Source organism: Pituophis catenifer, unplaced genomic scaffold, assembly GCF_029215685.1.
Source record: "Pituophis catenifer annectens isolate HBS135680 unplaced genomic scaffold, rPitCat1.0.hap2 SCAF_10, whole genome shotgun sequence".
Lineage (NCBI taxonomy): Eukaryota > Metazoa > Chordata > Lepidosauria > Squamata > Colubridae > Pituophis > Pituophis catenifer.
In genome coordinates, this window is record NW_027256890.1 from 25,789,929 (window position 1) to 25,858,891 (window position 68,963).

At 45.9% G+C, this 68,963-nt stretch overlaps 4 protein-coding genes and 5 non-coding genes across 12 annotated transcripts in view; all 9 read left to right on the forward strand.

Annotated features, from left to right (window-relative positions):
* TUT1 (terminal uridylyl transferase 1, U6 snRNA-specific) overlaps window positions 1-167 on the forward strand; it is a 7,816-nt gene extending 7,649 nt beyond the window's left edge. For both annotated transcript variants that reach the window (XM_070951102.1, XM_070951103.1), the window contains exon 10: window positions 1-167. This exon is cut by the window's left edge and continues 1,022 nt beyond it. In XM_070951102.1, coding sequence (XP_070807203.1) covers window positions 1-66 — 66 coding nt within the window. In that variant the 3' untranslated portion in view covers window positions 67-167.
* Window positions 168-3,313: 3,146 nt separating this feature from the next.
* LOC139322516 (small nucleolar RNA SNORD26) lies at window positions 3,314-3,383 on the forward strand. Its single transcript, XR_011600847.1, has one exon. It is a non-coding gene; the product is annotated as a small nucleolar RNA SNORD26 (small nucleolar RNA).
* A 2,237-nt stretch (window positions 3,384-5,620) lies between these two features.
* On the forward strand, window positions 5,621-5,748 carry LOC139322519 (small nucleolar RNA SNORD22). The gene has a single exon (XR_011600850.1). It is a non-coding gene; the product is annotated as a small nucleolar RNA SNORD22 (small nucleolar RNA).
* A 204-nt stretch (window positions 5,749-5,952) lies between these two features.
* Window positions 5,953-6,024, forward strand: LOC139322517 (small nucleolar RNA SNORD30). Its single transcript, XR_011600848.1, has one exon. It is a non-coding gene; the product is annotated as a small nucleolar RNA SNORD30 (small nucleolar RNA).
* Window positions 6,025-7,451: 1,427 nt separating this feature from the next.
* On the forward strand, window positions 7,452-7,517 carry LOC139322514 (small nucleolar RNA SNORD29). Its single transcript, XR_011600846.1, has one exon. It is a non-coding gene; the product is annotated as a small nucleolar RNA SNORD29 (small nucleolar RNA).
* Window positions 7,518-8,483: 966 nt separating this feature from the next.
* LOC139322518 (small nucleolar RNA SNORD31) lies at window positions 8,484-8,552 on the forward strand. The gene has a single exon (XR_011600849.1). It is a non-coding gene; the product is annotated as a small nucleolar RNA SNORD31 (small nucleolar RNA).
* Window positions 8,553-17,612: 9,060 nt separating this feature from the next.
* On the forward strand, window positions 17,613-34,771 carry WDR74 (WD repeat domain 74). Its single transcript, XM_070950549.1, has 12 exons — window positions 17,613-17,689; window positions 19,604-19,713; window positions 20,673-20,794; window positions 21,191-21,254; window positions 23,168-23,311; window positions 23,440-23,541; window positions 24,514-24,614; window positions 25,030-25,085; window positions 26,526-26,668; window positions 27,705-27,761; window positions 28,789-28,995; window positions 34,453-34,771. Exons 1-11 carry the CDS (start codon window positions 17,629-17,631, stop codon window positions 28,990-28,992), a joined length of 1,164 nt encoding a protein of 387 aa, XP_070806650.1. The 5' UTR covers window positions 17,613-17,628; the 3' UTR covers window positions 28,993-28,995; window positions 34,453-34,771.
* Window positions 34,772-36,012: 1,241 nt separating this feature from the next.
* On the forward strand, window positions 36,013-53,417 carry STX5 (syntaxin 5). The gene is made up of 11 exons (XM_070950889.1): window positions 36,013-36,094; window positions 39,614-39,848; window positions 40,807-40,880; window positions 41,955-42,010; window positions 45,971-46,041; window positions 46,149-46,265; window positions 46,656-46,712; window positions 47,949-48,021; window positions 48,172-48,272; window positions 49,274-49,395; window positions 51,037-53,417. Exons 2-11 carry the CDS (start codon window positions 39,633-39,635, stop codon window positions 51,194-51,196), a joined length of 1,047 nt encoding a protein of 348 aa, XP_070806990.1. The 5' UTR covers window positions 36,013-36,094; window positions 39,614-39,632; the 3' UTR covers window positions 51,197-53,417.
* Window positions 53,418-56,287: 2,870 nt separating this feature from the next.
* The window catches only part of NXF1 (nuclear RNA export factor 1), a 24,956-nt gene continuing 12,280 nt past the window's right edge, over window positions 56,288-68,963 (forward strand). For 2 of the 3 annotated variants that reach the window (XM_070951419.1, XM_070951420.1), the window contains exons 1-11: window positions 56,288-56,597; window positions 58,459-58,663; window positions 59,738-59,894; window positions 61,456-61,539; window positions 62,125-62,229; window positions 62,370-62,450; window positions 63,541-63,610; window positions 63,844-63,932; window positions 65,686-65,793; window positions 65,909-66,018; window positions 68,439-68,475. In XM_070951419.1, the coding sequence (XP_070807520.1) occupies window positions 56,288-56,597; window positions 58,459-58,663; window positions 59,738-59,894; window positions 61,456-61,539; window positions 62,125-62,229; window positions 62,370-62,450; window positions 63,541-63,610; window positions 63,844-63,932; window positions 65,686-65,793; window positions 65,909-66,018; window positions 68,439-68,475 (1,356 nt within the window). The remainder of the gene's footprint in view (window positions 56,598-58,458; window positions 58,664-59,737; window positions 59,895-61,455; window positions 61,540-62,124; window positions 62,230-62,369; window positions 62,451-63,540; window positions 63,611-63,843; window positions 63,933-65,685; window positions 65,794-65,908; window positions 66,019-68,438; window positions 68,476-68,963) is intronic. The other variant, XM_070951421.1, reaches the window with a different exon arrangement.

The window sequence follows — 68,963 nt, forward strand, 5'->3', positions numbered from 1 at the left end:
CTGACCATCAAGCCTTCAGACCGACATATCCCAGAAGACAAATCTTCTATCGGGGATGATATTTGAAATTTCTTAAGACCATGGCAGAATTCTGTATTTAGATAATGTTTTCCATTTTGGCTGTCGGTGAAAATAAAAAGAAACGGAGAGAAAAAAAAAAATTGAAACCTGTTTCCTTTTGCGTTTTTTGAGTTCTTGGTCGTCGATCCACCCACGATGTAACCATGAGGATTGTTGGTCACCAATGACTGAATGAACTCTTATCGTCTGAAACAAATGAATGTCTTTTTTTTTTTCCCCCTCTTCAAAATAATTTTATTGAATGTTTAGTTTTACCCTTTTAAAACCACAGAGAAGGAAAAAGAAATTTTAAAAAGGAGAATAAAAGAAAGGAGGAAAACAAAATAAGAAAAAAAGATAATACAAAAGAATATAGTTCTTTGTTTAGTTTACAAACTGTCTTGATGACCAAGCTTCAACTACACGGAGGGGAGTTATGTGTAAACCAGAACTTTGGTGCTCTCTGAGCTTTGTTATTTTCTTGTAGACGTTTCATGACCCAAGTAGGTAACAACATCCATGTTAGAAGGGGGAATTTGCAACAAACCCCCCCTCCTTTTCAGCACTGATGATGTTACCTAGTTGGGTCATGAAACGTCTACAAGAAAATAACCAAGAGCACCAAGGACCCCTTATCTCTCTGTTGTCTCATGTATGGCACTTCAGTTGTGCATTCCTTCTGCAGCTGAGTGACTCTTGCCATCAATTACTAATTTATTAATTGGTGCAATAAAACAAATATGTCAATAAGAATTGCTGGAACGGTACAGCTTTAAAGATGGGCATTGCAAAACATAGATCCCAAAATCTTATATGCATGTGGTTTGGGAGCACTCTGTACATGCTTAGGGACACTATCGTTTGGAGGAGAGCTTGCAATCAAAGAATGAGGAAGTTTTCCCCAGATTCAGCCACCATTTTTAAAACCCCTCCCACTACGCATGCGCGCCCTTTCGGGCCTTCCTTCTCTTATTACGCTTGCGCCACCGCTCCGGCCTTTCCCGCGCTTTTTTTCTCTCTCCCCCCCTCCTCTCCACGGCTAATCCGTAGAGATACAAAAACTTGTAGAAGAACCTTTGTAAGCAAATCCAGGTTTTGGGCCCAAATGTAAGTTTACTTTTTCATATCAAGGATTGGCCGCGATTGCTCAATTGTACATTCAAAATCCGCACGTTGCCTACTTTTTTTTATTACAGTCCAACAGCAGGGAGTTGTATGAAATTAAATCCATGGCAAAACACCTCGAAATGGGTGTCTCTATATCTACCACAGCTGTAGCATTCATGTCTGCTTTTTAGTATCTCTATCGTGAAATGTACCCACAACCCTCCGCGCGTCAAAGACCCCCCCCGAGAGACTCTCTATTGGAGTGGGCGGAGCATTTCCCATCGTGCCCCGCGGCTCCCGAGTATTTAACTCTTTCGCAGCCGGTTCCGATTTCTTTTTTCGAAGCGGTCTGCGGTGGATCCACAGTAAGTGGTGCGTTGCTCTTAATCCGTCGCCATCCCCGGCCTGCGGGAAGGTCAGCCCCAGCCCAATTAGCCCGATCTCTTCCCAAAGATCTCCTCTTCCTAATGGAGGCACGATTGGGATCCACTAGATCGAGAGGAAAAAAAAAAAAGATCCCGGGCCAAGGGAAGGTGGGAAAAAAATCAATGCATGGCAAGCAAAAAATAGGATCTCTGCAAAGCAAAATCTTTGCATTTTGGGGGGAAGGTTCGAAATGCTGCTTGCGAGCCTGGCTCTTTTTTTTTTAAAGAAAAAAAATAAATATGTTAAACATTTATTTTTTAAAAAAATTTATATATTGTGCATCTATATGAAGATTTTTTATTTCCTGGAGAGGGAAGAGAGAAATGCGATTTAAAACAGGCAATTGGGGAAGATATTTTGTTTGGGAAGGGAGGCTGAAATTTGGATTTTTTTGCTTTTGCAAACTGCTTTAAAAGTGCTCCGCGTTTGCAATTATCTAAAAAAAAAAAAAAGTGGTGCTGTAAAAGCTAATTTTAAATTTTGCAAGACTAGTCCAATGGGCTTTTTATTTATTTATTTTTTTTAATAAATCGGAGTCTTTTGGTAATAAAATTAACACATTTTGGGTTTGGGAGGGAGGCTTAATTTGGATTTTGCTTTTGCAAGTGCCTTTAAAAGGGCAATGCATTTGCAATTATTTTTTAAAAAGATTGCCGTAAAAGCTAATTTTAAATTTTGCAAGCCTAATTCAGTGGGCTTTTTTTTCTTTTTCTTTTCATAAAGCGGAGTCTTTCGGTGATGAAATTAACACAGACCTGTTCTGAACTGTGCTGTGAGGATGTTTTTAATTTTCTGATAAAGACTCCAGCCTCCATGTTGCCATATGGTTTGGTGTTAAAACCTCGACTTCATCACGATTAAATTGTATTGATAACTAGCTTTTTTTCCTCTCTCTACAGGTTGGGCCGATGGGATTCTGCAGCTCAACATTCCAGGTGAGACGGGCTTTTTAAAGAGAAGCACTTGGTGTTTAAATTTCCTTAAAAAAAAAAAAGATTGAACCGTAAAGCCAGCTATTCTGCAGGCGGCTGCAGTATTTATTTGCTGCAATATTTATTTATTTATTTGGAAATTTATATTATATTTATATTTATATGTTCCAACAGGCGGGGCTAAACATACGAACATGTGAATGATTTTTTAAATGTTATCTAATTCTGGGTTTTATTTAATTGACCAAACTAAGTAATAATTTTAATTAGCAATTTTATGATGTTTGTGTGTCTATATTTTTCTTGACTGTACACCGCCTTGAGTCCTACGGGAGAAAGGCGGTATAGAAATATAATAAATAAATAAATAAATAAATATTACCACCTATTTGTATATGCGGCTATAAAAGACAAAGAATTGATCCATGAAATTAGCAATTGAAAAACTTGGCTTGGCTGCGGTTATCAATGAATCCCAATTTAATTTGGTCAGTAAAAAAGGAAGAAATAGTTGGGAGTGGAATATATTTATTTATTTATTTATATATATATATATGTGTGTGTGTGTGTGTGTGTATGTATGTGTATGTGTATATATATATATAAATGTATATATGTATGTATGTAGCCAGAGTTACATATAAATATGCAGAGTTAACTATATGTGGTCTGCAGTGGAATGTAGAAATAAAAATAAATGGAAATTTATTAAAAGTAAAAAGAATATTACGTTTGAAGGAAGTCAGCGAGATTTATATCTCCGCTAGTTGGTTTGAAGTTAGAAAAAGCTACAATGAAGAGATTTTGAACTCTCTCTTTCTGATGCTTTAATGGAGAAACGAAAGCAGTCTGAGTAGCCCAAAAAAGAGAATTAACCAACTGGATTCCAGAAATTGTCTAATTTTTTTAAAAAAAGGCTTTCTGAGATTTAGATGACAAGAGAAACATAAATAATCATTTTTCCTGTGGCTTGTTTTGCAGCTACAAGCAGCACGGGTGTCTCTATGTTACAGGTAAGTAACGAAAAAGTGCAAAATTCCCATTTAAAAATCATTTTAAAAGTGATTTTACTCTGCTACGGGTAGTCCTTGACTTACGGCTGTAATTGAACCCCCCCAAATCTCCGTTGCTAAGGAAAGACGGCTAAGCGAGTTTTTTCTCATTTTATGACCTTATCACGGTGGTTAAGTGAATCACTACAGCTGTTAAATTAGCACGGTGGTTAAGTGAATCTGACTTCCTAGAAGGTCGCAAGAGGGGATCACATGACCCCCCCCCCCCCTTCCCTGTGGTTGTAACCTTCATAAATGTGTCAGTTGCCAAGCCTCTGAACTCCAGTGGCCATGGGAATGCCTTAATGGTTGTAAGTGAAATGTCACAAGTCACATTTTTTTCTTTGGATGGTTGTAAGTCGAGGACTGCCTGTTGTTTGTTTTCCAGTTGGCTGCTGGTGTACAGTCTTTAAAAATTTTTAGTATTACTTATTATTAGTATTAGTATTAGTTACCCAAGACACTTAATATCCATCCTGTGTTCCGTGATGAGCATAAAATAGACAAGCATATATCTGATGACGGGTGATGTTAAGTTAACCCTCTGAGAACACGCAAAATCTTAAATTTTTTTAGGCGATAAGCTTGGAGCTGAAACGTATAATTTTTGAATTGTCTTGTTTTCTTTTTTTTTTTTCAGGGCACACGGTCTTGGACCTGAAAATTGGCCCAAAGGTTAAAATGCCTCCTGGAGCTCTTTTTAAGAGGTGAGTTTGAAGGTTGTGGGTCCATCCATTGCGCCGAGATGCTGTTGTGTGACCGAAAGGATGACTTTTGTTGTTGGACGACTTTTTTTAAGTCAAATGGCAATTGAGTTACCAAAGCCCTGATCGGCCAAACTTCTATCGAAACGCAAAATGGTTTTTCTTCCTTTTTTTTTTTTTTCTTTTCTTTTACTAATTTGGGTTTTCTTTTCTATCCGACAGACAGATCCACTTTAAAGAAAGGTGAGTCCGTATTTAAGGGATGTTTGATGGTGGATTTTGGCTGGGCCTTTTAAGTCTGTACAGGTAGTCCTCGGCTTATGGCCATAATTGAGGCCAAAACCTATCTTGCTTAAGTGAGATGTGTCTTAAGTGAGCCTTGCCCTGATTTTATGAACTTTCTTGGCAGCGTTGTTAAGGGAATCACTGCGGCTGTTAAATTAGCAACACGGCGATGAAGTGAATCTGACTTTGACATGGCTTGTCAGGTCACAAATCACATGACACTGCGACCGTCATAAATATGAGACAGTTGACAAGCGTCTGAATTTGATCACGTAGCTTGAGGATACCACAATGATCTTAAAAGCTTGGGGAAAACAAGTTGTGTTGTTTTTTTTTTTTACAGTGCTGTTGTAACTTTGGCCAGTAAGTGAGCTTGTTGCAAGTCAAGGATTACCAGCCTATCACCCCTGCCAGTTTGGAGAAGGCGATGCTAGCCTATTACACCAGTCTGCAGCTTGGCCAGGCTGCTGTGGAGAGAGGGGAATGGTGGTGTATGAGCAGCGGCCCAGCACACACGTGTAGCTCAACAAAAGTTGAACACGCGTGTTGAGTGGACACTCACAACCAGCAGCCCATCACTCACACAGTCTGATAGTGGCTGGGTGTGTGTGTGGCTGCTTTTATATTATAATGCAAGACTAAATGATTAAATCTGGGTACTCCTCGACTTACGACCGCCCTAGAAATTAGAGCTTTCGTGGGTAAACAATGTTTTTTGTTTTTTTACGAATGTTTTAAAAATGTTAACGTTTGTTAAACAAATGACTGCAGATAAGTGAATTGCATGGTTAAGCAAATCCTGCTTCCCCTGCTAACTTTCAATAAAAATATGATAAAAATTTTTTAATTACAAGCCACCTCTAGGTTAGATGGGGCGGTCGTATAAATTTAATAAATATATTAAACACTGAGCCAATGCACCAAAGACAAAATTCGTTGTGTGTCCAATCACACTTGGCCAATAAGGAATTCTATTCTATTTTTTAAAAAAAAATTACATTAAAAGATGGGAGATGTAAAAAATTAAAGATTACATTAGAAGTCGTTAAAATCGTCCCAGTGATGAAAACCTATCACGTCTTACTGTCTGTCTGGTGCCAGAACCTGCAAAGGTTGAACCCACTGGTGCCAGCTGATGGAAAAGAGGATGGATTTGCTTCGGAAGGAGCTGTCTGATGGGACCGGACATCTTAAATCCTTTTTGTCTCCCAATAAATCCTCTGAGAATCCCGAGTCCTGCTTTTTTTTGACATCATTGTTATTTCTTTCAACAGCTTCCAAAAAGGAGATGAACTAGTAATAGGAAGATTGGCCCTCCTGCTTGGCTAAAGTAAGTTTCCAGCTGCTCAATTCGCAATTAATTTCGTCGACCAGCCTGGTTCCCGCTGATATGATGAGCTCAACACTTGGAATCTCGTTCGGCTGAATCTCGCTGTTGAGAATCGGAATCTGAGCATCGGTTGGGAACTAGGCCAGTCTGAAGTTTGGGGGCGGGAGGAGATCATTGGTGCCCCAAATATTTTCCTCCTGCTTTCTTGAATCGCAGGCGTTTCCATAAGAGTTATGGACTTTTTAACTCCCCCAGCATGGCTGACTGGGGGATTCTGGGAGTTGGAAGTCTACAAATCTTAAAAGGTTCTTAAATTGAGAGCTTTAAGGACTCAGTGGCTAAAACGCTGAGCTTGTCAATGGAAAGGTCGGCAGTTCAGCGGTTTGAATCCCTAGTGCTGCCCCATAACGGGGTGAGCTCCCGTGACTTGTCCCAGCTCCTGCCAACCTAGCAGTTTGAAAGCAGGTAAAAAAAAATGCAAGTAGGAAAATAGGGACCCCCTTTGGTGGGAAGGGAACAGCGTTCCGTGCGCCTTTGGCGTTGAGTCATGCCGGCCACATGACCACGGAGACGTCTTCGGACAGTGCTGGCTCTTCGGCTTTGAAACGGAGGTGAGCACCAACCCCTAGAGTCGGGAACGACTAGCACGTATGTGCGAGAGGAACCTTTATCTTTTTAAGTCCACCGATATTAAGGTTGCCAAAGTTGGACATCCCTGGTTTACAGCCTGACAATTTGGGAGTGAAAACAGACCTGAGCTTCGTTATAATCAGGATAACCCCACATTTAATTGCTAGATTTTTCCTTGTTGGGGAGATTTCTTTGAGGCTGGTACTGAAGCTCTGCTCACAAACGGGTTTCTATTAATTGATGAATAAGGACCGGAATTACAACCTGGCTGGTGTATTTTACGTATTCATGACACGTTATTTCCTACAGAATGGAGAAAACTGGTCACGGCGTTCCTGGATGATGGAGAATGAACGGGTAAGAAACGCCTCGAGATAACTTTAATCTATGAGTCAGCAAACTAAGGCCTGTAGGTCGGATCTGGCTCGGTCGGTGACTTTTCATATGGCCCACGAGCTAGGAATGGGTGGTAGACATAGATCTCAGCCTTGGTCAGGTTTTTAGACATCCTGAGGGTTGGAACTGGATTGGTTCAATTTATTTGCTGCCGATCTAGCTGCGGGACTACCGTATAGGCAGTTTAGAGCAAAATTGGGGGGAAATGGCACTTCGGATTAGACTTCGGAGGTGGGTTTTAACACACAGTCTTGTGAGTGGTGGAGTGGCCTAGAGGTGGAGCTCTCGACACACAATCAGGAGGTTGTGAGTTCGATCCTAGGTACAGGCAGATATTTCTCTCTCGGGGCACGATGAGAATAGATCTGCTGAACAAAACTCCGCATTGGTGACAGGGAAGGGCATCCGGCCAGTAAACACACTGCTAGCTCCATTCAGTTGCCCAGACTCCACACCCCCGATGCCAGGGATTATGGGGGTCGTTAAAAGACATAAATAAATGGGCGTTTTCAACCCTGCTACGTTGCAGTTTTGATGATGAATACAACTAGCTCACTTTGAACATAAATGAAACGTCAGGAACTGCCTGAAAAACTGCAAAAGAGAAAGAATTTTATCAGCTGGATTCCTGATGGGGTCCCATTGCTGTATTTATTGAGAGTTGTTGATGTTTGGTTGTACACATGCTGCTTTTTTCTTTCCTCCTGCAGAAAATAACTTGGAAGGAACAGCCCAAAACATAGGTGAGTGGATTTTCCTGCCTGTAAACATAAGTCTCAATTTACGAGCACAACTGAGTCCCAACATTTCTGTTTGTCAGCGTTCCAGCGCTGACATATGAAAGGAGAGGAGAAGCTTGAACTTTTGCCTACTTAATTCCTTTGAAGATTCTGTTTCCTCGGAGATGGGAGGAGGGGGGACATTCCTGTGATCTGACGGAGATGGGATGAGGAGAGTGGCTTAGAAGATAGCCAATGAGACGCAGAGAATTGGGGATCGGAAAGGGAGGGATTGGGGGGCAAAGGTCAGTGCTGACCGCGAAAGAGCCAGGGATAGATCACTATGCTCAATAAAGAGAAAATTTCCTCAAAGATCGGCAGTTTGGAAATTCATTTATTTTGAGATCGAAACCTGACACTGTTACTGAGACGGTTGTTCCGTAAGTTTTTTCCCCATTTTATGACCTACCTTGTCCCAGTGGTAACACGGTGGTTAAATGAATCTGGCTTCCCCATTGACTTCGCTTGTAGACGGTCGCAAAACATGACCCCAGGACATTGCAACCGTCATTAATACGAGTCTGTGGCCAAGCATCTGAATTTTGATCATAAAAGCGTGAAAAATGTTAACAAGTCACATTTTTCAGTGCCATTGTTACTTTGAATAGCCAGTCAATGAATGGTTGAAAGTGAAGGACTATCTGTAGACAAGATAAAGTTAGCAGAGTGAGACAAATCCACCTGGATTCTGGAGTCTGGTTCGTTTTTGGCTTGGGCCAGTGGTGTGGTTAGTGGTGTGTAAGCCAGGTTTTTGTGGGTTTTCTGAATGCTTGTCCCGGCTGGCTCTCAATGATGAGATCTTTACCGCCCCAGTCTGATTTCCTGTGACTGAGTGGTCCCTCTGATTTACCCCAAGGCCGGCTCTACTCTACAGTCGTGGCCAAAATTGTGGAAAACCTTTTGGGAAAAGTGTATTTTTGAGGTTTGATGGCTAATAACACTACTTTTTTTTTTCCTTTGGAGTTTCAAGATCATCCTATTCCACTGCTGGAATGGCCTGGGAATAGCCCAGATTTACACCCAATTCAAAATCTATGGAGCTGACTCAAGAAACTGGTTAGTCAGAAGCGACCCAGCAATAAAACCCAGTTAATGGAAGCCATCATTCAATCCTGGTTTCACATAACAGCTGCCGAACTAAAAGACTTGGTTCCCTCCATGGGAAGACGTTGTAAAGCCGTCAGGTTACCCAACTAAGGATTAACTTGACAGGGTGATCATTTTTGAATAACTCATTTTTTTCTATGGTGATCATTTTTGTATATCTTTTTTTCTATCTGTTTCCCTTTTTTTCTTTATACTGTAACTGCTATTCTAATAGCAAATCCTTCCTAAAAGTTACTGCATTACATTCTTGATTAAATTATCTTTCCATTGATATATAATTTTACGGTACTACTACCAAAAAAAAAAGTGTCATTAGCTAGTTTTAGAAAATAACACTTTTCCCAAAAGCTTTCCGCAATTTTGGCCGCTACTGTAGGTCAGTCTGGGAATTTATGGCTTGCCTGCCTTCGCTAAATGATGCATTTTTTTTCCTCTTAAATTCAGATTTAACGCATGCTGGTCCTGCCATCTTTTTCCTTGCACAGGTGGACTCCAGGCTGTTTTTGCTGGACCCACAGAGCTTGAAATCTGCTATTTCCCACTGGAAGAGGTGAGAGCCCATTTCTAACACCAGACATCATAATAGTTTAAAAATGAGATTGCTTTTGCGGGAACAAGCTATCGAGAAGACAGATTGAAATCTCGTTTTCTCAGACGGACAGGAATTTGTCTAGTGAAAAGAAAGTCTAGGGGGTGACACGATTAGCAGTCATCTAATATTTGAGGGGCTACCACAAAGAAGAGGGGAGCCGACCTATTTTCCAAAGCACCTGAAGGCAGGACAAGAAGCAATGGATGGAAACTAATCGAGGAGAGAAGCAACTTAGAACTAAGGAGAAATTTCCTGACAGTTAGAACAATTAACCAGTGGAACTGCTTGCCACCAGAAGCTGTGAATGTTCCAACACTGGAAGTTTTTAAGAAGATGTTGGATCACCATTTGTCTGAAGTGGTATAGGATCTCCTTGCGCAGGGGTTGGACTAGAAGACCTCCAAGTTACCTTCCAATTCTGTTATTGGTTTCTTGTGCATCATCTCCTCCCTAGTTCAAATTTTGCAGCCTTCGTACTCCAAAAAGCATATTTGTTTTCATTAACACTTGACTCTTGAGATTCAACGTACTTCATAATTTACAGATTATTTCAGCATATATATGTCTTCTGTCTCCATAAAAACAGGCTTAAAATGGTTACCGTGAAGACGTTTTGAGAAGAATACATCAGCCGGCCCTGTTTAGGGTGTCCCACTTCCTTTTGAATCAGGGAGCGAGGGATGACCCTATGCGTGGGCGAGCCGAGGAGTATAGCCAACATCTGCTGGACAAGATCGCTTGGATATTGGACGGGCTGGACTCTGACTGGGCAGGGTCGGTTGAGGGGGGTGACGACGGGTCTGGTTATCTGGGACGAGTTCGATCCTGTTACTCCCGAGGAAGTGGACAGGATCATGGAGAAGCTGAGTACCACCACGTGTTTGTTGGACCCGTGTCCCTCCTGGCTTGTTTATTCGGCTCGGGAGGTTACACAGGACTGGATCCAGGCAGTGATTACTGCTTCCTTAGATGAGGGGAGCTTCCCTACTGCCTTGAAGGAGGCAGTGGTGAGACCCCTCCTCCAGAAACCCGCCTTAGATCCAGCTATCTTGAACAACTTTCGTCCTGTCTCCAACCTTCGCTTTATTGCGAAGGTTGTTGAGAGCGTGGTGGCACATCAGCTCCCGTTGGCCCTGGAGGAAGCAGTATACCTGGGCCTGTACCAGTCGGGTTTCAGGCCCGGGTACAGCACGGAGACGACATTGGTTGCGCTGGTTTATGATCTTTGGAGGGCTCAGGACGGGACATTCCTCTGTCCTGGTCCTGTTAGATCTTTTGATGCCATCAACCATGGTATCCTACTGCGACGCCTCGAGGGGTTCGGGGTGGGAGGCACTGTTTTACGGTGGTTCTCATCCTACCTCACGGGTCATTCGCAAGTGGTGTTGGCGGGGGGACAGAGGTCGGCCCCGAGGCCCCTTACGTGTGGGGTGCCCCAGGGGTCGGTCCTCTCTCCCCTTTTGTTCATCTATAGGAAGCCGCTGGGAGAGATCATCCGTGGTTTTGGGGTGGGGTACCATCAGTATGCTGATGATACCCAACTTTTTCTATCCACCCCGAATCAGCCCAGTGATGCCCTCGACGTGATGTCCCAGTGCCTGGAAGCGGTGCAGCTCTGGATGGGGGAGGAACAGGCTTAAGCTTAACCCTGCCAAGACGGAATGGCTGTGGGTACCAGCATCTCGGTTCCATGGGGATGCTCCACCACTGGTCATAGGGGGCGAGGTGTTGCCCCCTGTTGACAGGGCACGCAACTTGGGCGTCCTCCTGGATTCACGGTTGTCTCTGGAAGATCATGTTATGACTGTGACCAGGGGGGCATTTTCCCAGATTCGTCTGGTGCGCAAGTTGTGCCCCTACCTGGACTGAGATGACTCATGCACAGTCACTCATGCACTGGTCACCTCCCGGATTGACTACTGCAACGCTCTACATGGGGCTGCCGCTGAAGACCACTCCGAGGCTTCAGCTGGTGCAGAATGTGGCCGCACGGGTAGTGATGGGAGTGTCCCAATGCTCTCATGTTACACCCCTCCTGCACGACCAGCACCTTGAATCTCTCACAGAGGGCAACCGGTAACCAATGCATGTCGCGCAGGAGGGATGTAACATGAGAGCGTCGGGACACTCCCATCGCTACGCTCTGGAATCAGTTGGAGGTCCGGATGGCCCCCGACCGTCGCTCTTTCCGCCACGAACTGGCTGGCCTGGACTGATGGGGTTTTTTAAAATGGATTTTAATTGATTTTAGGGTTTTTATGTGTAATTTTTAACCCGGAGTTTTTGTTTTATTATTGTGAGCCGCCCTGAGTTCCTCGGAGAAAGGGCGGCATATAAGTCTAAACAAATTAAATAAATAAATGTATAAATAAATATAATATGTCCAAGAAAGAAAATAAAACAATTTTTAGAGAAAGAACAATATGTTAGATTGTAAGAGTGTATCAGCTCTTATATTCAGCTTCCAGAACGTTGCAGAAAACATTACATCTACAAATCTACAGGATTCCCTGTTAAAAAATACTTTGGTACATGTCAAAAAAAAAAAGTGCATTGGCAATCCGTTCTGTGTATGGTAAATTTCTTTTAAATGTGTACAAATTTGCTGCTATTAATAAATACACCAGTTTGGAAAAAGTAAATGCTGCAGTTGGTTTGTTTTCCTGACTTAACCTGGTGAAAGGTGGATGGATGACGATTTTATTCAGATGGTGTAACCTTATCTAATTGGGTAACGATTATCTAATACTCCTTCCTCTTCCTCACAACAATCCTGTGAGGTGGGTTGGGCTGAGAAGGACTGGCCGAAAGTCACCCAGCTGGCTAAAGTGGGACTAGAGCTCACCATCTTCGTGGTTTTGTCGAATGTCACCCAGCCGGCATTCATGGCTAAGATGGGACTAGAACTCCCAGTATCCTCGTGATCAGCCCAAAGTCACCCAGCTTGCCTAGAGTGGGACTAGAACTCACAATTCCTCTTGCTTTTCGTTCCTTTCTAAGTGTTTCCAACAGCCTGCAACTTTTATTTATTTTTTTACAGTTTGTGAGAATTTTTATGTTCAGGATAATGCTGGCTTGGGGATAAACCAGAAAGATAAAATGTGTGGAGTCAATTTGATTTTTACTGAAGTACATTTTGTTCTTAAATACGGCTCCAAAATCTTTTTTTGAGATAAGCAGACAATTCCAACCCTTTCAACGTGTGGCTTGGTACTATGGGTCTTCTCTCACCCTGTTGGTTTTGGGACAACGAGGGCCCAGTGATAAGCTACAACAGCCCTCTGAAAAGGTTTGGTAGAAGGAGGAGGTCAAACAGGCACTCCGGAAATTTGTATGCTGCCCATCCTGCACTCAAAGCAATTGTTCAGTGACCCAAAAGCACCCATAAAAGATGCTTTTTTCCAAGATGCAACTGCATCCAAGAAGCTTCACTTCTGCTCTGAAAAAAGAACCTTTGCGACCACCACCACCACCTGGATGACTGAGAATCTCCATAGGCGAGTGAGTTTTGCAACCTCTCGCCACCGTTGTTAAGTGAATCATCGTCGTTCCTAAGTAACACAAGTGGGTCTTGCTTCCCCCCCCCTCCTCGGCTGGTCAGAAGGTCGCAAAAAAGGGGATGACATGAGCCCAGCACACCAACTTGTCATAAGTGCATGCTAGATCCCGAGCGTCCGAATGTCGATCGAGTGAGGATGGGGAAGTTGTAAGCTGAAAAAACGGTTGCGCGTGGCTTTTTCAGTCTTGTGCATTCGAACGATCACTAGACAGAACGTTGGTAAGCCAAGGACTGTCTTGGCATGTTTTCAGACCCTTTGGGAATGCCTCATTCCACGCAACGCATTATTGGTCAAGAAAAGAGGCCCTGGAGGGCAGGGAGCAGAAGAAAACAGTGTCGGACACCTCTGTTAACAATCTGTGACTACGGCAATGTCCTGTCCGGACTTGCACAAAACGGTGGGACAAAACTGGCATTCTTCGGACGGACGGACGGACGGACGTGAAAAACGTTCATTGTAAGCTCCATTTTATATAACTTGGCTATGCTTGGCGGTCTTTTTATCTCCCTCCCTGTCTCCGGTTCCCCCTCTGGCGCCTGGCATTCCGAAGCTGTTGGCAGCTGCCGCTCTGGGCACCCTCCCAGCAGCTGGCGGGGGCCAAGGAATCCACCCAGGCTGAAGCAACAGGTTCAGGCCTGTTGTGGCTGTGAGATCCAGCCCTTCGGCCAGCCCTCCGCGTTCTTCTTCGACATGCTGGTTTCGGTCTCGAAAACTTGCAATGGGTCATTCTGGGCTGATCATCTTTTGGATCCTGGGCACGGTTGTTCTGAGCTATGTCGGAACTCAGGAACTGGCGACGGAGGTACCGACCGGCGGGCAGCCCTCGGTGCTTTGCCCTGCCGATGACAGCCCGGTGGCTACGCCGGAGGAACAGCTGCCAATGCAGCCCAGATTTAGCAACTGTATGCTGCGATGCACCTCCCACGCGTACGAAGCCTACACTGCGATGCTGGCATCCGGCGACTTCAAGAGCATGACGACGTCGCTGAAAGTCAACGAAGGCGGGCAAGGTGAGCGGGAGGGCCGTAGGATGGGTGCCAGGCTCCGACTGGATGCCAGCTGTGCAACCAATCAGACCCAAGCAGGGGATGGGCTTTGGAGACTCCGCCCTGGAGCCTTGGCAGCTGTGCAACAGCTGTCGGGCCCGTTCCCAGGGCTTTTGAGTTCCTGGGGAGGGTCTCGAAATAGGGTTTTGGGTTTGTTTGTTTTTTTGCAATCGATTCCCATGGAATCTTTTGTCCCCACATAAAACTGATGGTCGTCGTAGTCCCGACCGGATCTGAAGTTAGAGCTCTTCTAGATTTAAAATGGGCTAGGGACAGGGCAGGCTGCAAAGATTGTGAAGGAAATCGAAGCGTGTTTATACCAACTCTGTTCGAAGTCCAGTGTTGTAACTTAGGGGAAATCTGCAGTTTTAAAAAATGTGATAAATTGGGTGGGTTTCGGTGGCTTCCAGCCAAATTCTGGTGGTGTGAGTTAGATCAGCTGAGAAAGAAAGGTTTTACTTTATATTTTATAACTATAATTTACACTTTATATGTTATTGTTTTGTTTCCTTGTTACCTTGGTTTTCCTTTCCTTTCCTCCCCTTTCCTTTCTTTTCTTTCCTTCTTTCCTTCTTTCCTCTATCTTCCTCCCCTCCCCTTTCCTTTCCTCTATCTTCCTTTCCTTTCCTTCCCTCCCCTTTCTTTCCTTCTTTCCTTTCCTCTATCTTCCTTCCCTTCCCTTCCCTTTCCTTTCCTCTATCTTCCTTTCCTTTCCTTCCCTCCCCTTTCCTTTCCTTTCTTTCCTTCTTTCCTTTCCTCTATCTTCCTTCCCTTCCCTTCCCTTTCCTCTATCTTCCTTTCCTTTCCTTCCTTCCCTTCTCCTTTTCTTTCCTTCTTTCCTTTCCTCTATCTTCCTTCCCTTCCCTTTCCTCTATCTTCCTTTCCTTTCCTTCCCTCCCCTTTCCTTTCTCCTTCCCTTCCCTTTTATCTTTTCCTTTCCTTCTTTTTTTATCCTCTACTTTTCCCCTCTCCTCTGCCTATCGCATCTAAGTGACTGTTGTTTACAACATTCTCCTCACAGGGGCAGAGCACGAATTCTGCTGGATGCTTCATCTCCGTTGCCAGAGAGGCGTCCGTCTCACCAAAGCATTCGTCCTGCTGAACATGGAGCAGTCTCTGGATCAGAGCCAGCCTTTCCCTCTCCGCCTCCTCCTCACTGCTCCACCTTGGCCCCATCCTCTCTTACAACCACGGTCCAAGAGACGGGACAGCCGGTTACTGAACGGGGAAGCCTGCGGCGTCCGTTTCGATGTGACGGAGCCCTTCCGCAACGCCGAAGGAAGCCGGGACGCCAAAATGTGCGTGAAAGTTGTGTGCCCAGAGGGAGACGCCTGCAAGGACCTGCAGTTGAGTCTGCGCTGCCCGCCCTTCCTGGCCACTCTGTGGCGCAGTCTGCCTCGTCCCGATGGCTAAACGGGTGGAGGGTTTCTTCTGCAAGGTTACCAGGAGGAAAGGAAGGGTTCCACAGTTCCCCTTGTGCGCACACGTTCGAGTTCAGCTGCTGAAGCAATCTTCGGACCGGTTTCCCTTCAGGATTCATTTATATTTGGCAATGTTTACATTGCTTCAAGCGGGACATAGGATACGTTGCAGGCCACAGATGCGCACATTCGATCATGCGTCGAACGCTATTCCAGACGTCAATGACGGGAAGATAGTTTTAACTCTGAGAGTGGACGACAGCAAAACTCCTTCCCTTTTCGCATTAGTATTCTAGTCAGATTTATTGCAAATACAATAATACCGGTAGTCCTTGACTTACAACAGTTCATTTCGTGACTGTTCAAAGTTACGACGACACTGGACAAAGGGACGTGTGATCGTTTTTCACACTTATGACCGTGGCAGCGTCCCCCTGATCACACAACCAAAATTGGGAAGCTTGGCAACTGACCCGTATTTGTGACGGTTGCAATGTCCCGGGGGAGTCAAAGGATCCTGTTTTATGACATTCTGACAGGCAAAGGTCAATGGGGAAGCTGGATTCATTTAACAACCGTGTGACTAACCAAGCAACTGCAGTGATTCACTTAACAACCGTGGCGAGAAAATTCGTAAAATGGGGCAAAACTCACTTAACCAATGTTTTAACTTAGCAACAAGAATGTTGGGCTCAATTATGGTCATAAGTCAAGGACTACCTGTAATGAGATGGGACTGATTTGGAGTCACCTGTTACAAAGTTTTGCAAACCTACCACCAATGTCAAGCGATTACCTAGCCTGCTAAAAGAAGAGATTTCAACTAGCAAAAACAATACCATGCTTCGAAGACTTGTTCTCTCTTTTTATCTTTTACCTGAGATTTTATTATTCCTGCTCTACTTCTGCCTGATAGGATCTTCCTCATTTCTGCAGGAACTCACGAACTTATCACAGGCTGGAAGTTCTCTCCGTTTGTGTTGTTGTAATCTTGGCTGCTGGGGTTAAGCATAAGAAAAATATATTAAGACGGCACATCCCCGTTGTAGGACAGATTTTGCTAGACTTTAAAATGTCCTTGAAAGGAATAGCAATTCTCTGAAAAGATGTGGAAAAAACTCTGAAATGAGATCTCTGTATTTCCTCATGAAATGTAACCTTGAACTTTGCGGGATGGTGACAGTGTCATAACAATATTTATCTGGGCTCTGTGGTCTCTTGTCCACTGTTATTGTCTCTATCCATTCCTTCGTTTATCTTGTCTGTTTTTTTGGGAGTCTATTTTTGGCTGAAGACATCCATTGTAGATTCAGTCAAACTCTTATCTAAAATGTTGGGAGGAAAGGGAATCAAAAGAAAATTATGTGGTGTTGCCATGTTGTTTGGGGGCTTCTGAAATAAAGTAAGCCTCTGCTGAAATCTTTACTATGCTTATTTCTGATCAGTGGATTTTTTTTTTTTTAAAAAAAACAAGATTATCTCCACTTCTTACTTTAGCTGAAACCCTTGTTTGGCATTAGGGTAGGGAACAGAAAAAAGAGGGAGAAAAAAAAAGCAGAAGACTCTGGATAAAAGGGACTTTTATTGTTCCAGTTCTAATGACTTCTAAGCATGATTTCTAAGAGGAAGTTTGGCCTAGTAGTTAAGACACTAGCCTAGAAAAAAAAGGAGATAGTGATTTCTAGTCCCACATCATATGCATTAAACGTGGTTGGGGGACTTTGGGTCAGTCCCTCAACTCAGCCCAACTCTACAGGGTTGTTATGAGGAAAACAGGAGGATGAAGTATTAGGTAAGTTTTCAAACTTGAGTTATTTATACAAATAATAAAGGCGGGAGCAGCCCTGAGTCCTTGTGGAGAAAGGGCAGCATATAAGTCCGATAATAAATAAAATAAATAAATAAAGAATATACAGATAAAATAACAAGGTATCTGTTGGGTGGGGGGGGGGAACCCACCAAGAATTCAAATGACCCGCTTCTAATTATCCTTGCAAATGGCTTTATTTTTCCCTGTGCCCAAAAGTGGCAGGACCATCTGAAGAGGGGGAAAAAAGCGCGAGGGGGACGATTATGATCGGCGCACCCCAAGCGGCGCGTCAGCCAATCAAAGCCACGGACAGCAAGATCCGGTCCGTCGTTTTAATCGCTTCGGTCCGGAAATACCGCAAAAGGCTCTGAAAGCAGAGCGGAGACAAGACATGGCGTCTCCCTCGAGGGGCAGCCACGTGTGGGTGGGCTCCGAAACGGGCCTTTTGAAAGGTAATGAGGACTAGCCGCGTGTCGGGGTGAATGTGGAATGGAGAGTTTTAGGGACGGAAGAAGCAAGGAGCGGGCGGGGTGGCCGGGGACACAGTTGCTTCTAAATTATGTGCATGGTGCCTCTGGGCATGTGCAGAGTGCGAAGGGAAATAGGCGGAGAGCGGAGAATGGAGAGGGCAAAGTGGAGGGAAGGAAATCTCAGCTGCCTCCAGCTTCACTTTGCTCAATCCATATTGACTGACTGGGAAGCTAAAAGCGACTTTCTAAACCACATAAATTTAATTATAATATAGCATTAATTATATAATATTATCTATCTATCTATCTGACACATACACATGCACACACTTTCTAAACCTCTAGGCGAGATGGGCCACATAAATTTAATTATAATATAGTATTAATTATATAGTATTATCTATCTATCTGACACATACACATGCACACACTTTCTAAACCTCTAGGCGAGATGGGCCACATAAATTTAATTATAATATAGTATTAATTATATAATATTATCTATCTATCTATCTGACACATACACATGCACACACTTTCTAAACCTCTAGGCGAGATGGGCCACATAAATTTAATTATAATATAGTATTAATTATATAGTATTATCTATCTATCTATCTGACACATACACATGCACACACTTTCTAAACCTCTAGGTGAGATGGGGGATATAAATTTAATAATATATTAATTATATAGTATCTATTTATCTATCTGACATACAGGTACACACTTTCTAAACCTCTAGGTGAGATGGGGGATATACATTTAATTATAATATAGTATTAATTATATAGTATTATCATCTATCTATCTATCTGACACATACACATGTATACACTTTCTAAACCTCTAGGCGAGATGAGGCATATAAATTTAATAATATATTAATTATACAGCATATCTATCTATCTATCGATCTATCTATCTATCTATCTATCTATCTATCTATCTATCTATCATACAGGTACACCCTTTCTAAACCTAGGTGAGATGGGGCATATACATTTAATTATAATATAGTATTAATTATATAGTAGTATCATCTATCTATCTATCTGACACATACACATGTATACACTTTCTAAACCTCTAGGTGAGATGGGCATATAAATTTAATTATAATATCATATTAATTATAGAGTATTATTATCTATCTGACACATACACATGTACACACTTTCTAAACATCTAGGTGAGATGGGGCATATAATTTAATATATAGTTATCATATATACATACACACACCATTATTATTATTATTATTATTATTGTTCTTGTCATCTTCATTATCATTATTTAAATAATAATAAAGCCGGAGCTGAAAGGGGCCACTTGGTCCATCATCCAGCAACATCATCATCATCATCATCATCATCATCATTATTTAAATAATAATAAAATAAAGCCAGAGCTGAAGGGGCCACTTTTTTTTTTTTTTTTTTTTTAAATTTGATTTATATGCTGCTCTTCTCCGGAGACTCAGGGCGGCTTACAATGTGCTCAGCAATAGCCTTCATCCTTTTGTATATTTATACAAAGTCATCTTATTGCCCCCACAATCCGGGTCCTCATTTCACCTACCTTAGAAAGGATGGAAGGCTGAGTCAACCTTGAGCCTTGGCGAGATTCGAACCTGCAGTAATTGCAGGCAGCTGGTGTTAATAACCAGCTTAATAACAGGGTGCCTTACACCTCTGTACTACCAAGGCACTTGGTCCATCATCCAGCAACATTGTCTCTTGAGGTGACTGCTGTTCTCTGATATTCTCCTTTATTGACGACATCGTCTCTTGCTGGAAGGTTAAGGGGAGGGGAGGAAATAGGCTGTGGTAATGATTCTTTTTCTTACTCTTTTTTTTTCCTGTCACGGGATGTCCCTTTCCCCATTTTTAGGGGTCAACCTGCAGAAGAAACAGGCCACGAATTATAGGATGGGAGGAGCAACTCTGAGTCGACGAGAAGCTGTCACAGCGATGTGTTGGGGAGATTCGTATGAATCGGAGGTGACGTGATCTTCCAATTCTACTTGTGATTTGCTGGCTTCACCAGACTTTGGGCGAGGGAGAGTGGGGGCCCTTTTTGCTTCATCGCTCTTGCCAGTTGTTATATTTAATTGGTTTGATTGTAATGTCTTTGTTTGACTCTTGTGAGCTGCCTAGAGTCACTGAGAGTCAGATGGGATACAGGCTTACTATTTATTTACACTTTGTCCTCGACTTACCACAGCCCATTTAGTGACCATTCAAAGTTACAAAAGGACTGAAAAGAAGTCAATTATGATTGTGTTTTTTTACACTCACAACCCATTGTGGTTATATGATCAAAATTCAAACGCTTGGCAACTGACTCATATTTATGACGGTTGCAGTGTCCCAGGGTCATGTGATCTCCTTTTGCGACCTCCCGACAAGCAAAGTCAATGGGGGGGAAAGCCGGATTCACTTAACAACCATGTTACTAACTGAACAACTGCAGTGATTCACACTGTGGCAAGAAAAGCCGTAAAATGTTTTTACATTTAAAAAAAGGCTGTGAAATTATTACAGGTAGTCCTTGACTTATGACCACAATAGAGCCCAAAATTCCTGTTGCTAAGTCAGAGCGTTTTTAAGAGAATTTTGCCCCATTTTACAACCTTACTCACCACAGTTGTTAAGTGAATTGCCGCAGTTGTTAAATTAGCAAAGCGATGAAGTGACTCATGTGAATGTGGGGATGCTGCAATGGTCATAAGTGTGAAAAATGGTCGTCACTTTTTAGTACTGTTGTAACTATGAATAGTCACTAAATGAACCGTTGTAGGTCAAGGACTGACTATACTTCGCTTCCTCTTGTACCTAAGATTATTTTAATTCAAAATGTCATGTTGAGCCGGTGACCTTGCCTGAACTATCTAAGAAATGTTAACCCTGAGGATCCGTAACTGGCCTAATGAATCCTGCGGCTTTCTTTTTCCACACAGATCTTTGTGGGGTGCCTCGATGGATCCGTTAGATTATTCAGTACCGAAAAGGGCAAGTTTATTGAATCGCGAGACTGCCAGGGAGGTGAAGGATCTTTTTGTGGCTTAGCCGTCCTTGATGGGTAAGAGTAGAATCCCTTTTGATTTTTCCCTGCCTTGGAAAAATGACAATTGAGTTTTTTTCAATTCCTACTGGAGGTAGGAAATAGATGAAAGCAAACATTGAATACGCATCGCACAATTATCAAGACTTTTGCACACTCGCCCTCCAAACCCATCCTTGCCCACAGTGTTAATGTGGCACTGCTATTTTTGTAATCTCTGTCCTTGACTTGCAGCCGTGCGTGCAGCGATTGTTCAAAGTTATGACCATTGTCCGCCCTTAGAAGAAAGAAGAAACCACTTATTTGCTTTCTTGAAGTCCAAACCATATCAGGCCTCTTTCTGTATTTCTGTACCTTGCACTGAAAAATATTTCTCTGCCTTTATTATTATTTTTTTTTCTTTGCTGCTTGCAGTTCCCTTATCACCTGTGTGGAGTCTGGGCTGATGAAAATCTGGCGTGATTCCTCTTCAGAGAATGTAAGTGTTGCCTTGTATTCATTGTGAGGTCCGTGCTATTCAAGATGGCAATTTAAAATGGTTTCTCTCTTCGTTTGTACCGTTGAATAGCTGTATTTTATTTTATTTTTAATTTGATTTATATGCCGCCCTTCTCCGAAGACTCAGGGCGGCTTACAATGTGCTCAGCAATAGCCTTCATTCTTTTTGTATATTTATACAAAGTCAGCTTATTGCCCCCACAACTGGGTCCTCAATTTACCTACCTTAGAAAGGATAGAAGGCTGAGTCAACCTTGAGCCTTGGCGAGATTCGAACCCTGCAGTAATTGCAGGCAGCTGGTCTTAATAACCAGCTTAATAACAGGGTGCCTTAAACCCCTGTACTACCAAGGCTCTTATGGTTTTTTTTCTCCATGGATGACATTTGTATGGGATGATTATAGAGGAGGCACACGTCTGTAGTTTTGTGTTGGTCAAGAAATTGACTAAAAACATGCACGTGGTTGGAAAAGATGATACAACATATTAACTTGAAGCCTGAAATATTTCTTACCAGAAACTTATAGTAAAGAACATGTATATTTGATTATTCATGTAATAACCGCAGCTAGAATTAAATTTGCACAAAATTGGAAAAGTGAAGAGATTCCTACGGAGGAGAATATGATAAGGAAAATATTAGAATGTGCAGAAATGAATAGATTAGCACTGTCAATTAAAGAGAAAGAACAAACTGGTTATTATGCGATATGGGAAACATTTTATCGATGGTTAGAGAATAAATAGAAAAATTAGAAATAAAAGTAGATGAGTAAAATATAGAAAATAGTTTAATAGAGTTAAGCAAACTAAGAAGAGACTGTAAAATATTAGATAATTAATGTATTGGTATTAAGCTAAGAATTTATTAAATAATGAATATGATTGTAAATTTTAACAGTTATTGCACAAATATTTGTACCCAAACAACACACTGTTTAATGGAAGATGGATTATTTGTACTAAAATAAAATTTTAAGAAATTGACACTGCATAAACTTAACTGTTTTAACTCAATCTTTCCCGATCATGGTTAGAAAATCGGAAAGCATTCTCCCTAAACAGTAAATGGTATTTATTCATATCTCGCCTTTGTTGTTTTTATAAATAACTCAAGGTGGCAAACATACCTAATAATTCCTCCTTCCTCCTCCTATTTCCACACAACAACCCTGTAAGGTGGGGTGGGCTGAGAGAGAGAGAGATAGAGAGACTGGCCCAAAGTCACCCAGCCGGCTTTCACGGCTAAGGTAGGACTTGAACTCACCACTTCTTGCTTTCTAGCCTGGTACCTTAACCAAGAGACCAAACTGGCTGTCGATTAAAAAAAAGCACAAGATAGAAATATCGACTTGCTACTCAGAAAAAAAGAACTATCGGGCTCCTTGTATTTTTAATTCCTTATTTTTTTCTCACCGTAGACCAGTACTTCCCAAGGAGTGGTGCGGTGGCAATCAGGAAGCTGTGAGTTCAATCCTAGGTAGAGGCAGATATTTCTCTCTCTGGGCACAATGAGAATATTATCTGCTGAACAAAACTCCGCCCTGGCGACAGGAAAGGCATCTGGCCATTAAAACACTCTGCTAGCTCCGTTCAGCTGCCCAGACTCCACCCAGCAAGGATTATGGGGTCGTTAAATGATGATAGACTTCCCAAACTTGAGTATACTATCTCAAATTTGAGTAAATATATTTTTTCTTTCAGTAACAACATATAAATTCCATTCATGGCGTCTACTTTTTCTCTTCCTACTCTTTTTTTTTTCTTTCATTCCTTTGTACTAGTTTTTTTTACTATTGCCAGTAGAATGGTTAATAAAATCATTTTTTCCTCCCCAAAAAAGAAAGGACGTGGCCGAATTCATCTTCGCTCACCAAATTCTCCTTTTGGCAGGTGGAAATTCAGGTGGGGGCCGGCGTGTGCCGCATGAGGCAAAATTCCGAGCAGCGGCACCGTATCGCCACGGGGGGGAAAGAAAATTGTCTGAAAATATGGGACCTGCAGCAACCTCAGCAGCCGGTTTTTCGAGCCAAAAACGTGAGTAGTTTGTTGGCCTGTCTGAATTTGTGTTTGCACACGTATATGGGTTCATTGCCTTGGGTTTGGAATTTCGGAGTCCAGAGGCTCCTCCCTGCATTCACGTGATTTCTTTGTACACGTCACAGGTGTGCCACGATTGGCTCGACCTGAGGGTACCTATCTGGGACCGGGATATGGAATTCCTGCCTGGATCGGAGAAGATTGTGACTTGTACGGGACACCATCAGGTAGAAGCTGGTCGAGATAATAAGTGAGATCTTTAGCCACTCAAAGCGGTTTATAGTTGGTCAGTTGGGTTTGGTCTAGTAGTAACTACACCGGATAAACTCCCAACTAGCATTGCTCTTGAAATAGGTTTAGGAACTATGCCTCTTCCAGAATATGGGATTGAGAGGTTAACTAGTCCAAAGGAAAAGAAGTGCAGGGAGGAAAAGAAGGGAGGAAGGGAAGAAAAGGGATGAAGGAAGGAATGGATGAGAGGAGGGAAGGAAGAAAAGGGAGGGAGGAACAGAGAAGGAAGGATGGAAGGGATGAGAAGAGGAAGGAAGAAAAGGAGGGAGGAACAGAGGAGGATGAACGGAATGGATGAGAAGAGGAAGGAAGGGAGGGAGGAATAGAGAATGACGGAATGGATGGGAAGAGGAATGAAAGAAGGAAGGAAGAGGGAGGTAGGAACAGAAGGAAGGGATGGATGGATGAATGAGAAGAGGAAGGAAGAAAAGGGAGGGAGGAACAGAAGGAAGGAAGGGATGGATGGATGGATGAGAAGAGGAAGGAAGAAAAGGGAGGGAGGAGAACAAAGAAGCACGGAATGGATGGGAAGAGGAACGAAAGAAGGAAGGGAGGAAGGAACAGAAGGAAGAGATGGATGAGAAAAGGAAGGAAGAAAAGGAAAGGAGGAACAGAAGGAAGGACGGAATGGATGGGAAGAGGAACGAAAGAAGGAAAAGGGGAGGAGGAAGGAAGGAATGGATGGGAAGATGAAGAAAGGAAGGAAATAAGGTGGGAGGGAGGAAAGAAGGAAGGGAAGTAATGAGGAAAATGGAGGGGAACACCCTTCCCCCCCCCTTCACTAAGGTAGAACAACCCTTCTCTACCTATTGTGCCCCAACGGTATTTCATTTATTTCAATTATTTCATCCTATTCTGCTTTTTGTGCAAAAACGTGGCCTGACTCTCTCTTGATCTTCTGCATCCAGGTCCGGGTTTACGATCCCAGCTGCCCCCAACGCCGTCCCGTCCTGGAGGCGACCTTCGGCGAGTACCCACTCACAGCCCTCTCGCTCACCTCCGATGCAAAGTGAGTCTCTTTTTTTCCTCTCCCTGAAACGGAGAAGCTTTTGGAAAAGGCAGTTATACTTTTTATTTATTTTTTTTATTTTTTATTTGATTTATATGCCGCACTTCTCCGGAGACTCAGGGCGGCTTACAGTGCGTTAAGCAATAGCCTTCATACTTTTGTATATTTTATACAAAGTCAGCTTATTGCCCCCACAATCTGGGTCCTCATTTTACCTACCTTAGAAAGGATGGAAGGCTGAGTCAACCTTGAGCCTGGCGAGATTTGAACCTGCAGTAATTGCAGGCAGCTGGTCTTAATAACAGGGTGCTTTAGACCACTGTACTACCAAGGCTCCTATATGAGTTAGGGGCAGTTGTTTCTTAGATGATAGAACTCTGCTTTATAAAAATTGTTATCTTTTTTTCCCCCCCAGTGCTGCTGTTGTTGGCAGTTCCCACGGAGACGTTGCGGTTATAGATCTACGGCAAGGTATAAATGGAGAAGAAAAAATAGGATTTACTTCAAAAGAGACTTTGGAGGGTGAAAAGAAGGCTGTGTTTTCTAGGCCAAGTACCGGCGCCTAGAGTGTGGAATTTGCTCCCTGTTTATATACTGCAGCTTGCCCTGCCAATATTGGTGGGGATGTCGTTTTCCCCTTGACGATCCCTTGATTGGGGTATTGTTTTCTGCTCGATTATTTGTCTGGTGTTAATCCCTGCTTATCTGGGTGTTGAGGAGGTGTTGTGGTCTTGTTATTTCAGTCCTAGCTTGCTTATTGTCTTCCGAAAGGGGTCTAAATCAGGGGTGAAATGCTCCCGGTTCGGACCGGATCTCTCGATCCGGTAGCGATGGTGGGTGGTTCAGAGAACCAGTAGCAAAAATCCCTGCGTTCCCCCCCCCAATGCCCAGCTGAGCCACGCGATCATCAGAGGCGTTTTTCCCCCCCTTTTAAAAGCATTTTTTTCTACAACCTCTTCGGCCGAAAAAATGCTTTTAAAAGTTAAAAAAAAAAAAAAGTTGGCCACGCCCTCCCAGTCACATTACCTTCACCAAGCCACGCCCACAGAACAGTAGTAAATTTTACATATCACCACTGGTCTAAATGTTGTTTACCTCTTTGTGCCTGTTGATAGTTAATTGATCTTATTTTATTATTTATTTATTTATTTATTGAATTTCTATACCGCCCTTCTCCCGAAGGACTCAGGGCGGTGAACAGATTAAGATTTCATATACATATATATATATATATATATATATTTTATAAACAGTAAATAATAAATTGAGTCAACTTGGTGTATCTGCTAAGACCTTGGCATAGAATTTAGATGTTTATGCTAGCCCTGCTTGTTGAAACAGAAAGGTCTTCAGGGCACGTCGGAAAGTGTGAAGATCTGGGATTATTCGTATTCCAGGGGGTATTTTGTTCCAAAGAGTAGGTGCCCCCACAGAGAAGGCCGTCTCCCTTGGAACTACTGGACGACATTGTTTTAATGATGGTACTATGAGTAGGCCTACTCTGTGAGAGCGTATTGGTTGGTGGGAGGTTATCGGTTGCAGCAGGTGGTCTCGTAAGTACTCAGGTCCTAAGCCATGGAGCACTTTAAAGGTAAGAACCAACACCTTGAAGCGCACTCGGAAGGCCACCGGAAGCCAGTGCAGCTCGCGTAGAAGAGGTGTTACATGTGAGCGCCATGTTGCTCCCATAATTACTCGCGCGGCCGCATTCTGGATCAGTTGGAGCTTCCGGGTGCACTTCAAGGGGAGCCAAGCTTGAGTGCCAAGCTTCCAGAAATTCCTAAATTTCAATTTAGGGTTCTCAAAAGAGTTTCCCAGTTGAAATATGGTTGATTGAGCCTACCCTATCACATGTATTTTGGGGTGAAGACGTAATTCTTGCCACTCAACCTTGGACTCTCTCTGCCACAGGGCGTTTGGTGAAGTGCCTTAAGGGTTTTGCCGGCAGCGTCTGCGCCATCCAGTGTCACCCTACGCTTCCTGTGGTCGCCTCGTGTGGATTGGACCGTTTTCTTCGGCTGCACAACCTCCAGAGCCAGCGTTTAGAACACAAGGTAGAGTGGGCAGAATTGGGGATTTGGGTACAGAATCTGGAGCTTATAATCAGAATAGAGCTGGAAGGCACTATAAGATGCTGAGCTTGTCAATCAAAAGGTCGGCAGTCCGGCGGTTCGAATCCCTAGTGCCGCGTAACGGAGTGAGCTCCCGTGACTTGTCCCAGCTTCTGCCAACCTAGCAGTTCGAAAGCAGGTTAAAAAAAAATGCAAGTAGAAAAACAGGGACCACCTTTGGTGGGAAGGGAACAGCGTTCCGTGCGCCTTTGGCGTTGAGTCATGCCGGCCACATGACCACGGAGACGTCTTCGGACAGCGCAGGCTCTTCGGCTTTGAAACGGAGATGAGCACCGCCCCCTAGAGTCAGGAACGACTAGCACGTATGTGCAAGGGGAACCTTTATCTTTACCTATACAATCAAGAATTGTATTAGGTTTTTTGGCTGCCGCTGCACACAGCAATCATCTTTAAATGATTGTCCACTAGGACTCCCAAGATCCCTCTCACTCTAAATGATTGGGGGGGGGAGCCTGTGCGAGCTGCAGGTTGCCTAACTTTATCTCTAATCAGGTGGGATCCAAATCTCCAGGAAAGCTTGACGCAGGCTGTCCAAGAGACAGGAAATCCTGGGATTTAATTTCTTCCCTTTTAAAAACATTTATTTATTTATTTATTTATTATTCAAATTTCTATACCGCCCTTCTCCTTTCGGACTCAGGGCGGTGAACAGCCAAATAAAACATTTATACATAAAGTGCGATTAAAAATAGATTTAAAATAATTAAATTTGGCCCATAGTTTAAAATTTATCAATTTAAAATCCATATCAAAATTTAAAATCAACCATAAAATCATAAAATCAAGAGAGACCGGCTAACTGAAAGAGATGAGTTTTTAGGGCCCGACGAAAAGTCCGGAGGTCGGAGATCACTCGTATCTCTGGGGGTAGATTGTTCCAAAGGATAGGTGCCACCACAGAGAAGGCTCTCCTCCTGGGGGTCGCCGAGGACTGACACCGAGTCTGTCTTGATTCCAGGTTTATCTAAAATCCCGATTGAACTGCCTCTTGCTGACCAGCCGGGAAAAATGGGAGGTGAGTTACCATGACCATGGTATGTGTGTGTGTGTTTGTGTGTGTGTATGTTTGTATACGGCTATCATAACTTTGAAAATGGGCCGTAAGTAGCTTTGGGGGAGTTCGTCATAACTTTGAGTGGTTGTTTAAACCAGCGGTCACGAACTGGTGGTCCGTGAGAAAATTTTGGTGGTCTGCAGAAAAATGATTTGCATTTTTTATACTGCACTAAATTGGGGGTCCTCAAACTACGGCCCCTGGGACAGATACGTGCAATGAACGTTTGTGTTGCTGCAGAGAGTCTCCCCCTTCGGGGTCTTTTTGTGTGGGTCGGAGGGGGGCAGAAATTCCGACTCGGGGTCTGCTTCAGCCTCCTGGTGTGGGGCTTTGGGCGAAGGCTGGAGGGAAGAGCCGCTGGTGGCGAAGAGCCAGAGGGCCTCGTTCCAGTGGGACTGCATCATGGCCTGGAACTGGCTGACCATCTCAGTCCGCTGAGCCTCCAGGTGCCGGTACTTGCATGCCCACAGGTCTTCCCTCTGCTTAGAAAGCCTGTGCTCCTAGTCCTCAGTGAGGTGCTTCTGCTCAACCTCCTTCTCGGTCAGATCCAATTTAATCTGAGCCAGCTGTTTTGCCAACTCTTTCTTGTGATGCTTAGCTCCAACAACTGCTTCCTGTTGGGCGTCTAAGGAGCCGGGGCGGACAGGCGAAGAGTGGCTGGGAGGGCAGGGGCGAGTAGAGGCCAGCGAGGCGCCCCTCGATGTGAGTGACATCAAGTTGGCCATCGAGTTGGCCGCGCCCACCCAGTCATATGACCACCTAGCCACGCCCACTCAACCGGTCAATTGGCAGATTATATTAGTGGGATTTAAAATTATAAATTTAGTGGTCCCTGAGGTCCGAAAGATTGGGGACCCCTGGTTTAAACAGCCGGTCTTAAGACGTGCTGCATTATTACTCCCAATCAACCAATGAGGCTGACAGGAGATTTGGACACTACCCGCCAGTTCCACCCCCGTGATCTGTTTCTCTTATTTTCTTTTTGCAGAGTGAGGATCTGGAGCCGTCCGTTAACCTGCAGGACGAGGTGAAAGAGGAGGACGACGAATTATGGAACTCCATGGAAGTGGTGGCTTCCAAGCGGAAAGTCGATCCAGATCTTGGCTCCCGGACGGGGAATCCGAAACCCCTCAAGGATCCGAACGTCCAAAAGCAGAAGAAGATGAAAAAGACTAAATTGTGTTCGCGGTGAGAGGTACAGCAGCCTCTACCTTTTTAACACAAAGCTGGCAAAATCTCATCCGATGGGTTTCCTTTAACATCCGGACACGCATTTGAGAAGTATTCTTTGGTGCGTTGATTGGAAGAGGGGGAGGGGGTCAGGGGTGAAATTCAGCAGGTTCTGGAGAACCGGTAGCGGAAAATTTGAGTCGTTCAGAGAACCGGCAAATCCTGGCCCCAGAGTGGGGTGGGAATGGGGATTTTGCAGTATCCTTCCCCCAGGAGTGGGGAGGGAATGGGGATTTTGCAGTATCCTTTCCCTGGAGTAGGGTGGGAATGGAGATTTTGCAGTATCCTTCCCCTGCCACACCCACCAAGCCACGCCTGCAAAACCAGTAGTAAAAAAAAATTTGAATTTCATCACTGAGGTGGGAGGGGGGGGAGGGAAAGTTAATGAAGATAAGGCTGCCCAATTCCTGGGCAGGGGGGGAAAGATTCTTTAAGCCCTTGGCTGCGAGTTCGGATGCTGTCAAAGCAGGAATGAGCACACGTTTCATCTACAAGATTTTACAGGACCGAGAGCTAAAATGAAACGGAGGTGGGAATTTTTTTTTTTTCCCCCTGTTCCCTCTATCTTCACTTTTATCTGATTTTGGTTTGTTTGTTTCTCTGTGTCAGAAGAATCCCAGGGAAAATAAAAGGTCTACTATACGACAAAAAATATTAAAATCTAAAACACAGGTAGTCCTTGGCTTACGACCACACCTAAGCCCAACATTTAATGTTGCTAAGTGAGGCATTTGTTAAGTGAACTTTCTCCCATTTTACAATTATCCTTGCCAAGGTTGTTAAACGAATCGCTGCAAGTGTTAATAACACTGAATCCGGCGGCTTCCCCTCATTGACTTTGCTGGTCAGGAGGTCACAAAAGGGATCACGTGTGACACACACCCGGGACACTGCGACCGTCATAAATATGAGTCAGCTACCAAGCGTCCGAATTTTGATCACGTGACCATGGGGGGGAGGGGAAAAGATGGTGCAACGGTCATAAAGTGTGAAAAACGGTCCTAAGTCACTTTTTCTCAGCGCCGTTTTTAACTTAGGACGGTCACTAAGCGGGCTGTTGTAAGTCGAGGACTACCTGCATTTCGGGAGAGCCTGTGCCAAACGGGGCAGTCCCAACAAGCCGGGATTTCTGATGCAATTTAATTTTGGGGGGGGGGTTCCAATCTGGGTCGGCTTTGGGGTTTTGTTTAAAAGGTGCGAAGGGGTCGGGTTCCTTTCTGCACACCTGTCTTAATTTGATGCTAGCCCTCAATGGCCACAATTGGGGAGCACAGTTTGGTCGTTAAGTTCATCGCGTCCGATCTTACGACCGTTTTCGGGCCGCCATTGTTTAAGCAAACCGCAAGAAGGTAAGCGGATCTCACAAGGTCGTTGATTTTGTGCGTTGGGAGGTGGGGCTGGGACGGTTACCTCCTGGGATGGTGTGATCCCAGGAGGCTGGAACTAAGAGGAGAGGAGAGGATAGATATAAAAATAGAATAGAATAGAATAGAATAGAATAGAATAGAATAGAATAGAATAGAATAGAATAGAATAGAGGATAGGATAGGATAGGATAGGATAGGATAGGATAGGATAGGATAGAATAGAATAGAATAGAATAGAATAGAATAGAATAGAATATAGGAAAGGATAGGATAGGATAGGATAGAATAGAGAATAGAATAGAATAGAATAGAATAGAATAGAATAGAATAGAATAGAATAGAATAGAATAGAATAGAATATAGGAAAGGAAAGGAAAGGAAAGGAAAGGAAAGGAAAGGAAAGGATAGGATATAGGATATAGGATAGGATATAGGATAGGATAGAATAGAATATAGGATAGGATAGGATAGGATAGGATAGGATAGGATAGGATAGGATAGGATAGGATAGGATAGAATAGAATATAGGATAGAATAGAATAGAATAGAATAATTAGAATAGAGTAGAATAGAATAGAATAAGTAGATAATAAAATAGATAATACAATAAATATGAATAGAATAAATTAGAACAGAATAAGAAGTAGAGAAAATAGAATAGAATAGAATAGAATAGAATAGAATAGAATAGAATAGAATAGAATAGAATAGAATAGAATAGAATAGAATAGAATAGAATTCTTTATTGGCCAAGTGTGATTGGACACACAAGGAATTTGTCTGTGGTGCATATGCTCTCAGTGGACATAAGGACCCTTGGTAGTACAGTGGTCTAAGGCACCCTGTTATTAAGCTGGTTATTAAGACCAGCTGCCTGCAATTACTGCAGGTTCGAATCTCTCCAAGGCTCAAGGTTGACTCAGCCTTCCATCCTTTCTAAGGTAGGTTAAATGAGGACCCAGTTTGTGGGGGCAATAAGCTGACTTTGTATAAATATACAAAAAGTATGAAGGCTATTGCTTAGCGCACTGTAAGCCGCCCTGAGTCTCCGGAGAAGGGCGGCATATAAACCAAATTTTTAAAAAAAAGGAGAATAAAATACATTCATCGAGAATAAAAAGATACAGCACTTAGTGTTAGTCAAGGTCACTAATAAGCTATCAAATTGTACTAGGAAATGAATAAAAACGATATAAATTGAAAGATACAAGCAACATGGCCTATAGTCAGAGTGGGAAGAGACAGATACTAGTAAGGAAGAGAAGGATAATGGTAATACAGTCTTAGTGAATTATTTGACAGAAGGCTCAGGGGGCAAAAGCTGAGCTGGAGTGATGGAGCCTCCAGGTTTAGAAGCAGTCTAGCTGAAGGCTTAGGGGGGCAAAAGCTGAGCTGGGGACTCATGCTGTAATCTCCATCCCCCTTCCCCACAAGTCTGGGGACTCCTTCCTCTGATTTGATTTGATTATTCTATTCTTCTAAGCATATAAATTTAAAAAATTGATAGGCAGCCTATCTCTCCTTCAAGGCACCTCTGGGAAAAGCAACAGATGACAGATAGATAGATAGATAGATAGATAGATAGATAGATAGATAGATAGATAGATGGATGATAGATGGATGATTGATAGATGATAGATAGATGATAGATTAGATAGATGGATGATAGATGATAGATACATAGATGATAGATAGATGATAGATGGATGATAGATGATAGATGGATGATAGATGATAGATAGATGATAGATAGATTAGATAGATGGATGATAGATGTTAGATACATGATAGATGATAGATTGATAGATGGATGGATGATAGATTAGATAGATGGATGATAGATGATAGATAAATGGATGATAGATGGATGGATGGATGGATGATAGATAGATGGATGATAGATGGATAGATGGATGATAGATAGATGGATGATAGATGATAGATAAATAGATGATAGATAAATAGATGATAGATAGATGATAGATAAATGGATGATAGATGGATGGATGGATGATAGATGATAGATTTGATAGATGATAGATGATATATAGATGGATGATAGATGATAGATAGATGATAGATAGATAAATGGATGATGGATGAATGGATGATAGATGATAGATTAGATAGATGATAGATGGATGATAGATAGAGATATAACCCTTAAAAAAAGGATAAATAGGAACATTAAAATTAAAACGACCTTTAGTTTTCCAGACATCCCCACCCCACCCCCAATTCCCACCACCTTCTGCTCCTCACTTGGCCGGGGTGGGAGGTGGACTAAGTAACAGTAACAACAGTTGGAAGGCACCTTGGAGGTCATCTAGTCCAACCCCCTGCGGGCGGGGAGCGAGAGGGAGAGAGAGAGCGGGGCTTCTTTTGAATTGAGCCTGGTTTTTAATAAAGTCCCCCTCCTCCCTGCCCCTGGTTGCAAATGAAACTTGGTTTAATGGCTTCGGGGGGGTGGTGGAAGGGAAAGGATCCCCCGCGATCTAGTCTGCACGGGTGGGTCAAGGGAGGGTGGGGGAGAGGCCGGCGGTGGCGTGATCTCACAAAAGCCGCCAAGGCATCGGAGGCAGCATCGGCGGCGCCGCCGAGTCCCTTACTGGGGGGGGCTCGGCCCCCCATCCAGGCGGGCGATGGGCTGCGTGGAATCCAAGGAAGGGCATCCCGACGTGGAGGAAGACACGGGTCAGGCTTACAGGGCAGCGGCTTCCGCGCCGGAGGAACAAAGTGAGCGGAGGATCAGCGTAGGGCTTTCCCGCCCCCCCCCCCCCGCTTCGCCCCCATAATAAAGGGAATCCCCGGTTGGGGATTCCCCGCCACGTGGGTGGGAAGAGCTTCCCGATGGAACGTTCGGGGAAGCACGGGGCGGGGCTCGCGGGGGGAGGGCGGGGCTTATTTTGCAGCTGGGGCGGGAGGTGGTCTCCCTCCGCTCCTGGGAATCCCACCCCCTCCAAGACCCTCACTGCCCAAGGAGGGAAGGTATATCTAAGCCTGCCTTCTCCAAACTTAGCTGCCCATGGTGGGAATGTGCGTTGCCCAACCTGCATCTGAAAGGAAAATTGAGCTGGCCCTTTTATAACAGATGAGTTGGAAGGGACCTTGGAGGTCATCTAGTCCAGCCCCCTGCTCAAGCAGGAGACCCTTCGCCATTTCTGACCGATGGCAGTCCAGTTTCTTCTTGGAAGCCTCCAGCGATGAAGCTCCCACAACTTCGGAAGGCAACTTCTGTTCCATCGGTTGATTGTTCCCACTGTCAGAAAAATTCTCCTTATTTCCAGGTTGAATCTCTCCTTGGTCAGTTTCCATCCATTATTCCTTGTCTGGCCTTTGGGTGCTTTGGAAAATAGCTTGATCCCCTTCCTCCTCTCTGGGGCAGCCCCTCAAATATTGGAAGATGCTCTCCTGTCTCCCCTGGTCCTTCTCTTCACTAGACTAGCCAGGCCCAGTTCCTGCAACCGTTCATCGTATGTTTTAGTCTCCAGTCCCCTCATCATCCTGGTTGCTCTTCTCTGCACTCTTTCTAGAGTCTCAACCTCTTTTTTATAGTGTGGGGACCAAAACTGGATGCAGTTTTTCTAGGTGTGGTCTTACGAAGGCTTTATAGCAGCGGTCTTCAAACTTAAGACTTGTGGACTTCCAACTCCCAGAATCCTCCAGCCAGCTATGCTTGAAGTCCACAAGTCTTAGAGCATCCAAGTTTGAAGATCTCTGCTTTATAGAGTGGTATTAGTACCTCCTTTGATCCTGATTGTATCCCTCTGTTAATGCAGTTTAGGATTGCATTGGCTTTTTTGGCTGGAGGAATAACAGAGTTGGAAGGGACCTTGGAGGTCTTCTAGTCCGATCCCCTGTTCAGGCAGGAAACCCTATATCATTTCAGAGAAATGGTTCTCCAATCTCTTCTTAAAAACCTTCAGTGACGGAGTGGAAGCAAGCCTGGTTAAGAGTTCTCACTGTCAGGAAATTTCTCCTCAGTTCTAGGTTGTTTCAATCAGTTGATCCGATCCTTAAAATCGGGATTTAATCTTCTTCTCTCGCCTTGCCAGGGAAAAAGAAGAAAAAAATCTCATTACGGAAAAAATCGGCCAGCCAGAAAAAAGGAGTGGATGCGCAGAAGCCAGGTTTGACATCCAGATCAGAAAGTACCAAGGTCACCGTGATTTGGAGACGTTGGTCCGTTTTCAACAACACCCACGAATCCTTTAACAAGCGCCTGGAGGGAGAAGCAGCCGGACCCAGTGGAAGACTTGCTCAAACCTCCCAAATTAGCAACCTCAGTGCCGAGAGTATGTTGTGACCACTGGACCAGAAGAGTTAGCTAGTGTTACGGCAGCTCGATTCCAACATGTCGGAAGTTATACAGCTACGGGGAATAAACATTCATTATCACGTATGTTTCCTATGAAATTGTAGCTTGTGTGCGTGGTGCAAAAGGGAGCAGTCAGAAAATGGGTTTGTCGGGTCTGAAAGGATGGTTTTATTCAGTGTTTTTCAAACACGGGAGTTTTAAGAAGTGTGGTCTTCGCCTCCCAGCATTCCCCAGCCACCATGCTTTGAGATGGGTGGACTTCAACTCCCAGAATTCCCCGGCCAGCATGGCCATGGAATGAGAATTCTGGGAGTTCCCATCCACAATCCTAGAAGTGCCACCGCCTGTGGAGAAGCACATGTCTTGTATGCATTGGATTACAACGCCCATCACCCCCAGCCAATTTTGTGTAGGTGTGGGGAAGAAAAATAAACGTTTGATTGTCTGAAAATCCCCCTTTTGCCTTCCTAGATATTGGTTTCAGCATCTTTTGTCTGTTTCCAGACTTAGGGACTTCAACTCCCAGAATTCCACAGCCAGCATGGCCATGGGTGAGAATTCTGGGAGTTGAAGTCCACAACCTTGCATTGCAGCATCTAGAGCAGAGGTCTCTCCAACCTTGACCACTTTAAGCCTGGTGGACTTCAACTCCCAGAATTCCCCAGCCAGCTTTGCTTTGCTTTGCTGGCTGGGGAATTCTGGGAGTTGAAGTCCGCCAGGGTTAAAGTGGCCAAGATTGGAGACCCCTGTCCTAGAGAGCACCAGACTGAGGTGAGGTGGCTCACTGCGACAGGTGCAGCCTTTCTAAAAATTGAAATTCTTCCGGTTGCACTCTAGCAACTTCTAGATATCGCGGCACTGCCTGCACTAACTGAGTGAGCAGGGGGTTGGACTAGATGACCTCCAAGGTCCCTTCCAACTCTACTGTTACTGTAACTGCTGGGAAATGGCTGCTTTGTCTATGGAGAGTTCAAGAGAGCCTGCACTAAATTAAGGCTGAGGAAAGGCACTAGGCCCTGTTTGCTTTGGTTGCCCAGCAACCATGACGGAAGGTAGTCCCTCCCCCTTCGCTTTCTACCGACGCCTCTCAAAAGTGCTCCTCGGTCGCCTAGCAACTACCCTCCCTCCCTCCCTCCCTCCCCCTCCAACGTCACTGGTACGACGACAGGCAGGAAGCCGCGCGAGGGGCGTGGCGCGGCGACGCCGTGCGTGCATGCGCGCGCGGCGCCGTGCGTGTGACGCCATCAGCTGATAGGGTACGTGGCAGTGACGTCGCGGCCCGCCCTCTTTTCGCCTTGTTTGGCTGTTCGATGCGGAGGCCGGTGTTCGGAGCCGAGCCGCCCAGCGACGCCGAGAAACGCTCCGGGTCCGCGGGATTGGTGAGTGCGGGGCGGGGACGGAGTGTCCCTTGGGGGTGTCCCCTCGTAAAAGTCCCCCCTCCCGTCCTCGGGGTCTCCCCTCCCGAGTCGCCCCCCCCTCTTTTCCTGTTGGTGTCCCCTCGAAAGGGCTCCCCCTTCCCCCCGCTGCCTCGCCTCGAGGGGGCCCCCTCCTTTGGGGTCCCCCCATGGATTTCTGCCCCTGCCCCTCTAACCCCGGTTTCTTTCCCGTTTTCTCTGGGCTGAGGTCCCAGGCAGCTTGAACTACACCTCCCATCCTCCCCAGCCTGGTGTGAGGGGAGTAAATAACCCTGAGCCAGTGGAATTACATGTCCCATCCTCCCCAGCCTGGTGGGTTGAGGGGAGTAGATGCCCCCAAACCAATTGAGCTACACCTCCCATCCTCCCCAGCCTGGTGTGAGGGAAGTAAATATCCCTGAGCCAGTGGAATTACATGTCCCATCCTCCCCAACCTGGTGGAGTGAGGGGAGTAGATGCCCCCAAACCAATTGAACTACACCTCCCATCCTCCCCAGCCTGGTGGAGTGAGGGGAGTAAATATCCCTGAGCCAATGGAATTACACCTCCCATCCTACCCAGCCTGGTGGAGTGAGGGGAGTAGATGCCCCCCAGCCAATTGAACTACACCTCCCATCCTCCCCAGCCTGGTGGGGTGAGGGGACCAGATGTCCCTAAGCCACTTGAATCACACCTTCTATCCTCCCCAGACTAGTGGGCTGATGGGATTTAGAGGACCCCAAGCCATGAACTACACTCCCCATCCTCCCCAACCTAGTGGGATGAAGGAAGTAGATGTCCCCCAAGCCACTTGAACCACGCCTCCCATCCTCCCCAGCCTGGTGGTTCAACCCAAATCGGGTGTCCGTGTTTGCTAGGGACGGTCAGATTATTTTTTCCTTCCTTCCTCTCTTTCCTTTTGGCTATAAATGCTACATTAGACTTAAGAGACCCAGGTTCGAATCCTCCCCTCCACCTGTCAGTTAGCTTCTCCAGTTTAGATCACTTCCTGTCTTTCAAACCGAACCTACCCTACCTCGCAGGGCTGTGGTGAAATGAATCAAGGAAGAGGGAAGGTTTTGTTGTGTTGGTAGCCATTAGCTGACTTCAGCAAATGTAGGATTTTGGTGCAATGAAAACTTTTTGTCTCTTGCTTTTCGTTTCTTCTGGCATTAGAATAAAATGTTATACGTAAGATTTCTGTCTGGCCTTCAGCAATATTTAGATATAATCCCTCTGGCTGCTCCTGCATGAAGAGATCCCATATGCTCAGGCAGAACATATTAATTAACGGGGGGGGGGGGTCGTTCCTCAATTCTTCCCACTGAAATGGGGGAGGCCCAAAAAGATGGTAGCCTGTATGACGTAGCAATCTTGGAGAAGCTAATAAGCAGGGTTGGGTTTCGCCAATTCCTGAACGGGAGACCATTTAGGAACCCCGTCATAATAATTCTTTTTAATTTCTTGGTGAGTAAGTGGTTGGTCGAATGATAATTGAAGTGAGGCCCTCGGCGCTCTCTGAGCTTGCTGGTTTTCTTGCAGCTGTTTCATGACCCAACTAAGTTACATCATCAGTGCTAGAAGGGGGGAAGGAGGAGGAGGACTTGGGGGTCCTTGGTGCTCTCTGAGCTTGGTGGTTTTCTTGCAGACGTTTTACTGCCAAAGTAGGTAACATCATCAACGCTAGAAGGAGCATTTGCAACAACAACCCCCCCATTCCTTTCTAGCACTGATGACGTTACCTAGTTGGGTCACGAAACGTCTGCAGGAAAACCACCAAGCTCAGAGAGCACCAAGCACCCTTCATTCCAACCTTGAGCTACAAATAATTTCTGTTGACAATTTGAAGTATTGCAAACTTTCCTATTCAACCATCGCTGCATGTATGATCACAGATTAAGGGAACTTGGATCAGATTGATTTTATGGCATGTGAGAAGTCAGGCAGGAAAACAAAAAAAAACCCAGAAGCCGGATTTGTCAAATAAACAGTTTGCCCCGAAAGATTAAAAAAAGCTGACTTAGGTAGTTTCAACAAGTGACTTAAATGGAGAAGTTTCACTTCGTTAGGAAGGTTGCTGGCATACTGTTCATTTCCTATTCGGTTTCAGTCTTGGGTGTTATTTAGAAAAAAAAAAAACCTCCGTGCTTTTTGTTGCGTCTTTCATTTTTAGTTTTGTTCCAGCTTTCATAGGCATGAATTAAAAGCTTCCCTTGTCGTCGTCGTCGTTTTCGCTTTGAGTAATTGAAAGCAAAAGTAATTTAATTCTGTTTCAAAATAAACAACATGCCACATTAGAAGGAAAAAGATCCTGCAGAAAGAAAAAGAAAATGAAACTAAAAAAAAGAAAAAGAAAAGAGGAACAAAGTCATGCAGGACAAATATTTACAAATAGATATACACATATGAAAAGGGTAGCCATATTTCATGGGAATCTTTCATATGGGATTTCTTGCTTAAGCAGCGGGGTAGTCTAGAAGATCTCTAAGATCCTAAGATAGCAACAAAGATGATTAGGGGACTGGAGGCTAAAGCATAAGAAGAACGGTTGCGGGAACTGGATATGTCTAGTTTCATGAAAAGAAGGACTAGGGGAGACATGAGAGCAGTCTTCCAATATCTCAGGGGCTGCCCCAAAGAAGAGGGGAGTCAGGCTATTCTCCAAAGCACCTGAGGGCAGGACAAGAAGCAACGGGTGGAAACTCATCAAGGAGAGGAGCAACCTGGAACTAAGGAAAAACTTCTTGACCGTGAGAACAATTAATCAGTGGAACAACTTGCCACCAGAAGTCGTGGGTGCTCCATCACTGGAAGTGTTTCAGAAGAAATCGGACAACCATTTGTCTGAATTGGTGTAGGGTTTCCTGCCTAAGCAGGAGGTTGGACTAGAAGACCTCCAAGGTCCCTTCCTTCTCTTCTCTTCTCTTCTTTTCTCTTCTCTTCTCTTCTCTTCTCTTCTCTTCTCTTCTCTTCTCTTCTCTTCTCTGCTCTGCTCTGCTCTGCTCTGCTATGCTCTGCTATGCTCTGCTCTGCTCTGCTATGCTATGCTATGCTATGCTATGCTATTCTTAATTCTATTCTCTACTCTACTCTACTCTACTCTCTCCCTATCCCTATCCCTATCCCTATCCCTATCCCTATCCCTATCCCTATCCCTATCCCTATCTCTATCTCTATCCCTATTCTATCCCTTCCAACTCCGTTATTCTGTGAGTCTAACTCCAGAAGGCAGGAAAGAAGCAACAGATGGAAACTAATCAAGGAGAGAAGCAACCTAGAACTAAGGAGAAATTTCCTGACAGTGAGAACAATGAATCAGTGGAACAACTTGCCTCCAGAAGTTGTAAATGCTCCAACACTGGAGGTGTTTAAGAGGAGATTGGAGAGCTACTAGTCCAGAATGGTCAAGGATTTCCTGCTTGGGTGGGGAGCTGGACTAGATGACCTCCAAAGTGCCTTCCAACTCTGCTCTCCTCTAATCCCTTTCTCTCTCTTCCCTAACAGCCACAGGTTATGAGCCTCCATGAATACGAGGAAACGCCACGGCTCCCGAAACACTGAGGAAGGCGTTTACCTGGGGCCGTCCCAGACGCAGGCTTTCTCTCCGCTTGGGGCCCCTCCCGCGACGGCCGCTGCTGCTGCCCCCATCAACCCTCCCCAGCCACAGTGGGACGCCATGTCGTGCCAGGACCGCACGCACGAGTTCCGCTCGGCCTGCAAGTCCTTGCAAAGCAGAGAAGTGAGTGCGGAGAAGCGATCCCTTTTCAACCAGAAGCTTTGCCCTTTGAATGATCCTCAGCGAGATTGTTTGGCTGGTAGGAAATAAACAGCCGGTTCTTCCTGCTGCGGTTGAAATCTTTAAAAAGACAGGAAGTGGCCGTTGGTCTCCTGCCCAGCATAGAAAATTAGCATTTTCCCACCCTCGGAAAAGCCAGGATGTGTTTTTCGATGGGGTAAAAGGGCCAAGGTGGCGCAGTGGTTAGAGGGCAGCACTGCAGGCTACTTTAGGTGACTGCTAGCTGCAGTTCGGCAGTTCAAATCTCGCCGGCTCAAGATTGACTCAGCCTTCCTTCCTTCCGAGGTCGGTAAAATTGAGGACCCGTATTGTTGACGGGCAAGAGGCTGACTTTGTTAACTGCTTAGAGAGGGATGTAAAGCATTGTGAAGTGGGATATAAGTCTCAGTGCTATTGCTATTGCCCTTCCTTCCTTTCTTCCTTCTCTTTGATTCATTTATTTATCTACTCATCTTCCTTTCCTTCCTTCCTTCCTTCCCTTCGATCCATCTATTTATCTACTCATCTTCCTTCCTTCCTTCCTTCCTTCCTTCCTTCCTTCCTTCCTTCCTTCCTTCCTTCCTTCCTTCCTTCCTTCCTTCCCTTTGATCCATCTATTTATCTACTCATCTTCTTTTTTTCCTTCCCTTCCTTCCTTCCTTCCTTCCTTCCTTCCTTCCTCCCTCCCTCCCTCCCTCCCTCCCTCCCTCCCTCCCTTCGATCCATCTATTTATCTACTCATCTTCTTTTTTTCCTTCCTTCCTTCCTTCCTTCCTTCCTTCCTTCCTTCCTTCCTTCCTTCCTTCATTTTGTAAATCGCTTAGAGAGGGCTGTAAAAGCACTATGAAGTGTTATATGAGTCTTAATTGCTATTGCTATTGCTAAAATGGCAGTTTTCTCTCTCTGCCTTCTCCGTTTCCAGAATGGGCTTCACATCAACAAGCCGGCGCAGAGCGGAGCCATCCGGCAAAGAAGTGAATTTACTCTCATGGCTAAGTAAGCACCACGTTTATGTCTAGCAAGGTTGACTTGTTAAGTCAGGGTGGGCAGCGCGGAGACACCGATGAAGGCCTCTCAGCCATGGCTGCTGGAATGGGTATGCAGTCCCAGGCTGCGTTAACAGAGGGATTTGGAATATTGCATCCAGTTTTGGTTTCCACAATGTACAAAAAGATGTTGAGACTCTGGAAAGAGTGTAGAGAAGAGCAACAAAGAGGGTTAGGAGGCTGGAGGATAAAACATACGAAGAACAGTTGCTGGAATTGGGTATGTCTAGTCTGATGAAAAGAAGGACTATGGGAGACAGGATAGCAGTCTTCCAATATCTCAGGGGCTGCCCCAAAGAAGAGGGAGTCAAGCTATTCTCCAAAGCCCCTGAGGGCAGAACAAGAAGCAATGGGTGGAAATTAATCAAGGAGAGAAGCAACCTGGAACTAAGAAATTTCCTAAAAATTAACCAGTGGAACAGCCTGCCTCCAGAAGTTGTGGGTAGAGGTTTTTAAGAAGAGATTGGACAACCATTCATCTGGAATGATATAGTGTCTCCTGCTTGAGGAGGGGGTTGGACTAGAGGATCTCTAAGGTCCCTTCCAACTCTATCATTATTACTGTCTCATTCTTTTAAGGCAGAATGCGCAGGGGATAGTTTTGCTTAACTCTCGCCACAAAAAATGTCCTAAAATCAGGTGCGGCCAGGAAAATTCCTCGAGTTTTTTTTTTTTTTTTTTAATTTGATTTATATGCCGCCCTTCTCCGGAGACTCAGGGCGGTTTACAATGTGCTCAGCAATAGCCTTCATCCTTTTGTATATTTATACAAAGTCAGCTTATTGCCCCCACAAACTGGGCCCTCAATTTACCTACCTTAGAAAGGATGGAAGGCTGAGTCAACCTTGCAATTAACGACTGCAACAATTTACAATCGTAATACTGGCCTGAATTGCCATTGGTATAATTCAGGACTACCCCGTAACTCGGGAGCGATTGTCAAAAGATCATTCAGCGTAGCGAACAACGTTGCCTGTCGAGGATTTGGTCTTGTATTTGACGGCCCGTCTCTTGTGATCCTCAGGCGCATCGGGAAGGATCTGAGCAACACTTTTGCCAAGCTAGAAAAACTAACCATTTGTGAGTATCTTGGGGATTTATGCGCTGCAAAGATTATTGTGTGGCTCGTAGTAATTGGGGGGGGGATCACGGAGTGGCATCAGCTAAATTAATGGAAACCAGGAGAAGTGCAGGAATGAGAAAGCTGGCAGGTGTCTATGAATAGAAGAGAATATTTGTAGCTCAGGGTTGGATTGTGGAGTCCTTGGTGCTCTCTGAGCTTGGTTGGGGTTCTTTTTGCGGACGTTTCATGACCGAACTAGGTAACATCATCAGGGCTAAAAGGGAGTGAAGGTTGTGGAATGGAGGAGGAAGAGAATGGGTAGAGCAGCTTAATAAACTAGAGACCTGATACTATCTTGTTTCCCCCGAAAATAAGGCCCAACCAGAAAATAAGCCCTATGTCAAGTTTCGAGGTCGTCTCAAATAAATTGCATTTCAAACAAAGTCTTTGAAGAAAAACTCCTATTTATTAAGCATGACATTCTAACCTGACTCCAAACGAAGCCAACACTGACGTCCAGCCCTAAAACCCTCCCTTTCCGTTCCCCACTCCCCTGCACTCATTGGCCATTTTCCAAGTCATTCTACCCCCTAATCTACTGCTCCAGCCAAAGGAATTTCCCCCCTCCCATCCCATCTCCTAGGGGATATTATCTCCAGGGAAAATAAGTAGGTGAAAAGTCAAACGTCCCTTTCCAGACGCCTCCGCTTCTCCTTCTTATGTCAACACTAGAGTAAATGCAGGCTGAAGTGCTGACATCCTAGCATGATTTTTTTCAGGATGCTCATAATATAAGCCTTACCCCAAAAATAAGCCCCAGTTAAGATCATCAACCAAATGGATGCGTTTAATACCGTATTCCTTACCCCCTCCCCCCCAAAAAAATAAGACCTAACCAGAAAATTAATCCCGAATGCGTCTTTTGGAGCAAAAATTAATATAAGACCCGGTCTTATTTTGGGGGAAACACTTTATTTATTTATTTGATTTATATACCACCCTATTCCCGAAGGACTCAGGGCGGTGAACAGCCAACAATAAAATCCATACATACAAAATTTAAAAGCAGAATTAAAATCAAATTAAATAGTTTTGGCCCAGACAAATTAAAACCCCAATCATTTAAAACCAATTTTAAAATTTGAATATATAAAATACTAAAAATATTAAAAATTAAAAATTCTTTTATAAAAGAGGGAGAAAATTAGGCCAGGCCCGCCTGGTGAAATAAAAAAGTCTTTAGAGCGCGGCGGAAGGTGCGCAGATCCGGGATCCTCCGTATCTTTTATAGCTGTCCTGTCAGACTTCGATGCTATCTCAAAATAAATGAATTTCCAAACTGCCAATCTTTAAGGAAATCTTTTCTTTAATTGAGCACAGCCACCGGATCATGACTCGATGCGGACAAGACTGACCTTTTGCCCCCCAATCCCTCCCTTTCCGATCCCCAAATCTCTGCTTCTCATTGGCTATCTTCCAAGTCATTCTTCAGACTTCTTGTCTCGTCATTTCCCAAGAATGTCTCCCCCCTTCATTTCCACGACAACCCGACTTCAAAGGGATTTAGCAGGCAAAAGTTCAGAGCTTATCTCTCTCTCTATGCCAGCGTTGAAACGCTGACATGTCCATTTTAAGCAAGCATGACATACAAAACAAACCCAGAGATTCGTAATACTTCACTGTTCTGGATATTTATGACTTGCTGTTCTTTTCAGCCCAAACGGCTTTTAAGAGTGCTAAAATGCAATCAAGGAAGAAGGCAGTCTCCTGCCTCTTATGTTACAATCGCAACCCCAACATGGGAAGGGAAGGAGGATGGTGTAAGGCCCGGCCTCTCCCCCTTATTCAAGAAAGTAAAGACTCTTGGACGCGGTGGCTCAGTGGCTAAGACGCTGAGCTTGTCGATCAAAAGGTCGGCAGTTCAGCAGTTCGAATCCCGAGTGCCGCGTAACGGGGTGAGCTCCCGCGACTTGTCCCAGCTTCTGCCAACCTAGCAGTTCGAAAGCCCGTAAAAAATGCAAGTAGAAAAATAGGGACCCCCTTTGGTGGGAAGGGAACAGCGTTTTCCGTGCACCTTTGGCGCTGAGTCATGCGGCCACATGACCACGGAGACGTCTTCGGACAGCACTGGCTCTTCGGCTTTGAAACGGAGATGAGCACCGCCCCCTAGAGTCGGGAACGACTAGCACATAGGTGCGAGGGGAACCTTTTTACCTTTTACCTTTTAAAGGCTCTTGAAACTTAGCATTTCCAAATGAACCTTTTATTGAATAGAGGTGATAGCAGGGTGAAAAGAAAGCAGACTCTGCGGAGCCCTCAAGCCATAAAGGTAGAATAAAGGAATTAGGAACCCCTCCCAATGTGGATTCAGCCAATCCACAAGTGCAAAAATGTTATTGTACTGGCTGCTCTGAGAAAGTGATAAGGGAACTTTCTCAGGGTCATCTTTCCACTGGCTCTCTAGCCATGGAATCCGCACGGCCTTCCCTCCCCTTACATTCCCTGAGAGGTGAAAAAATGCCAGGCCACTTAAGCACCAGGCTAGAAAGTATAAATCAGTACATTGAAGGATACAGGATAGAGAACAGAACAGAAACAGAATAGGATTCTTTATTGGCCAAGTGTGATTGGACACACAAGGAATTTGTCTTGGTGTATACGCTCTCAGTGTACATAAAAGATAAGAATCATAAGGTACAACACTTAACGATAGTCATAAGGTACAAATAAACAATCGAATCATACTAGGAAACAATATTAATATAAATCGTAAGAATACCAGCAACAAAGTTACAGTCATGCAGTATAAGTGGGAGGAGATGAGTGATAGGAACGATGAGAAGATTAATAGTAATGCAGACTTAGTGAATAGTTTGACAGTGTTGTGGGAATTATTTGTTTAGCAGAGTGAGGGCGTTCGGGGAAAAACTGTCCTTGTGTCTAGTTGTTCTGGTGTGCAGTGCTCTATAGCGTCGTTTTGAGGGTAGGAGTTGAAAGAGTTTATGTGTCAGCGTCTCACCGCTGGCATAGAGAGGAGAGAGATAAGCCCTGAACTTTTGCCTGCTAAATCCCTTTGAAGCCCGGTCGTCGTGGAAATGAGGAGGGGGGAGACATTCCTGGGAAATGAGGAGACAAGAAGTCAGTGGAGTGACTTGGAAGATAGCCAATGAAAAGCAGATAATTGGGGATCGGAAAGGGAGGGATTGGGGGGCAAAAGGTCAGTCTTGTCCGCATCGAGTCATGATTCGGTTGCTGTGCTCAATTAAAGAGAAGATTTCCTTAAAGATTGGCAGTTTGGAAATTCATTTATTATGAGATAGCATCGAAGGCTGACATTATGTCCAGGATGCGAGGGGTCTGTAAATATTTTCCCAGCCCTCTTTTTGACTCGTGCAGTATACAGATCCTCCATGGAAGGCAGATTGGTAGCCACTGTTTTTTCTGCAGTTCTAATTATCCTCTGAAGTCTGAGTCTGTCTTGTTGGGTTGCAGAGCCAAACCGGACAGTTATAGAGGTGCAGATGACAAGACTCGATAATATCGGGGAGAAAGAAAGAAAGTATAAATGCAATAATAAATGCAGGGGTTCCCCCCTTGAGGAATGGCAGATTCATGGATCTGACAGATGGGAAGGGAAAGGGAGGGAGGGAGAAAGAAGAAAGGGAAGGAAAAGAGGGAGGTGGAAAAGGGAGTGAGGAAGGAAGGAAGGAGAGAGATGGATAGGTAGGGAGCAAGGAAGATGGGAAGGGAAAGAGGGAAAAGGAAGGAATAGAGATGGAAGGGAGGAAATGGAGATAGATTGGTGAAGGGAAGGGGTGAGGAGGAAGAGGAAGAGGAAGGAAGGAGTGAAGATATAAGAAAATGGAGAGTGAGAGGACAGAGTGGGGCCTGGTGTGGTTGCTGGGGGATACAGGGAGGGCAGGCAAAAGTAAAATAATAATAATAATCACCCTGGATCTGACTCTTTGCCTACCCAGTGGCCAAACGGAAATCGCTCTTCGACGACAAGGCGGTGGAGATAGAGGAGCTGACTTACATCATCAAACAGGTAAGGAAGGCGGAGGTTGCGGAGCCCGCAGGGTGAAAAGAATGCCCAGCCCTTCTGTCGGCCTCGCTGCCCTCATCCCTCAACCCCGTTTCCCTTCCTCCTCGCAGGACATCAACAGCCTGAACAAACAGATCGCACAACTCCAGGAGTTTGTCAAAGCCAAAGGAAGCCTGACCGGCAGACATGTGCAAACACACTCCAATACGGTGGTGGTATCTCTGCAGGTGAGGCCTTCGGAGCCGCAGGAAAAAAAAAACAAAAACCCCAGAAAAACCCTTTTCTAAATTTTGGGGAGTGGGTGGGGGAGGAGATTGGGAGGGGGGTGTTGTGAGGAAGAGGCTGCAGTGGGGCCCGTCTGGCAGGATTGAACATGGGGCTTGCTTCCCCTGCCCCCCCCGACCTCCCGGTGCTGAAGTTACAGATACCCGGAGCTAATCCTTGGCGCATCTTAAAATACGCTTCCTGCAAAATGTTCACCCCCGCTAGTACGTTCTGCTCAGGGACGTCGGGGAGTGGGGGGGGGGCACCAGCAACGGGAAAAACGGTGGGAGTCGCAGAGCAGGAGAAGAAACTCGTGATTTTTGTCCTCACTCCCTCCTCCTTCCTTTTTGTAGTCGAAGCTGGCTTCCATGTCCAACGATTTCAAGTCCGTTTTGGAGGTGCGGACGGAGGTGAGTTGCTGGTCAGCTGTGGTTTTTATGCTTTGCCCTGAGGAGTTGCTAGGCAGTAGCTCTTTTCACAGGAGGGGAGGGGGGAAGGAAGGAAGAAGCAGAAGTGAAGTGAAGGAAAGGGAAAAGGAAAGGAAGGGAAAGGAAAGGAAAGGAAAGGAAAGGAAGATAGAAGAAATGAAAGGAAAGGAAGATAGAAGAAACGAAAGGAAAGGAAAGGAAGATAGAAGAAAGGAAAGGAAGAAAGAAGAAAAAAGGAAAGGAAAGGAAGATAGAAGAAAGGAAGAGAAGATAGAAGAAAGGAAGGGAAACGAAAGGAAGGAAGATAGAAGAAAGAAAGAAGAGAGAAGAAAGGAAGGGAAACGAAAGGAAAGGAAGAAAAGAAAAAAGAAAAGGAAAAGAAGATAGAAGAAAGGAAAGGAAGATAGAAGAAAGGAAACGAAAGGAAGGAAGATAGAAGAAAGGAAATGAAAGGAAGGTAGATAGAAGAAAGCAAGGGAAAGGAAGAGAAGATAGAAGAAAGGAAGGGAAATGAAAGGAAAGGAAGATAGAAGAAGAAAGGAAACGAAAGGAAGGAAGATAGAAGAAAGGAAGGGAAAGAAAAGGAAGATAGAAGAAAGGAAACAAAAAGAAGGAAGATAGAAGAAAGGAAGGGATATGAAAGGAAAGGAAGATAGAAAGGAAAGGAAGAAAGAAGAAAAAAGGAAAGGAAAGGAAGATAGAAGAAAGGAAAGGAAGATAAAAGAAGAAGGGAAACGAAAGGAAGGAAGGTAGAAGAAAGAAGGGAAAGGAAAGGAAGGTAGAAGAAAGAAAGAGAAGATAGAAGAAAGGAAAGGAAAGGAAGATAGAAGAAAGGAAAGGAGAAAGAAGACAGGAAAGGAAAGGAGACAGTAGCCCTTTTCACTTTCTTAGCTTTTGGGGAGGGGGAGGGGAGGAAGGAAGGAAATCGAGACGGGAAAAAGGGTATAGAACAGCAGGAAGGGGAAAGATAGGGGAGAAAGGAAGGAGATGAAGATGGAAGGAAGGAAAAAGATAGATTGATAGAGGATAGATAACATACGGTGTGAGAGAGGGGAGGGGTATTTGTATAGATAGATAGATATATCCACATGGTGAGATAGAATAATATAAATAGAGACAGGGTAAATAGAGCCATAGATGCTAATCTCGGTTGTCTGCCTGGCCCCTCCCTAATCCCGTGACCCTGCCTCTCCCCCCCCCCTGACTTTCCTTCCCCAGAATCTTAAGCAGCAGAAAAGCCGGCGAGAACAATTCTCCCGTCCCCCAGTGACCACCTCTGCAAACAACCTCGGTGAGTTTCCCCCACACTCTCGTGGGGCAGAATCGGCTGATGCCGGGATCGCTTTGGGCTGGTGAAGGAGAATGGGGGTGAAACCTTTGCCCGTCCCCTGGAAATGGGGGGCTTCGGAGGCGCCGCTTCTGACCTTGTCTCCTCCTACAGGGGGTTCCAGCGTGCTTCAGGACGAACGCCGGTACTCGGGAGATGTGGCCATTGACATGGACAATCGGACGAGTCAGCAGTTGCAACTCATCAATGAACAGGTGCCTTGGAGACGGGGACGCACAAAGGAGGAAGTGGAATGTTGTCCTGTCTGTCTGTCCATCATCCATCCATCCATCCATCCGTGTCTATCTACCTATCTACCCCATCTCCCTTTCTATCATTTATCTGTGTCTATTATCTGTCTGTCCATCCATCCATCCACCTACCTACCTACCTACCTACCTAATTCCTTTCTCCCTTTCTATCATTTATCTACTGTATCAGTCTATTTATCTGTCTATCTGTCTATCCATCCATCTATTCATCTATGCACCCCCATCTCTCTCTCTTTCTGTCTATCCCTATCTTCCTATCATTTATCTATCTATCTCTGTCTATTATCTATCTATATCTATCATCTCTATCATCTATCTATCTCTCTGTGTCCATTCATCCATCCCTTTCTCTCTCTCTCTCTCCCTTTCTATCATTTATCTATCTATCTCTGTCTATTATCTATTCGCTATTTATCTATCTGTCTGTCTGTCTATTCATTCATTCATCCATCCATCAATCCATCTCTCTCTTTATCCCTATCTCCCTTTCTGTCATTTATTTATCTGTCTATTGTCTGTCTGTCTGTCTGTCTGTCTATCATCTCCCTCTCTCATCTCTATCTATCTATCTATCTATCTATCTATCTATCTATCTATCTATCTATCTATCATCTATCTGTGTCTATCTATTCATTCATCCATTCCTTTCTCTCTCTCTCTCTCTCTCCCTTTCTATCATTTACCTATCTATCTCTGTCTGTCTATTATCTATCTATGTCTATTCATCCATCGATCCATCCATCTATCTATCTAAGTCTGTTTGCTAACCTCCTGGGCTTGCGTTAAATTTGTAAACAGGGTCGCCGGGTTTAAAGGCGGCCATCTTTAAGTTTTGCAGAACTACGCTTAACTTTTCAGAACAATGATTTGGAAAACGCCGAAAGAACAGACCCCCCTGTTTAAAAAACACACCGACTTTACTTTTTTCCTTTATTTTTTTGCAGGATTCATACATCCAGAGCCGGGCGGACACTATGCAGAACATCGAATCGACTATCGTAGAGCTGGGCTCCATATTTCAGCAACTGGCGCATATGGTCAAAGAACAGGAGGAGACGATCCAGAGGTTAGAGGCCCAAGCTGGCTTCTCACAGGCTTCTAACTAAGCCATGGTTTGCTCAGCAGCGGCTTGTTAAGCAACCACAAGCTTAGAGGGTTGATTAACATTGTGGTGAATCGGCCATCTGCGATGAATGGACAATAGTCCTCGACTTACGACTGTTCTCGCTTAGCAAAGGAAATTTTGTGGCTTGCGAGAACTAACTGTAGTCCTCGACCTACGACCGTAATTAGGATCGCAAGTGGTGACGGCGGTTAAAACGAGATGGCTTCGCTAAATGACCTCCCCACCCCCCAGCTCTCCTTGATGCAGCTATTAAACAGACAAGCAGGCTGTTTGGCAGAGTAGGGGGTGCGATGGGTGGGGGGAGGCCCTGGAAGGTCCAGAGATCTTCGAAGAGTTAAGTGTGCAATGGTTGATAGGATGGGGAGCCAGACCCATCCTAAACTTGTGGGGACCAGGATTGGTAGGGCAGTGGGGTGAGGTCAGGGGATGCTTCTGCAGTGTCCCTGGGGTCGGTCGTAAAGGGAACATGTCCAACATGTTTATTCATTTATAAAATTTATTGGCTGCTCATCTTATCATAGGGCAAGTTACATTGAAAAACTTAAAAAGATGTTAAAACGAAGGACACGGCAATCAACCAGCATGTGAGCCCTTTAAAAAAATCTAAAATCTTTCCTTCTATGTCGATGGAGATTCTCAGTCATCCAGGTGTCAGGGTTGTCTCAAAGGGGCTTTTTCAAGAGACAACTGGACTCTAGTTTTTGTTTGAAGACGTTTCGCTTCTCATCCAAAAAGCTTCTTCAGCTCTGACTGGATGGAGGAGAACGGAAGGATTGTTATTCCTTGCAGACAGCTGGTCGTTTGCATCCTTTTTAGAGGGTCGTTGCCAACACAACACACATGCACACTTCAAACCCAAGAATACACTAAGGCAGAAGCTTGCCCACCCCAAGAATAAAAAACACCCAGACAGAAACCGAGCAACGTGGTATATGCAGTACAATGCAGTGAGCCATGCGCAGATCTGTACATTGGGGAAACAAAACAACCACTTCACAAACGCATGGCGCAACATAGGAGAACAAATCGATCGGGACAAGATTCAGCAGTCCAGCTGCATTTCAAAGACAAAAGGCCGCTCTTTTGAAGATGGCAAAGTCCACATTTTGGATAGAGAGGGGTCAAAGAGGCCATCTATGTCCAAATTGAACAGCCTTCTCTCAACTGAGGGGGAGGAATACGACATCACCTATCTCCAATCTACAATACAGTCCTTTCAGCAGTTCCAAGAAGGCTCCACACCCTATTTTGCACCACTCAGGTGACCCTGAGGACACAGATAAACCTCCAAGTAGCCTCAACAAATCTCTAAAAAAGGATGCAAGGAGTATAAAGCCTTCAATTCCCCACCATCCGGTCAGAGCTGAAGAAGCTTCTTGGAATGAGAAGCGAAATGTCTTCAAAGAAAAAACAAAGCTGCCACTTGAAAGAGCTGAAGAAGCTTCTTGGATGAGATAAGTAAAACGTCTTCAAAGAAAAGGTAGCTTGGGGGTTGGTGGTAAGGAAACTGGGGGTAGGGGGAGCTCTCCTGCTAAGGAAGCCCACTCCTCAATTTTCCCTGCCGTTCTGCCCCTGACGTAGAATCGACGCCAACGTGGAGGACACCGAGCTCAACGTGGAAGGCGCCCACATGGAGATCTTGAAGTACTTCCAGTCGGTTTCTTCCAACCGGTGGCTGATGGTGAAGATTTTCCTCATCCTGATCGTCTTCTTCATCATCTTCGTGGTCTTCTTCGCCTGACGGAGGAAGGGGGCTTGCTTGACCCCCCGTCCCCTTCCTCGTCGCCCTTCCTGAGCCGTGACGAACACTGGACACTGCCACGTTTTTGCAAAGCTAGCCGGCAAAGAGCAGAGGTGGGGTGGGGGGGGTGTGCAGGGCCGCGCCGCGCCTCGAACCCCGCGCCGAAGACTCTTCCGCACCGCCTTGCCCTTCGCTGCGGTTCCTTCGGCCGAAACACACGGCTGCCCCCTTGTTGCGGAGCACAAGAGCATTATGGGGTGGCCTCGCGGCAGAAACACCCCCCCCCCCTCGTCGAATGGGACTCAGCCCAGGGAGCGTGTGTCAGTGCCGCGTTGCTCAACCAGGCCCGTTTTGTAAGATGGGTGGGCTTCAACTCCCAGAATTCCCAGAGCCAGCGCACTTTAAGTGGGGGTTGGGCTTCTAAGTCCCATGTTGGCTGGGGTGAATTCTGGGAGTTGAAGTCCACCCGTCTTCATGTTGGCCAGATTGAGCAACAGTGAGGTAGTGGGACCAGTATCTTCCTTCCTTCCTTCCTTTTTTTTGTGCGTGTGTGTATATTTTCCCAACCTCGGCTGTGCTAACCGCAACCCTCTTTATTTTTATTTTTTATTTTTTAAAAGAAAGATGAGTATTTCAGAACGGGATCCAAACTTCCACGCCTTCCTCCTTGGTTCCCAGCGATGAGAGAGGATCCAGGAGGATGGCCACACGCAGAAGGCCGGATTCTCTCCCTCTTTTTAACATATTTAAGTTGTCTTCTTTCTTCCTTTTTTTCCTTTTTTTCTTCTTCTTCTTCTTTTCCGGGACTAGTTCTTCCCTACCAGGCCCTTTTGCCCAGCTGCTCTCTCCCTCTGAAGACAGCCCTCCCCTCCCCACTCAGTAGGCAGGTTTTTGTAGCACGTTTTGAGCCTTGCTGACCAAGTGTGTCTTCTCTAAGCTAAACTGGAATGGCAGATCCGTTTCTCGCTCATCGTTGGGAAGGAGCCCCAGTTCTTTGACCGGTTGACAGGTTTTCCTTCTCCTTTTCTCCTTTCCTCTTCCCTTCTTCTCCTGCTCCCCGTCCCCATCCCCTTCTCCTCTTCTCTTCTTCCTTCTTTTCTCCTCTTCTCTGTCTGTTTGTTCCCTTCTCCTTTTCTCCTCCTTCCCTTCCTCCATCTCTTCCTCCTTTTTCTCCTTTCCTCCTCCTCCCCTCCTTCATTTCTTCTTCCCTTCTCCTCTTCCTCCTTTCCTCCTTTTTTTCTCCTCCTCCTCCTCCTCTTCTTCCTTTCTTCCTCCTCTCCTCCTCCCCTTCTCCATCGCTTCTTTCCTTCTCCGCTTCCTCCTTTCCTCCTTTTTTCTCCTCCTCTTCTTCCTTTCTTCCTCCTCTCCTCCTCCCCTCCTCCCACTCTTCTTTCCTTCTCCTCTTCCTCCTTTTCTCCTCCTTCCCTCCTCCCCTTCTCCATCTCTTCTTCCCTTCTCCTCTTTCTCCTCCTCTCCTCCCCCGCATCCCCAAGCAGATTTGCTCTCTGTTGCAGGAGCAAAGAATCTGTACAACTCAAAGCTATGAAAGTCTGTAATACGGCTGTAATTTTCAGCCCTGGCTGATCACAAAAAGCTCTGGGCGTTTTGAGTTCATCCACCTTTAGACCAGGTGAGATTTTTCTGCCTCCCCGTCCCAGTACTGCTGTTCCATTTTCCGGTTCATTTGGGCTTCAACGGTTAACCTTCCCCTCTCAAGAAGGGAGCAGAGAAAGCATTCCTGCTTTCCCCCCCCCCCCCAAAAAAAACTTAATTTTTACACTACTGGAGATTAATAAAACGTATTCTTTAATCTCCTTCCTTATTATTATTATTATTTTAAAGCCTACGCTGGAGCCATGTCATCTCCCTCTTGGCCTAGTTATGGTGGCTGAACCGTGACTTCCTTTCCCTCTCTTTCTTTTTTCCTTTTCTTAAATTAGGGAGCTGGGATTTTCTTCCTCCCCTCCACCCACTTCGCAACTTTGCCCTTAATGTCCCACTCTTGGTATCTTCTTCCATTCTTCAAAAACTTCTTGCTCCTTCTGAAAAAGACTGTGCCAGTACCAAGGGAGCGATTTCTCCGCTGCGGCTGAGTGGTGGTGGTGGTGGTGGGGGGAAATCAGCTGTTTCTAATCTGAATTCCAGCACCAAGCGGTCCCCAGCTCTTCCTTGTGCTCTGAAAACTATTAAACGGAAAAAAAAAAATCTACTTTAAAACCAACATCTTGCCCCTTTCTACGTCTTGTATGCCGCCTTTTGATCGGATGCCTATTAACTATTTTGCCGTCCGCTTTCGTCGGTGGCTCGGCGGCTAAGACGCTGAGCTTGTCGATCGAAAGGTCAGCAGTTCAGCGGTTCGAATCCCTAGTGTGCCGCGTAACGGGGTGAGCTCCCATGACTTGTCCCGGCTTCTGCCAACCTAGCAGTTCGAAAGCAGGTAAAAAAAAAAATGCAAGTAGAAAAATAGGGACCACCTTTGGTGGGAAGGGAACAGCGTTCCGTGCGCCTTTGGCGTTGAGTCGCGCCGGCCACATGACCACGGAGACGTCTTCGGACAGCGCTGGCTCTTCGGGTTTGAAACGGAGATGAGCAGCGCCCCCTAGAGTCGGGAACGATTAGCACATATGTGCGAGGGGAACCGTTACCTTTATCTTCGTCGATGGAGTTTCTCAATCATCCAGGTTCTCGGTTGTGGCAAAAGCGCTTTTTCAAAAGGCAACTGGCCTGGGGTGTTTGTTTGTTTTTTTCCTTGAAGACGTTTCACTCCTCATGTCAGAAGCTTTCTTCCCTTCTGCAGAACAGAAGCTTCTTGGATGAGAAGCGAAACGTCTTCCAGGAAAAAAAAAAAAAGAAAAAGCAAGAAAGTCCAGTTGCCTTTTGAAAAGCACCGTTGGGACATCCGCTTTGGTTTAGGGGACGCGTTCAGCCTACAACAGGGATGTTGTGCGAATCCAGCCTGTGGGATTAATGTACCTTTTTTTGTTTGGCCTGCAAATCCAGAAGACTAATTTAAGTCTGTTTAGGATGTGTTAAAACAGGTGTGTTTAGTGTGCCATGAGCTCACTAGGTGCAATAATAGTTAGGTGCAAAAAAAACTAGGTGCAGTAACAGCCACAGACGAAGTCACACCTCAACATGTACAAGCATTCACTTAATAACCGGGGCCAAAAAAATGGTCATAAAATCAGGCGCGACTCACATAACAGCCATCTTGCTTAGCAAGAAATGTTGAGGTCCTTAAATATTGTAAACCGAGGACTATCTGTACAGCACCTCAGGGTAGCATACTTAAGCGTCATGTAAATTCACAGGTCTTTGGATCATTGGATATAAATTACATTTTTTAAAAAAACGTTCAGATACGATGCCTGCTTTGTTAACATGATCTTTGAAATTTCCCAAGTATAGGAACATTTTTTGCTGGGGGGAAAAAAAAATAAACCTATTTTGTTTAAACCTATGAGGCCTGACTTTTGGTAAATCATAGGATTTAAATGCATTTCCTTTCTTGGGGCGTCTTAAAGCACTTTGCAGTTCCTGTAATCTAGCAGTCCCATTACAGGTAGTCCTCGGTTTAACGACTGCAACGGAGCCCAAACTTTCCATTGCTCAGGACAGTTAAGGGAGTTTGGACCCATTTTACGACCTTTTTTTTTTTTTTTTTGCCACCGTGAAGGGAATCCCCGCAGTTAAGAGTAACATGGGTTGTTAAGCGAATCCGGAGTCCCCATTGACGTCGCTTGTCAAGAAAGAGAATCACGTGACTCTGGGACACAGCAAGCGTCATAAGTACATGCCAGTTGCCAATTTTGATCATGTGACCACAGAGATTCGGCAATGGTTAAGTGTGAAAAAATGGTCATAAATCACTTTTTTTCAGTGTAACTTCAACCAGTCATTAAATGAAGGACTCTTCAAAATATCTCTCTCTCTCTCTTTCTCTCTCTCTCTCATCTATATCTATCTATCTTATCTATTTTATCTATTATTTCTATCATCTACTATATCTAATCTATTTTATCATTTCTATATATCTAATCTATTTTATCTAATCATTTCTATCATCTACTGTATATCTATTTTATCTAATCTATCTAATCTATTTTATCAAACTATCTTATCTATATCATTTCTATCATCTACTATCTATATCTAATCTAATCTATTTTATCTATCATCTATATTTCTATCATCTATCTATATCTTATCTATCTAATCTATTTTATCTATTTTATTATCTATTTTATCTATTTCTTATCTATAATTTTTATCTATATCTTATCTATCTAATCTATTTTATCTATCATTTCTATCATCTATCTATCTAATCTATCTTATCTATTATTTCTATCATCTATATCTATCTAATCTAATCTATTTTATCTATCATTTCTATAATCTATATCTAATCTATTTTATCAATCTTATCTATCATTTCTATCATCTATATATCTATTTTATCTAATCTATCTAATCTATTTTATCAATCTATCTTATCTATCATTTCTATCATCTATTTTATCTATTTCTTATCTATAATTTTTATCATCTATATCTTATCTATCTAATCTATCAATCTATCTTATCTATCATTTCTATCATCTACTATCTATCTAATCTATCTTACTTATCTATCTGTAGTCCTCGAACTTGGCTGCTTTAAGACTTGTGGACTTTAACTCCCAGAGTTCTTCAGCAAGCTATGCTGTCTGGAGAATTCTGGGAGTTGAAGTCCACAAGTCTTAAAGCGGCCAAGTTTGAAGACCTCTGATATACATATATCTTGGCAACTTTGATAAGCCCACCAAGCGTGGCTTAGCATCCCACTGGCAACCGGTGCAGGGCAAAGCATCCCTCCAAACCACCATTCAGGGCCAACCCTAACCAGGCTTAAAAGCTTGGCCACTCTTAAAAAAAAAAAAAAAAAAACCTTCCATTCTCTCTTCCCCCCCCCCGCCCGCACCACAATCCTAAATCTATGGTCGCAAAGTGGGCTAGAAGGGCGCTGCGGGGAAAGCGCGCCTGCGCGGCAGGCAAGGACTTTTTTTTTCCCCTCCCTCCCGGAAACCGTGTCGCCCCCACCGGAAGCTCATGGCGGCGGCGGCGGCTACGCGTTGCCCGCCGCGCGTGCGCATTGGGCGGCTCGCCTCCGTTCGAGAGCGAAGCGCTGAGGGGAGAGAAGAGGAGGAGGAGGAGGAGAAGAAAGGCGAGCAGTTGAAGCGGCGGCGGCGGCGGCGGCGGCGGCGGACGCGGAAGCGGCCGGGGAGCCAAAGGCGACTCTCTTCCGAGGCCTCTCTCGGCGGCCTTCCGAACTTGTGTGCCGGAGGGGGGGAGCCGTTGTCTGAGGTGCCCGCCAGCGGGGCTCCCCTCATGGCCGACGGCGGGAAAGGCGGATACAGCGGTGAGGGGACGAGCGTGGTGGGTTGGGGGGGCCTGAGGGGACGAGGTGGGGGGGCTTCCCGGAGAATTTTAGGCCTTCCCGGCCTACCTCGCAGGGTCGTCGTGCGCGGGGAGGGGCAAGGCGGATACAACGTGGAGCTGAGGGGGACGGGGTGGGGGAGGCCTTCCTAGAGAGTCCTCGGCCGTGCCGGCCTACCTCGCAGGGTCGTTGTGGGTGGGAAAGGAAGGGGAGGCACCTGAGGGAAGAGGGGGAGGGGTCGTTACCTGGGAAACCAAGGAGGGTTCCGATGAGGGAGGGGCTTGAGCTTCCCCCCACACACACACACCCCAAGAAGAAGCCCCACGTGAGTCTTTCTCCTTTCAGCCTACCTGGCGGGGTTGTTGTGATGGAGGGAAAGGGGGAAAAAAAGGGGGAGGGGGGAGTTTTGGGGCTTCCTAAGGGGAAAAAAAAGAAAATGGGGGTGTAAATCTAATGCTTGAGAAGGTTCTGCCTTTGAATTCTTAACAGTGGGGTGTGGAAGGCCAGGCGGTCCTCGGCTTACAACTAGTTCGTTTAGTGACCGAAGCTGCCGCAGCACTGAATAAAAGGGGGGGGACTTAGGACCGTTTCCCCCCCACACACTTAACGACCTTTCCGGCATCCCCCTCTCCCCCCCCCTGCACCGCCATGGTCACATGATTGAAATTCAGACGCTCGGCAGCTGGCTCGTATTTATGACGGTCGCAGTGTCGTCATCCCTCCCCCCCCCCCCCGGTGTGTGTGTGTGTGTCACGCGATCCCGTTTCGCGACCTCCTGACAAGCCAAATCGATCGAGAAGTCGGATTCGCTAACTTATCAAGGGCGGTGATTGACTTAACAACTGTGATGAGAAAGGTCGTAAAACGGGGCGAAGCTCACTTAAATGTTCTGCTTAACCTAACCTAAATGTTGGGCTTGGCTGTGGTCGTAAGACGTTGGCCCGCCTGTAGATTTTCGGGCACCAAAAGCATGCTGTGTATATGCGTAATCCTTCACTTAACAAAAGCTGCAAAAGTCATAAGTGTGAAAAATGGTCATCAGTCACTTTTTTCAGTGTAACTTGCAACAGTCACTAAACGAGTTGCTGTAAGTCAAGGACTACCTGTAGTTGTAGCTCAGGGTTGAACTGGGGGGGTCCTTGGTGCTGTCTGGGGGGGGGGGAGAATTGATAGAAGGGAGCGAGGCTTACAGGGAGCAGGAGTATTGTGGGGTCCTTGGTGCTCTCTGAGCCTTCTTGTTTTCTTGCAGACGTTTCATGACCCACCTAGGTAACATCATCAGTGCTAGAAGTGAATGGGGATTGTGGAGAAGAGGAGGAGGAAGGTTGTGCAGTCTTTCTGAGCTTGATGGTTTTCTTGCAGACGTTTCATGACCCACTTAGGTAACATCATCAGTTTATCTTCAGCAGTGATGGTGTTACCTAGTTGGGTCATGAAACGTCTCCAAGGAAACCACCAAGCCCAGTTATTCCTATCTATTTTGGAGCCTTAACTGACCCAATCCTCATTTCTCTAAACCAATCTTCCTCAACCTTAGCAACATGCAGGCTGGGGAACGCTGGGAGTCTGAAGCCCACCGAAATTAAAGTTTCCAAAGACTGAAGAACGATGCTCTGAATCCCTTGCCTGCAGCCCTCTATACCAGAGGTGGGCAACGATGGCCCTTTTATGACTTGTGGACTTCAATTCCCAGAATTCCTGAGCTAACATGGCTGGCTCAGGAATTCTGGGAGTTGAAGTCCACAAGTCATAAAAGGGCCATCGTTGCCCACCCCTGCTCTATACAATTGAACCGCCTCGAGACACCCTGTTGACGCTTTGATCCGTTCTCCTTTTTTTTCAGAACATGACGACCGCGTGGCCACCAGCAACAGGCACTATGCGCGGAGGAGAAAGGGCCGTGTCCCCTTCCGAGGAAAAATGTACAGCGAGACGGGCTCTCACCAGCGCAGTTGGAACAGTTCTGGGTCCGGTCCTCGTGGCTGGCCCGACGACGACGATGACGACGTTCTCATGAGCGATGCTCACGAAGTGCTCCGAACACGCTAGTGAGAAATAGATTCTGTGGGAATAGCCGGGGAATACTGTCTGCTTGTGAGAGAAATCCTTGTTTGAAAGCTTTGGTGATCCTTCTGATCCCTGTTTTGGATTAATGTGTTAGCCCAGGGGTGGGCAGCTATGGCCCTTTTATGACTTGTGGACTTCAACTCCCAGAATTCCTGAGCCAGCCATGTTAGCTCAGGAATTCTGGGAATTGAAGTCCACAAGTCATAAAAGGGCCATAGTTGCCCACCTCTGTGTTAGCCTATATGTGGATCCTCCTGTAAGAAGCAACACAAAAAGTAGGCACTGGGGGTAAAAAAAAGTCAGCCTTTCCTGCCTAACCAGGTTTACGGTAGTTCATTGCTGAGAAATTCTGGGGTTTGCTCCTGCGGAAATTGAGGTCATCTGATTCATTTGTCATCCTAGTAATTAAACAAAGAGCCATGAAGTTCAAAGACAGCAGCTGGAAAACCAGTAATTAGAACCTGCTCATCACTTAGCAATTAAATGGTGCTAGTTTTCTAGGTGGCTTGGTTAATTAAAGTATAATTGTAACTTTAAAAAAATTTAAAAAATGCATTGATAGTCCTTGATTTACGATTCGTTTAGCAGCTATATGAAGTCACAAGGGCACTGGGGGGAAAAAAAATCACATCCTCGTGGTCACATGATCAAAACGTCAGGCACTTGCCAACTGGCATGTATTTACAACACCTGTCCCAGAGTCATGTGATCCCAGATTACTTCTGACGGTGCAGTCAATGGGGGGAAGCCATATTTGCTTAACGACCCTGTGATTCCCTTAACAATTGCATTAAACCACCGTGGCAGAAAGACCGTTAAAATCATTCGCCGACTGATTTAACAATAGCCCTGTTTTAGCAACGGAAATTCCGGTCCCTATTGCGGTCGTAAATCGAGGACTACCTGCAGGGCAGTGTAACCTTCATCCAAATGATGGTCCATGTTCTCTGTGGCATTCCCACAATCCTGAATTTCATACTGGCCGTTCTCAGCAAACGAATTTAATTACGTCTCTCTGGTCCGTAGTTAAAAAAAGCCCTTTGTTTATCTCTTAGCACTCCTTACGGGTCACGTCCGCACCGACCAGACCGAGGGAGTCCAAGCCTTATGAATGCCACCGTGAGACGAAATCTGAATATTGGGGACCGTGCTCCTCCTCCTCCTCCTCCTCAGAAAGGGACAGGAAGCAGGAAGACCTGGTTCAGGATTACGGTGAGCTACCCAGCAGGAATTCGGGGACTGGGGCGTTCAGAAGGACGAGGACATCTTTTGTGCCTCCAGTTTTCACTGAGCCATTTCGGGCTTTTTCAGGAAGGGCTAGTTCCTTCCTTCCTTGGCCCTCTTCTTGTCTCTTGGGTCTTAATTGTCCCCACAGACTTTTCGTACTATGAATTGTAATCAACTGTTAGAGACCCAGTTTGTCCTGGCTGGCAGATAAGGCACAAGGCAGGGGTGAAATCCAGCAAGTTCTGGAGAACCGGTAGCGGAAATTTTGAGTAGTTCGGAGAACCGGCAAATACCACCTCTGGCTGGCCCCCAAGTGGGGAGGGAATGGAAATTTTGCAGTATCCTTCCTCTGCCACGCCCACCAAGCCACACCCACAGAACCGATAGTAAAAAAAATTGGATTTCACCACTGGCGCAAGGCTAACAACTAGGAGACGATGAGTTCTAGTCCCATCTTAGATATGAAAGCTGGCTGGAAGACTTTGAGCCGATCACCAGGAGACAGTGAATTCTAGACTCACCTTAGATGTGAAAGCCGACTGGGAGACTTTGGGCCAATCATCAAAGAGACTGGGAATTCTAGACTTGCCTTAGGCATGAAAACCCACTGGGTGACTTTGGTCCGATCTCCAGGAGATAGAGAATTCTAGTCCCGCCTTAGATAGGAAAGCTGGCTGGGTGACCTTGGACCAATCCCTCCTCCCCCCAGCCCAACCCACCTCACGAGGTGGTGGTTATGGGGAAAATAGAGGGAGCCTTAGTCATAAGGTATAAAAGTAATAAAAGAGATAACAATCCAAGAAACGGGGAAAAAATTCTGGAAAACTTGAGATTTCAAATACGGGTAGAAACGCTTCGAATGAGAAACTGGAACAGAGGGGCCACAGAAAGAAAACATCCTGGTGATTTTGTTTTTATAAGCAAGTGTGTGTTCAGAGAGAGGGACGCGGTGGCTCAGTGGCTAAGACACTGAGCTTGTCGATCGAAAGGTCGGCAGTTCAGCGGTTCGAATCCCTAGTGCCATGTAACGGGGTGAGCTCCCGGGACTTGTCCCAGCTTCTGCCAACCTAGCAGTTCGAAAGCAGGTTAAAAAAAAATGCAAGTAGAAAAACAGGGACCACCTTTGGTGGGAAGGGAACAGTGTTCCGTGCGCCTTTGGCGTTGAGTCATGCCGGCCACATGACCACGGAGACGTCTTCGGACAGCGCTGGCTCTTCGGCTTTGAAACGGAGAGGAGCACCGCCCCCTAGAGTCGGGAACGACTAGCACGTACATGCGAGGGGAACCTTTACCTTTAGCTGTTCAGTCAAGATTAGAAAGGAAAGTTTTTTTTAAAAAAAGCTTTGATGACAGCTGTAGGAAGGCAGCTTATTTCCCGCCATCTGCCAGGCTGCAGGGCATTCATCCGGGGCCCTTTTAGCATTCGGAGGCTTGGACAGCTGTTGCCTTAAAGGGCTGTTAGGTAGAGCAGACGAGAAAGAAAGAATTGTGGGTTGCGCCTCAGAAATCCTGATTTTTGACTGGCTCCTGTGTTCTCCTTCGTCAGATTCCTTACGGAAGAAAATACGAAAAGAACTGGCTGATGAATGCCATACACGAAACCTGCAGCGTCCCCTTCCACCCCGTGGAGGTAAGAGAGCCCTCCAGCTCCCTCGAAACTACAGGGAGTCCTCGACTTAACAACCCACAACTGAGCCCAACATTTCCATGGTTAAGTGAGACGTTTGTTAAGTGGGTTTTGCCCCCAAGTTACGACCTTCCTTGCCACTGTTGAGTGGATCACTGCAGGTGTTAAATTAATCACACCATTGTTAAGTGAATCTGGAGAGTGGTACGGTGGCCTAGAGGTGGAGCTCTCGCCTCACAATCAGGAGGCTGTGAGTTCAATCTTAGGTAGAGGCAGATATTTCTCTCTCTCGGTACAATGAGAATATATCTAATAAACAATAATAATAATATCTGCTGAACAAAACTCCGCTCTGGCAACAGGAAGGGCATCTGGCCAGTAAAACACTCTGCTAGCTCCATTCAGTTGCCCAGGCTCCACCCCGCAAGGGATTATGGGGTGGTTAAGCGATGATGATTGTTAAGTGAATCTGGCTTCCCCATTCATCAGAAGGTCGCCGATTATCAAGAACGTTAGCTTTATTTTAATTGTAAAATTAATTGGAAAGAAGCTGTTTGATCCCAAGATGACGTTTCCCTCCCATTGTAGTTCCACTGCGTGAATAATCGGGTTGTATTCTACGTAGAAGACACTTCTGTGGCCAACGCCCTTAAGCAGACCTCTCGTAAAATTTTGTCTCCGGATGGATACAAGGTTTGTTCATCCTTGCCTGGGAGGTGCTGGTGGGGGCGGGGGTGAGTGGGGGAGGGAACAACCCCCATTGAAAAACCGGCCTGTGCTTCGTTTCGCTTCCCACAAGCCATTTCTCTAATTCAGGTTCTGCTTCCTTTCAGGTGGCGATACTTATAAACACGTGCAACCCACCGATGACCGTCCAGCATGAACTGAAACCAGAAGATATTGAGCATCTGAAGGTAAAACGTTCGGCAAACGTCTTCCTACTAGCTTGCCGTACAAGTATTCCTCTGCTAGGGAAAAGAAAGGGAAGGAAGGAAGGAAGGGAAAGAGAGAGAGAGAGAGAGAGAGAGAGAGGGAGAGAAAAAGAAAGAAAGAAAGAAAGAAGAAAGAAAGAAAGAAAGAAAGAAAGAAAGAAAGAAAGAAAGAGAAAGAAAGAAAGAAAGAAAGAAAGAAAGAAAGAAAGAAAGAAAGAAAGAGAGAGAAAGGGAAGAGGGAAGGAAGGGATGGTTTGGAATGGCTTGCCTTCAGAAGTTGAGGTTTTTAAGAAGGGATTGGATGTCCGTTTGTCTGGAATGGGATAGGGTCTCCTGCTTGAGCAGGGAGTTGGACTAGAAGTTCTCTGAGGTCCCTACCAGCTCTGTTATTCTCATATTCTTTCTTCCTTCCTTCCTTCCTTCCTTCCTTCCTTCCTTCCTTCCTTCCTTCCTTCCTTCCTTCCTTCCTTCCTTCCTCACTGGAGTTTTTAAAGAAGAGATTGGATGTCCTTTTGTCTGGAATGGGATAGGGTTTCCTGCCTGAGCAGGGGGTTGGACTAGAAGACCTCTGAGGTCCCTTCCAACTCTGTTATTCTCATATTCTTTTTTCCTTCCTTCCTTCCTTCCTTCCTTCCTTCCTTCCTTCCTTCCTTCCTTCCTTCCTTCCCTCCCTCCCTCCCTCCCTCCCTCCCTCCCTCCCTCCAACACTGGAGTTTTTAAAGAAGAGATTGGACAACCATTTGTCTGAAGTGATGTAAGGTTTCCTGCCTGAACAGGGGGTTGGACTAGAAGACCTCCAAGGTCCCTTCCAACTCTGTTATTATGGTAGATAGAAGGGAGGGAGAAGCGGCTGGTTGCTGAAACAGCAGAGAGGAAACAGACTTAAAGACCGAATCAGCTTAAGGGAGCAGCCTGGAGGCCGAATAAGCTTCCCGTTATTGTTTGGATCACTTCTGACCCATTTGGCCCTCGAGAGTTCAGATCAGTTCTGCTTTCTAAAATCTTTGGGGAATGCCAACCTCCAGCGGTGATCGCGGCCTCCTCTCAAATCATCCTCTCCTTCTGCTTTCAGCAATGTATGAGCAAAAGGTACGATAGCGCCAATCAAGCTTTGGATATGAAAAATATCCACACAGATCCCGGTGAGTCATTCTCCCCTCCCTTTTCTTCCACCGACGGCACAGTTTGGCCTTCATTTAAAATCAAAACACACACACACACACACACACACACACACACACACACACACAAGTAAACTTAATTTGTGGGGGTTTTTTTGTTTCACAAAGTCCATTCTCAAGGCTATAGGCATCCTTTGCTTCGGAAGTGAAATCAATCCCGTTTTGTTCTCTTCCATCCCTCCCTCCCTCCCCAGATCTGATAGCCCAAAATTGCGACATTGTGTTGAACCGCCGAAACTGCATGTTAGCCGTGCTACAGATCATCGACGACAACATCCCCGAGGTCAGCCATTTCCCGTCCTCCGTCCTAATCCTCGGTTTGGGTGGGGTGGGGTGGGGGCAGGCACGAAAAAGAGTGGGTTTTGCCGCATTTCCACCGGGGGGGGGGTTTCAAATGGACGTGGGCCGCTTTGGAGAACTCTAGCGGGTCAGATGGGCCTCCCTTTGGGGAACAACGGCCGCGGGCTAGTCGCCGATCCTTAAAAAAATCAACATTTCTCACTTTTCGTTCTGTTATGCCTCCGATGCAAGGATCTTTTCTTCCTAATTGTCACAAAGGAGCCTATTTTTGAGGCATCCCATCTTTATTTATTTATGTAATATCCTGTCTATATAAAGGAGGTTTTCATAGGGCTCTTTCGGCTGTTTCCCCCATGATAACAACAACCCTGTAAGGCGGGGGTGGACCATGAGAGCAAGCCTGGCTTAAAGTCATCCAGCCAGCTTTCCTGCCTAAGATGGAACTAGAACAGTGATGGCTAACCTTTTTGCCATCGCGTGCCAGTAGAGGGGGGGGGGCGGGGGAGGGTCACGTGCACGCGTGCGCAACCCCCCCTCCCCCCCCCTGCTCCTGGCACATGATGGCCTGGTAGGCCCGTTTTTCTTTCTTACCTGGTTCCAGATCCTCTCTGTGTATCTGGGAAGGGTGAAAACAGCCTTTCCCACTCCCTTGGAGGCCCTTCGGAGGCTGAAAAGGCCCATTTCCCAACTCCCGGTGGGACAGGAAGTGACATTTTTTGCTGTCCCCAGCCTCCAGAACCTCTCTAGGAGACTCTAGGAGCCTCTCTAGGAGTCTCTAGGAGCCTCTGGAGGCTGGGGACAGGAAAAAAACGTCACTTCCTGTCCCACCGGGAGTGGGGAAATGGGCCCTTTGAGCCTCCGTAGGGCCTCCAAGGGAGTGGGAAAGGCTGTTTTCGCCGTTCCCAGATACACAGAGAGGATCTGGAACCAGATAAGAAAGAAAAACGGGCCTTCCCCACCCCCCCAGGCCCTCCAGAGGCAGGAAACAGCCTGTTTCCCTACTTCTGGTGGGCCCAGAAGGCCCGAAAATCAGCTGTCCGGCGCGCGCATGCGCCCCAGAGCTGAGCTGGCGTGCCCACTAATATGGTTCCGCGTGCCATCCGTGGCACGCGTCCCACAGGTTCGCCATCACGGAACTAGAACTTACTGTCTCCTGATGATTGGGCCAAAGTCACCCATTTGCCTTTTATACCTACGGCGGGACTAGAATTTACCATCTCCTGGTGATTGGTCCAGTCACCTAGATGGCTTTCATGCCTGAGGCAGAACTGGAACTCACCGTCTCCTGGTGATTGGCGCAAAGTCACCCAGCCAGCTTTTCTGCATAAGACTTCTAAATTGTCACAGCTCTGCCGGGCTACAACTTGTGTAGCACACAGCCCTTTCTTTCCTTGTTAGAGAGTCCACCCGGCCACTGCACGGCCTGTTTCTGTTGCTCCTCTTCGGGAGGAGGTTTCCAGGCATCTATTCTTTCCTTTCGCTGTGTATAAGTATGCGTTCAAACTAGACTGTGATGTTTCTCTGTGTCATGTATGTGTGTGTATGCGAGTATATACATAATGCCTTTGGCATGAAAGCCGGCTGGGTGATTTGGGCCAATCACCAGGAGGCTGGGAGTTCTAGTCCCGCCTTTGGCATAAAAGCCAGCTGGGTGACTTTGTGCAACGAAAATTTCATTTTAATGTATGCTGATAAGTGTACATTTAAAGCCACAATAAAGTTTCTATTCTCTGCAGCTCCTCTCCCTCAACCTGAGTGACAACAAGCTCTATCGCCTCGACGACATGTCCGCGCTAGTTCAGAAAGCTCCCAACCTGAAGATCCTCAACTTGTCTTGTAACCAGGTAAGCCCAGCCCCCACCCACCCCCACCCACCCCCCGCCACTCAAAGCTGGACCTGTACTTAGCCAGCTCCTCCCCTGCCTAACTCTGCCTCCTCCCTGCTTACCTCTTCCCCAGCTGAAGACCGAACACGAGCTGGACAAGCTGAAAGGCTTAAAGCTGGACGAACTCTGGCTGGACGGCAATCCCCTGTGCGATGGCTTTCGGGACCGCTCCCTTTATATCAGGTGAGCCGCAGCCTTTAAGTCCTACCTCGGCTACTGGAGGAGAATCGCCCTTCCCGTGGCCCTCTCTCCCCAGACTTCTGATGGGGTGACAGCCCCCCAGTTTTGCCTTCTCTCCTGCCTGGTTGAGGACTGGATCCTCCCAGGAGGCCGTCTTCCCAGCTGGCGTCGGATCTCCCAGAGGGGCCCTTGTGCCTTCTCTGAACTTGCTTTGTGATGTGTTCTGACCATGGTTTTATTGCAGTTAAGATTGGAGCATCTGCCTGGCGGGGTTTCCTTCTCACCCACCTCAGCCTTACAAAGTGATTTAAAGTTTGCTCTTTTTTTTTTTTTTTGAGCAAGTGCCCATATACCCATCCTTCCCTCCTCTTCCTCCTCCCCTTGTTAATACATTTTTGTTCCCCTCCGGGCATCTCTTGCCTGTCTTTAACATTCCCACCCGCCCCTCAATCTTCTCTCCTTTGGAGGCCCCAAGACTTCTGAGCGCGCAGCCTTCGTCATCCTCTCCTGCTTTCCCTCTGTGGCTCGCCCACCTCCCTTGGCCCGAGCCTGCCATTCTGGGTCTTCCCTTCTCTGTTTGGAGGGCCAGGATTTTTTTGCACCTCCTTGGCTTTAACGTTGGCACGAGAGCTGCTGCCAAACGGCGAGGATTCCCTGGTGACCGGAAGGAAAAAAAAAAAACAACCCACAACGTGGCCCCTGCAAGACGGCTGGTTAGCCAATGACGGGTAAGATTCCTCAGTGGAAGGAACAACCTAAGACAGGCACAGTCAGAGGGGAGCCGGAATGAGCCTTCCCGGCGGCGGAAAGCGATGGGAGGAAAAGCCCAGGGACCTCATTCGCGCACACACGTGCTTTCTCCTGGCACGGCTGCCACTGCCGCCACCACAAACAGCTCAAGGAGGGAGATGTTCTCGCTTTTAAAGCAGCCGAGCGGTCGGCGTTTCTCCCGAACTGAAATGGTCACGGAGCTTGTGGCGAGCAAATCGGCCAAACACCTCTCCGCACACACACACACACCCCTCCCTGCAGAAGGAGGCTTCAGACATGATGGCTGGCCAGGCGGGCATCTCGCCGGGACTTTGGCGGTGGGAAAGGAACGCCCAAAGGGCTTTTGAGGATGGAGGAGGCTGTGCGCCAGAGCGAGCGGGCTTCTGAATCACACACACACACAAACACACACCTTTTTTTTTTTTCCCTGGGATTCCCTTGCTTCTCAACTCGCCCCCCCCACCCCTGTCCTCCGCAACCATTCGTTCGATTTAGACCTTGATACAGGAACATTTTTTAAAAACGTTTTTAAAAGATGGTGGTCAGGAAGTTGCTTCTGGCATCTCCAGGACCGATGGCTTACCTTGGCCATTCCCCTCCTTCCCTCCCTCCCCTCTCCTCACCCCCCCCCAAGGAGCGTTTCTCCTATAAAGGAGCCAACCAGGTGAGTACACCCTCAGGTAAGTGCTTAGACCCTTCCAGTTCACGCAGCCTGCTTTTTAAAATGAACACCTCTGTCTCCATGCGTAAAACTAGCACAGGGAGAGAAAATGCCCCCATTTTACAGGGTGTTCGACTGAGGCTTGCGTTTGGGGGGTGGGGGCAGAGCCGTGGCGTGCTGTCTCCTAGCATCAAGCCAACGGCCACCCCCTGTTCCACGCAGTGGTAAATAACAAGCTGGACCCATTTCTCTTAAAAGCAAGAAGGGTCCGGCGAATGAAAACGGATGGTGACTTTTTCTCCTTAAGGAGAAGTCAAGCATCAGATATCCATTTCTGAACTGGCCAGCGACGGAGCTTTTAACGGATTCCAGAAGTGATTGAGCTTCGTTTAAGAGGCGCTGTGTCTTCACGGTCTTTTACTGTGCTCCTTTTAGCGCCTGACTTAAGAGACTGGGCCTGAGTTCAGACGCTAGACACCCCCTTCATTTGACGGGTCTTGTTTTAAAGCCTCTGTAAATCCCCCCCCCCCAAAAAAATCTAAAAAATGGCAGTCAAGTCTATTTCGCAGCTCCTCGTTTAAAGATTCCGGTGAGCCATGTCCTCATTTCTTAGCCCTGAGAGCTATCGCTCCAAGGCTCAAACCTGTCGAACGAAACTCTTTTGCAAAATGCTGACCGGCGCAAGATGCCCCGTGTCAAGAGGACTAGCTGCTTCGTAATTGAAACACCGGATTGGCAGCTGGAGAAGTTTTTAAACTTCCATCCACCGGAGCCGTTTATGACTCCCTTCTTTCTTGACCACGCACGGGCCCATCAGCACCATGCTGGGGGAATTAAAAACCCTGCTGAATGCGTGGGCGCCGTTCCTAAGATGGACGGAATGGGCTCCCGAGGGCGGGCGATAGGGCCCACTGAGGCAGGCGGTCAGAGGGAGGGGTCGGCTGTGCCAACAGGACCTGCTGCGTACTCATTCTTGTTCTGTTTCCGACAGCGCCATCCGAGAACGGTTCCCCAAGCTGCTGCGGCTGGTGAGTCCTGCTCTGACCTAGGCTCCCTTAAAAAGCAGGAAGCAGAGACTTGGTCCCGGCAAAAACACCTTTTTATTTACAAGACTGTGAATTCCTTTCATTCACCGTCAGCAAGGCCTGTCCAAACAGTCTTTCAGAGGAATACTTATCAACACCGACCTTATCTCGGCTTGGAAAGCTGCCATGTCAATAGTTTCCAAACACAGTACAAGGCCAAACTTGGCACAGAGTTTCTCAGAGTCACGGAACGAACGAATTGTTTCCTGCAAAAGCCCCCTCCCCGTTTGCTCCTCTTTTGTTTCCTATGAGAGGGGCCAATCACCTCCGAGGGGTGGCTTACTCCCAAGTCGGCCCTGCTTTCTGAATTGTTCTTGTCTTCTGCAAGCTCTGCGCACATTGGGAACAGGCTCCAGCTGTTCCTCTGCCTCACTGTTGTCTAGTTCCCTCTCTGCCTCCGACGCAGAGCCCTCCGAGCTTTTCCCAGCCCC

Bases quoted from the DNA above. Each gene is read 5' to 3' on its own strand.
- WDR74 (XM_070950549.1), top strand. From the start codon at position 17,629: ATGGCGTCTCCCTCGAGGGGCAGCCACGTGTGGGTGGGCTCCGAAACG. The intron at 23,542-24,513 runs GTAGAAGCTGGT...TTCTGCATCCAG, and splicing joins CTTGTACGGGACACCATCAG to GTCCGGGTTTACGATCCCAG. The intron at 25,086-26,525 runs GTATAAATGGAG...TCTCTGCCACAG, and splicing joins GGTTATAGATCTACGGCAAG to GGCGTTTGGTGAAGTGCCTT.
- STX5 (XM_070950889.1), top strand. From the start codon at position 39,633: ATGAATACGAGGAAACGCCACGGCTCCCGAAACACTGAGGAAGGCGTT. The intron at 40,881-41,954 runs GTAAGCACCACG...TGTGATCCTCAG, and splicing joins GAATTTACTCTCATGGCTAA to GCGCATCGGGAAGGATCTGA. The intron at 49,396-51,036 runs GTTAGAGGCCCA...CCCCTGACGTAG, and splicing joins CAGGAGGAGACGATCCAGAG to AATCGACGCCAACGTGGAGG.